The 67,869-nt window shown below is 36.5% G+C and overlaps 12 protein-coding genes across 16 annotated transcripts in view; 6 read left to right on the top strand and 6 right to left on the bottom strand.

Moving 5' to 3' along the window:
* The window catches only part of LOC116138799 (uncharacterized mitochondrial protein AtMg00810-like), a 795-nt gene extending 682 nt beyond the window's left edge, over nt 1-113 (top strand). Inside the window, exon 1 of the mRNA XM_031424468.1 lies at nt 1-113. This exon is cut by the window's left edge and continues 682 nt beyond it. Coding sequence (XP_031280328.1) covers nt 1-113 — 113 coding nt within the window.
* A 7,451-nt stretch (nt 114-7,564) lies between these two features.
* LOC116138782 (auxin-responsive protein SAUR78-like) lies at nt 7,565-8,041 on the bottom strand. The gene has a single exon (XM_031424453.1). The coding sequence runs from the start codon at nt 7,990-7,992 to the stop codon at nt 7,630-7,632; it is 363 nt and encodes a 120-aa protein (XP_031280313.1). The 5' UTR covers nt 7,993-8,041; the 3' UTR covers nt 7,565-7,629.
* A 2,279-nt stretch (nt 8,042-10,320) lies between these two features.
* LOC116138884 (acetylglutamate kinase, chloroplastic) lies at nt 10,321-11,744 on the bottom strand. Its single transcript, XM_031424559.1, has one exon. The coding sequence runs from the start codon at nt 11,673-11,675 to the stop codon at nt 10,626-10,628; it is 1,050 nt and encodes a 349-aa protein (XP_031280419.1). The 5' UTR covers nt 11,676-11,744; the 3' UTR covers nt 10,321-10,625.
* Nucleotides 11,745-11,891: 147 nt separating this feature from the next.
* On the bottom strand, nt 11,892-15,097 carry LOC116138913 (probable complex I intermediate-associated protein 30). The gene is made up of 8 exons (XM_031424588.1): nt 14,959-15,097; nt 14,608-14,682; nt 14,126-14,239; nt 13,844-13,894; nt 13,144-13,235; nt 12,845-12,925; nt 12,621-12,719; nt 11,892-12,234 (listed from the first exon to the last, which is right to left on the bottom strand). The coding sequence occupies exons 2-8, from the start codon at nt 14,657-14,659 to the stop codon at nt 12,046-12,048; spliced, it is 678 nt and encodes a 225-aa protein (XP_031280448.1). The 5' UTR covers nt 14,660-14,682; nt 14,959-15,097; the 3' UTR covers nt 11,892-12,045.
* A 1,120-nt stretch (nt 15,098-16,217) lies between these two features.
* LOC116138851 (auxin-responsive protein SAUR72-like) lies at nt 16,218-16,680 on the top strand. Its single transcript, XM_031424511.1, has one exon. It carries the CDS (start codon nt 16,322-16,324, stop codon nt 16,643-16,645), a length of 324 nt encoding a protein of 107 aa, XP_031280371.1. The 5' UTR covers nt 16,218-16,321; the 3' UTR covers nt 16,646-16,680.
* A 2,798-nt stretch (nt 16,681-19,478) lies between these two features.
* On the bottom strand, nt 19,479-20,536 carry LOC116138925 (auxin-responsive protein SAUR78-like). The gene has a single exon (XM_031424602.1). It carries the CDS (start codon nt 20,432-20,434, stop codon nt 20,036-20,038), a length of 399 nt encoding a protein of 132 aa, XP_031280462.1. The 5' UTR covers nt 20,435-20,536; the 3' UTR covers nt 19,479-20,035.
* Nucleotides 20,537-25,439: 4,903 nt separating this feature from the next.
* On the top strand, nt 25,440-26,331 carry LOC116138861 (17.4 kDa class III heat shock protein-like). Of its 2 annotated transcripts, none has more exons than XM_031424524.1 (3): nt 25,440-25,508; nt 25,612-25,832; nt 25,924-26,331. In XM_031424524.1, exons 2-3 carry the CDS (start codon nt 25,623-25,625, stop codon nt 26,179-26,181), a joined length of 468 nt encoding a protein of 155 aa, XP_031280384.1. In that variant the 5' UTR covers nt 25,440-25,508; nt 25,612-25,622; the 3' UTR covers nt 26,182-26,331. The 2 variants fall into 2 exon arrangements, with proteins under 2 accessions (XP_031280384.1, XP_031280385.1); XM_031424525.1 differs by having other exon boundaries at nt 25,445-25,508; nt 25,617-25,832.
* A 167-nt stretch (nt 26,332-26,498) lies between these two features.
* On the bottom strand, nt 26,499-35,726 carry LOC116138859 (CCAAT/enhancer-binding protein zeta). 3 transcript variants are annotated; one of them, XM_031424521.1, is made up of 17 exons: nt 34,880-35,726; nt 34,309-34,384; nt 33,907-34,026; nt 33,480-33,555; nt 33,313-33,381; nt 33,106-33,186; nt 32,536-32,607; nt 32,317-32,409; nt 32,059-32,214; nt 31,811-31,894; nt 31,534-31,677; nt 31,132-31,221; nt 30,609-30,691; nt 30,156-30,518; nt 29,795-30,017; nt 29,180-29,670; nt 26,499-26,912 (listed from the first exon to the last, which is right to left on the bottom strand). In XM_031424521.1, the coding sequence occupies exons 1-17, from the start codon at nt 35,601-35,603 to the stop codon at nt 26,756-26,758; spliced, it is 3,102 nt and encodes a 1,033-aa protein (XP_031280381.1). In that variant the 5' UTR covers nt 35,604-35,726; the 3' UTR covers nt 26,499-26,755. The 3 variants fall into 3 exon arrangements, with proteins under 3 accessions (XP_031280381.1, XP_031280380.1, XP_031280379.1); XM_031424520.1 differs by having other exon boundaries at nt 26,499-26,934; nt 29,217-29,670; nt 34,880-35,725; XM_031424519.1 differs by lacking the exon at nt 26,499-26,912 and having other exon boundaries at nt 28,781-29,670; nt 34,880-35,723.
* Nucleotides 27,722-28,613, top strand: LOC116138860 (17.4 kDa class III heat shock protein-like). 2 transcript variants are annotated; one of them, XM_031424522.1, is made up of 3 exons: nt 27,722-27,790; nt 27,894-28,114; nt 28,206-28,613. In XM_031424522.1, the coding sequence occupies exons 2-3, from the start codon at nt 27,905-27,907 to the stop codon at nt 28,461-28,463; spliced, it is 468 nt and encodes a 155-aa protein (XP_031280382.1). In that variant the 5' UTR covers nt 27,722-27,790; nt 27,894-27,904; the 3' UTR covers nt 28,464-28,613. The 2 variants fall into 2 exon arrangements, with proteins under 2 accessions (XP_031280382.1, XP_031280383.1); XM_031424523.1 differs by having other exon boundaries at nt 27,727-27,790; nt 27,899-28,114.
* Nucleotides 35,727-37,074: 1,348 nt separating the features above from the next.
* Nucleotides 37,075-39,697, top strand: LOC116138885 (40S ribosomal protein Sa-2-like). The gene is made up of 5 exons (XM_031424561.1): nt 37,075-37,296; nt 38,260-38,522; nt 38,630-38,827; nt 39,002-39,209; nt 39,343-39,697. Exons 1-5 carry the CDS (start codon nt 37,152-37,154, stop codon nt 39,450-39,452), a joined length of 924 nt encoding a protein of 307 aa, XP_031280421.1. The 5' UTR covers nt 37,075-37,151; the 3' UTR covers nt 39,453-39,697.
* Nucleotides 39,698-55,693: 15,996 nt separating this feature from the next.
* Nucleotides 55,694-58,371, top strand: LOC116138910 (40S ribosomal protein Sa-2-like). The gene is made up of 5 exons (XM_031424586.1): nt 55,694-55,969; nt 56,933-57,195; nt 57,303-57,500; nt 57,675-57,882; nt 58,016-58,371. Exons 1-5 carry the CDS (start codon nt 55,825-55,827, stop codon nt 58,123-58,125), a joined length of 924 nt encoding a protein of 307 aa, XP_031280446.1. The 5' UTR covers nt 55,694-55,824; the 3' UTR covers nt 58,126-58,371.
* Nucleotides 58,372-61,369: 2,998 nt separating this feature from the next.
* Nucleotides 61,370-67,869, bottom strand: part of LOC116138862 (phosphoinositide phosphatase SAC2-like) — a 6,616-nt gene continuing 116 nt past the window's right edge. Inside the window, exons 1-16 of the mRNA XM_031424526.1 lie at nt 67,624-67,869; nt 67,335-67,539; nt 67,076-67,241; nt 66,124-66,346; nt 65,634-65,710; nt 65,225-65,412; nt 65,045-65,142; nt 64,781-64,914; nt 64,563-64,685; nt 63,874-64,231; nt 63,518-63,639; nt 63,258-63,371; nt 62,813-62,989; nt 62,338-62,514; nt 62,118-62,151; nt 61,370-62,011 (exon numbers count right to left, since the gene is read on the bottom strand). The exon at nt 67,624-67,869 is cut by the window's right edge and continues 116 nt beyond it. Coding sequence (XP_031280386.1) covers nt 61,910-62,011; nt 62,118-62,151; nt 62,338-62,514; nt 62,813-62,989; nt 63,258-63,371; nt 63,518-63,639; nt 63,874-64,231; nt 64,563-64,685; nt 64,781-64,914; nt 65,045-65,142; nt 65,225-65,412; nt 65,634-65,710; nt 66,124-66,346; nt 67,076-67,241; nt 67,335-67,539; nt 67,624-67,722 — 2,397 coding nt within the window. The 5' untranslated portion in view covers nt 67,723-67,869 and the 3' untranslated portion in view covers nt 61,370-61,909. The remainder of the gene's footprint in view (nt 62,012-62,117; nt 62,152-62,337; nt 62,515-62,812; nt 62,990-63,257; nt 63,372-63,517; nt 63,640-63,873; nt 64,232-64,562; nt 64,686-64,780; nt 64,915-65,044; nt 65,143-65,224; nt 65,413-65,633; nt 65,711-66,123; nt 66,347-67,075; nt 67,242-67,334; nt 67,540-67,623) is intronic.

Here is a 67,869-nt window from a genome sequence, read left to right on the forward strand (position 1 = left end):
GCAAAAGCAGAATACATCTCTACTGCTGCTGCCATGAACCAGGTCATTTGGCTAAGAAAATTTTTAGAAGATTTGAAGCAAAAACAGAGGAATCCTACTGTGATTCTATGTGATAATCAGTCTACAATTGCAATGGCTAAAAATCTTGTCTTACATGGTTGAACTAAACATATCAAGATCAACTTTCATGCTATAAGGGAGGCTGAATGTAATGGAGAAGTTGAGCTGGTCCACTGCAGGGGTGAAGACCAAGTAGCAGACATCATGACTAAAGCTTTGTCCAAAGCCAAGTTTGAAGATGTTGGATCCCCGCGCATTCAACAACTCAAAATTAAAGAAACAGTAACTCAAATGAAATAGGAAATGGCGATATTAAAAATGGAAATGCAAATTGTTAGAGTGAAGCACACAAAACGCTGCCGTTGTGCATTTAGTGGAACACTGTCGTTTTACTCTTGTCATCACAAAGAAATCCAAACCATTGAAGGACATTAAAATCTGACGGCCAGGATCCATTCTACCCAAAACAAAATGAAAAAAATGACTTTACCTTGCTTGCTGCGTTTTTCAGTTTTGCGGCTGGGTTTATTTTTAGTTGTGTGTATTCTGTGAAAAAAGATCTGCTCTGTATCGTCTCTTTCTTGGCTGTAATCTTTGTGTGGTTGGTTGCAATCACTTGTAAGGGTTGCTTTTCCCTTGAGTCTTGAGGATCTAAGTTTAGAGTTCTCATAGGAAGATTTCAGTTTGTTTTGTGAGAGATATACGCTGTTTTAGAGTGGGTTTGGGTGTAGAATCTGTTTGTATCAGGTTGTATTAATCTTTAGTGCAGCGAGCTCCTGAGTTTCTTGAGCTCAACGTGGATGTAGTTTATCCTATATAGGATAAGCGAACCACGGTAAAAATTCGTGTGTCTTTGTTCTTGATTTCTTTACATTCTTTGTTTATATGTTGTGTGTGAAATTGGTGGATGATTTTTTGAGTGTTAATAGTACAGATTAACTCAACAGTGGTATCAGAGCCATCAATTTAGGGTTCGTCAATTTTTTAGGGTTTACTGTTGAAATTAGGGTTTGATAAATTTTGGGGGTTTCTTGATTTCAAGATTCAATGAGGTCTAGAGTTAGGAAATCTTCAAAAATTAGTCTTTAATTTCTTGTGATAACCACAAATTCAAGTGAAACCCTTGTTCTTCAAAACTGTCTGAAAAATTATCAAACATCATTACCATCAATTACACAGAATGAGTACCACACGGGTTGAAATCACACACTATGATGGCAAAGTTGATTTCAACACCTAGAAGAAGAAAATGAAGGCACTTCTGTCATATAACAAAGTGGCAGTCGCATTGGAGAAGGACCAGACCAAATGGCCCGAGGAAAAGCTAAAAAAGAAAGTCAAAATTGACGAGGAGGCGTACAATCTCATCGTCATGAATCTAGCCAACAACGTTCTGCAAAAGGTAGATGGTGCTGAGACACCGTTAACTCTCTGGGGTAAGCTAGAATCACTCTATGCAGTTCAATCTGTCCCTAATCTTGCTTATTTGAAAGGTATATTTTTTTCTTATAAGATTGATATTGCTAGGACCATAGAAGAGAACCTAGATGAGTTCTTGAAAATGACCCTTGTACTCAAGGGCACTGATCAAGAACTCAGTGAGTCTAGTTTAGCCATGATTCTCTTAAATTCCATTACTGAAGAATATATGGTTGTCAAGAATGCCCTGTTGTACACTGGAACTGTCCCTAGTATAGACCTAATTACATCAGGTTTAAATGCTAGAGAACTAGAGCTTAGGGTCCAGAAGAAAAATAACAGTAGTCTATTTGTGAAAGGAAAGGGAGATTCTAGGCAATCTGGGGTAATTCTCAATTTAATACTGGTTCTAGAAATAAAAAGAAAAACAAGAATACTCATAAGGGAAAAGGAGAAACAAGGAAATGTTTCTTCTGTAACAAGACTGGTCACCTAAAGAAAAACTGTTATGAGTGGATCATGAAGCAAAAACAGAATAGTACAGAGAGCAATCTAGCCTCTAGTAAAACTGATATCCAAGAATCTGAAGTGTTGACTGTATCTAGGTCTAAAAATGTAGAGGAATGGGTATTAGATTCTGGGTGCTCATTCCATATGAGCCCCAATAGGGAGTGGTTTCAAGAGTTTGAAGCTGGTGAGTTAGAGACTGTTTACATGGGAAATAATAATGCCTACAAGGTTCAAGGGATTGGGAGTATAGTTCTAAGTCTTGATAATGGTAAATCTGTCAAATTAACTAGGGTGAGATATATGCCAGAACTGAAAAGAAACTTGATTTCCCTAGGTACATTAGACGAATTAGGTTGCTGTTATAAGGCTGAAGATGGTTGCCTAAATGTGTATAAGAATAAGAACTTAGTTCTGAAAGGTGTAAAACGAAATGGCCTCTACATCCTGTGTGGTAATTACTGTTCAAATTATGTTAATGCTACTTTGTTCACTACTAATCTTACTGTTACAGAAAAGTGGCACCTCAGAATGGGTCACATGAGTAAAAAAGGACTCAACATTCTGAGCCAACAAGGTATGTTTGGTAAGGACTCTATCGATACTTTAAATTTTTGTGAGACATGCATATTAGGTAAGCAACATAGGGTGAGCTTCCAGAAAGGAACTCACCTGGCCACTAATAACCTAGAATATCTTCATGCTGATTTATGGGGGCCTGAAAAAACCAAAACACATGGGGGAAGTAGTTACTTTCTGTCTATAGTTGATGACTATAGCAGAAAAATCTTGGTTTATCTGCTTAAGACCAAAGATGAGGCTCTAGCTAGGTTTAAGAGTTGGAAAGCATTAGTAGAGAACCAAACTGATAAGAGAGTTAAAGCTCTCAGAACTGACAACGGCCTAGAATTCTGTAATAGTGAGTTTGACCAATTCTGTAGGGAATACTTAGACATAGGATTGTGAGGAAGACTCCACAACAGAATGGAGTCGTTGAGAGAATGAACAGAACTCTGTTAGAAAAAATTAGATGTCTACTGTTCACATCAGGTTTACCAAAATCCTTCTAGGGTGAGACCCTTAATACTGCAGCTTATTTGGTTAATAGGAGTCCCTCTAGTGCCATTAATTTCACATGCCCAGAAGAAAAATGGACTAATAGAAAGCCCAACCTAGGTCACCCTAGACCTTTTGGATGTGCTGCTTATGCACACACCAGTGAGGGAAAATTAGAACCTAGGTCCTTGAGATGTATATTCTTAGGTTACCAAGAGGGGACTAAAGGGTACAGGTTGTGGGAAAGAGAGGCACCAGGGGTAAAAGTTATTATTAGTAGAGATGTTATTTTTAACGAAAATCTTTTTCCTTATAGAATCTCTAATAATCCTGCAGGTACCTCTACCACTGAGGAACTTAGTCAAGATCAGTACAATGGGACACAAATTGAGGTGGAGTAGGTCAGAGTTCAAACTGAACTGGAAAACCAAGAGCAAACACCTGCAATTTCAGATTTTGAACACGAATCAGAGGATGATCAAACTGAAATTTCAGAACAGCCCCAACAGGAGTCATTGGCACAATACCAACTCACCAGAGACAGAACCAGGAGAGAAATCAGACCTCCTGCAAGATACTCATATGCTGACTTAGTGTTAATAGCTTTGGTTGCAGGTGCTGAAATTCAGAGAACTGAATTAGATAGCTACGATGAAGCAATAAGGTCCAAAGACAGGGAGAAATGGCAAGCTGCCATGGAAGAGGAGATGCACTCCTTGAAGGTAAATGGGACCGGGTCCCTAGTACCCTGTCCTAAAAATCAGAAGCTTATTGACTGCAGATGGCTGTATAAGGTAAAGGAAGGTATGACTTCTACTGATCCTCCTAGATTTAAAGCTAGGCTTGTAGCAAAAGGCTACACCCAAAGGGAAGGGATTGATTTCAATGAAATCTTCTCCCCTGTAGTCAAATATAAAACCATTAGGATCATGCTATCTATAGTTGCACATCTAGACCTAGAACTAGAACAGTTAGATGTAAAAACTGCTTTCTTGCATGGTAATCTAGATGAAAAAATCTTCATGAAACAGCCTATGGGGTTTATTGATAAAAACTGTCCTGAACATGTTTGTTTGTTACAAAAATCCTTGTATGGGCTTAAACAAGCCCCTAGACAATGGTATAAAAGGTTTGACACCTTCATTACCAGTATAGGATTCAAAAGAAGTGAGTATGACAATTGTTTTTACTATGATTTAAATTCTGGCATGCCTGTATATTTACTGCTTTGTGTAGATGACATGTTGCTAATTAGTAAATAAAAAACCATAATAAATTACTTGAAGTCTAGCTGAATTCTGAGTTTGACATGAAGAACTTAGGTAGTGCTAAGAAGATCCTAGGGATAGTCACTGACAGGAAAAGAGAGGACTGTGAACTAAAACTTCAGCAGTCCTCCTACTTACTGAAACTGGTATCCAAATTTGGAATGTCAGATTCCAAGCTAGTATCTATGCCTTTAGCTAGCCATTTTACACTTAGTAAGACTCAAAGTCCCAAGACTGAATCTGAATTCATTAAGATGGAAAAAATTCCTTATGCCAATGTGATAGGATCCATCATGTACGCCATGATTAGCACCATACCTGACCTATCTTATTCCATTTCACTTCTTAGTCGTTTTATGTCCAATCCAGGTACAGAACACTGGTTAGCATTGAAATGGTTACTGAAATATATTAATAGTACAATATATGTTGGGCTGGAATATAAGAAAAAAGGAAACTCACTTGCTCTTGTGGGATATGTAGACTTTGATTTTGCAGGAGACAGGGACACAAGGAAGTCTACTACCTCATACTACTTCACATTGGGAGGAAATTGCATAAGCTGGAAGTCCCAGCTTCAACCCATTGTTGCCCTCTCCTCCACTGAGGCAGAATACATTGCTGTAGCAGATGTATTCAAAGAAGGATTATGGCTTAAGGGGATCCTATCTGAGGTGGAGCTAATTGATGAGAAGATAGTAGTGTTTTCGGACAGTCAGAGTGCACTTCACCTGAATAGAAATCCAGTTTACCACGAAAGGACGAAGCACATGGATGTTAGATATCATTTCGTGAGGGATTTAGTGACTAAAGGAATCATAGACTTGAAGAAGATATCAACTGAGGACAATCCAGCTGACATGGGCACAAAGGTAGTAACTGTCACAAAGTTCAAACACTATTTGAACCTGCTGTTTATAAAATAAGCAGCAAATAACAGAGCTGAGAAGGATTCTTGGGAGGTAGCTGCACTAGAGAGAATTAGACTAAGCTGTTTGGTTGTGTTTGTGTTTTTGGAGCTTCAAAGTGGAGAATGTTACAGTGAAGCACACAAAACGCTGCCGTTGTGCATTTAGTGGAACACTGTCGTTTTACTCTTGTCATCACAAAGAAATCCAAACCATTGAAGGACATTAAAATCTGACGGCCAGGATCCATTCTACCCAAAACAAAATGCAAAAAACAACTTTACCTTGCTTGCTGCGTTTTTCAGTTTTGCGGCTGGGTTTATTTTCAGTTGTGTGTATTCTGTGAAAAAAGATATGCTCTGTATCATCTCTTTCTTGGCTGTAATCTTTGTGTGGTTGGTTGCAATCACTTGTAAGGGTTGCGTTTCCCTTGAGTCTTGAGGATCTAAGTTTAGAGTTCTCATAGGAAGATTTCAGTTTGTTGTGTGAGAGATATACGCTATTTTAGAGTGGGTTTGGGTGTAGAATCTGTTTGTATCAGGTTGTATTAATCTTTAGTGCAGCGAGCTTCTTGAGCTCAACGTGGATGTAGTTTATCCTATATAGGATAAGCGAACCACGGTAAAAATTCGTGTGTCTTTGTTCTTGATTTCTTTATATTCTTTGTTTGTGTGTTGTGTGTGAAATTGGTGGATGATTTTTTGAGTGTTAGTAGTACAGATTAACTCAACACAAACTGAATATTTTATATTAACCAAGCAAAGCATAAAACGGATGAAACTGAACCAATAATTGGAATCAGTCAACCTCACATAAAAGAAAACTACTCCCATCCCAGCTGAACTTCGATGGTCAGCCTCCTCCCCGATTCCCCATATAATTTTTTGATGATAATCCTCTCAATTGCCTCCCTTTTTATTCACTTTTCCTCCTGACAGAATTATTCCCTTATCTCATCCTTTACTGTCATCTGTTCACCCAATAACCAATTCTTAACAGCTCACTCTAACACCTCACTCAACTTTTAACACCTCACTCTCACACCTCACCCATCGGAATCTTCTTGTTACAGCCCAAAATCCCCTGCTTGCCTGCCTTAGTTTTCTTATTGTATACCACATGTCGGGCGGTTTTATCAGAAGAATTAAGGCTCAAATTTGGTGTTTCCAGCAAAAATATCAAGGAGGAGTGTTGAAGCTGGTGATATTTTGCTGGAAATGCAGAAAATTCAGTCAACATTTTTGAAAACCTTTCTGGCGCCTAGAGTTCAAGTTGTTGTTCTGGTTGTAGTAGGTGGAGCTGCTGTGCTGATGCATCTTTGTGATGTAATTTGTGATATGTTTAGTTGAGTTCAGTTGTGATTAAGTGTTGTATTTGATAATAATGTACTTGTATTAGTTGTGAATACTTAGTTTAAATTCAAAATTGCAAATATCCACTGCATTAGGTGAAACAGTGGACTGATTCAGTGTATAAATTACCCCTGTTTCTTGAATGAAATATAGAGCACTTATTCATGCAGCCGTCTCTCTCTCTTTTACTTAATATCATTCTCCTTAGCACTCTCCAGCAAAACCAACATGCACCAATATATACGGACACAAGTTAAAAGAAGTTATAGAAGTTGCAGGTGTATATTGTTGGTGCTTGAAATGTGAGTTTTGTTGGTGTGTGACATTGTGGGTGCAGCTAGGCGCTAGAGAAACTGAAAGTGAGCAGCCTTAGATTTATTTGAAGAAGAATGGATTGAGATTGACTGGCAATAAAACCACTATTATTCAGGTATCAGGTATGCTTTACATTTTCAGATTGTTTAAGGATGATTGTACTTAAATGTATTCTGTTTTCCAGTATGTTTCTCTTTATAACTGTTAGTGATTCTTGTATGAATTCTTGAATCTGTTTTTTTTCCAGGGATATCGTGTTGAAAAGGACTTTAACATAAAGAGCTTAGCGAGTGGGATAGTGGTTCAGAGAGAATATAAGGCTCGGGTATCGGAAAACTACTTGGAAATCCACTTCTTTTGGTCTGGGAAAGGGACTTGCTGTGTTCTTAGCCAAGGTTCACATGGACCTTTGATTTCGGCCATCAGCACTACCCCAGGTAAAACAAATTGGATATTTCCTTTATATTTTTGGTTGATTTCCTTGTGCTATGATATTGAGTTAACTATTAAGCTTTGATACAGATTTCATAAACTTTTGTTAATATATTATCATAAACCATTCAGATTATGGCTGTCACAGGGTGATCTCCATAAGTAGCTGAAGGAAAATGGTGGAGTTAGTCCCTCAACAGCCATTGACATTGCCAGTTAATAATTCTTGAACTCTTTAAGTGTGATTAGTTTATGATTAATATTAATTACAACTTTAATCATCCACATCAGTGATAATAATAACAATAATAATCAACAAGTATAGAACTCTGCAAGCTCCTGCATGGATCCCAATTGAGATTCACCACTCTCAAGCATCCACAACAAGTGCTCAAACAACACAATTTCACAAGCCACCAAAACTTCTCCACTACTTGACGACCTTTCAATCAGCTCTTGAAAGAGAGGTTGAGAAATGATATCAGAGCTCAAGTAATATCTTCTCCTTGATTTTCCCACATACACTGCTTGAAGATCCTCCGAACCCTTCTCATGAAGACCGGATTCCACGCCATAGGAGGCCGCTATGCTGCTGCTACTACGCGAAAGCTTGCTCAAAGATGGGAGTCTCTTCATGGCTGACCAGAGCTTTGTTAACTTGCCAACTTTGCCCATGTTAAGAGAAGGAATAAGAGTAAAGAGAGAGATGATAAAGAAGGTTTAGAGTATGGTTTGAAAGAGAGAAGGAAGGTTCATATATATGCTATATTTTTGGCTTTTGGTGAGGGTTTTGGGTCATATAGAAAATTTATGAATACTTAATTTGCTATTTGCATAATTGCATACTTCATCTTTCCAACTCCACGTTTTTAGTTTCCTTCTCATTATATGGAAATTTTAATTTCTTAGGTGAGTAACCACATGTGATGATGTAGATTTATACCTAATTTTCATTTCATAGATCGAGTTAAATGGTAAACGCTTTAGCTTCTGTTTTTTTTGTTTGGATCAGCTTACGTGCACTTCAGTTAATCTTCAAGAGAGACTAACACAGCAACTCATTGTTACGGTCCCCTGCTTAAATTGTCTTCAGGGGAGATTAACGTGGCAACCCACCACCATGGTCCCTCACTTAAATCGTCCTTGGGAGATACTAACGTACTAATCCACAGTCACAGTCTCCCCACTTAAATCGCGGATGCTCAGATGAGAAATCAAACCTAACACCATGTGTCTATTTACACTATCCCAAATTCGCCCTAGCCATTTGGACTCCCCACAGATGAGTGCGCTTCATCTTCTTCCATGTGAAAAAATCAAATCAAAATCAAAATTCCTAAGATAGAGTCTTTATGGATTGTTTACAACATGGGATTTCTTATAATTCAAATAATTTAAACAATCATGATCAAATGATAAAGTATGAATGTAAAAGAAAAAATGGGTTAAGAGCATTAACTAAACTAAATTGAGTAAAAGGGTGATAATAGTTTTTGAAAGGTAATTTATGTGGCAAGATCAATTATATAGTTAGGCTAACAACAAAAGTTGTTGGTTGGTGAATAATCACTATGTTCCAATACAAAGAAGGCCTCAAGATGAGTATCTTCTTGATTCATTCATGCATTACTGCTAATTGTATTCAATTTTGTCATTACATTTTATTGCATTTTTGGCTCTTACATGCCACCAACAAACCCTTTTCTCCAATGTGTTTTTATGCACCAAATCCCCTAATATTGTAGTTGTTAATATTATAATGGCTTATGATTTTTATGTTGGATTGGTGGTTTAGGTCCAAAACTAGTAACACTAACTACCCAATTCACCAAATATGACAATACATTACCAACAAGGCATCAATAATCCACAAGTTTTTGTTCTTCAAATCTTGTTTTTTATAAATCAAATATTCCCAAATGGAAATGTCTCTCTCCAAATCTCTTNGATCAAATGATAAAGTATGAATGTAAAAATAAAAATGGGTTAAGAGCATTAACTAAACTAAATTGAGTAAAAGGGTGATAATAGTTTTTGAAAAGTAATTTATGTGGCAAGATCAATTATATAGTCAGGCTAACAACAAAAGTTGTTGGTTGGTGAATAATCTATGTTCCAATACAAAGGAGGCCTCAAGATGAGTATCTTCTTTATTCATTCATGCATTACTACTAATTGTATTCAATTTTGTCATTACATTTTATTGCATTTTTGGCTCTTTCATGCCACCGACAAACCCTTTTCTTCAATGTGTTTTTATGCACCAAATCCCCTAATATTGTAGTTGTTAATATTATAATGGCTTATGATTTTTATGTTGGATTGGTGGTTTAGGTCCAAAACTAGTAACACTAACTACCCAATTCACCAAATATGACAATACATTACCAACAAGGCATCAATAATCCACAAGTTTTTGTTCTTCAAATCTTGTTTTTTATAAATCAAATATTCCCAAATGGAAATGTCTCTCTCCAAATCTCTTTTTTTTGTTTTTTTTAAGCTTGTTCATGGGCATGTGATTTAGAACAAACAGCTTAAATCATTGTAGATTTGGAAGTTTTATATCATGTGCCATCAAAGATTACGAGGTTAGAGAAGAAAGAGCATATATGCTGTTTGAGAACTTTCAAAGAGACATAATATCAAACACATTCTGAACACAATGATTCTAATTTTGCATATTATGAGGAGCATGTTTCTCTCTTGTGGTGACTGATTAAGTCCAATGCGTGACAGTTTGATGATACAAGAGGGAAGTTCTGGAAAAGCAACAAGAAAAATTGCTGAGTGTTATAAATGCCATGGCTAAACCTATTAACAGCTTCCAAATTTCGATTAATTGAATCCCCCGCTTCAGCTATATGACCCTCTTCAAACAGGACCTATGCAAACTGTAATATGTGTTTATGTAATTATTGGTCAAAATGAGATTTTGAGTGTGCTTACATAATTTTCTTTTCTTCTTCGAAGACAGGATGGATTGATCGAAATAATGAGTCACCTTTGATATCCACAAATCATGTTCCATATAGTTTGACATTACTGTAAATTCTGTTTATCATTGCATACTACATTATGTTGCATTGGCTGCTCTATAGCTTCAGCTCCAGCAGCTCAGAATCAGAGATGTTCCTGAAAGTAGCCATCATCACCCTCTATTTCCCCACACTCACAAGCTAATCAAAACATTCAACCTTGGCCACAAATTCAGAGAACCAAGAGAGCATTTTTATTTTATTGCATTAAGTTGCCCCATTGAAATTGGTATCTAATGCAAGAAAAATGTTACAGAAAACATGAATAACTTAGCCAGTAATCATGGTTCCGGCGCCTTGATCGGTCAAAATCTCAAGAAGCAAAGAGTGTTCAAGTCGCCCATCAATGATACTCGCCGTTTTAACCCCCTGAGCCAGTGACCTCACGCAGCAATTCACTTTCGGAATCATTCCTCCACCCACAGTCCCCTTCTCGATCATTTTCTTTACCCCTTTTATGTCAATCTCTTTCACTAAACTTGCCGGGTCCTCTTTGTTCTCTAGAATTCCCGCCACGTCTGTCAACAGAATCAGCTTCTCCGCGCCCAACGCGGCCGCCAACTCCCCCGCCACAGTGTCCGCATTGATGTTATAAGATTGCCCCAGCTCGTCTGCCGCCACCGAGGCGATCACTGGGATATGCCCGTTCTTCACCAACGGCTCGATCACAGTGGGGTCAACGCGGGCCACTTCGCCGACGAAACCTAATTGGGCGGCGTTCGGGCTGGGGCGGGCCATGAAGAGCCGGCCGTCCATGCCGGAGAGCCCCACGGCTGTGGCGCCGGCCTTGTTGATTTGAGAGACTAGGTTTTTGTTCACCTTGCCGACTAACACCATTGAGACGATTTCCATGGTGTTGGCGTCAGTGACACGGAGGCCGTCACGAAATTGCGGCTCTATTCCGAAGCGTTTGAGCCAGGAATTGATCTCGGGGCCGCCTCCATGGACGAGGACAGGACGGAGACCGACAACGGAGAGGAGGACAATGTCTTTCACGAAGGAAGCCAGGAGATTCTTCTCGCTTTGGTTTGGCTTCATGGCAGCGCCGCCGAATTTGACGACGATGGTTTTTCCACGGAATTTTTGAATAAAGGGAAGCGACTCAGAGAGAATGTCGACGCGGAACTCAGCCGGGGTAACGGCACTGACACTGGTACTGATGGTAGAAGATGAACTGAGACATATTGATTTTTTAATTTTGGGGTTAGAAGGAGGGAAAGCAAGAGCTGGGGTTTTAAGGGAGCGTGATTTTGAAGCAGAGGAGAATAATGGGTGTGAAAAGAGATCGATTTCAGGGGCTTTGAAAGCTCTGGCCGCCATGTCCGAAGTAGCGTAGTGCGTACAAAGTGTGAGAGCTCAGTGTAGGTTTTTAAGGAAGAAGAAAAAATTCTTCCACCCCCCTAAAGTTTCGGTTGGTTTTGTTAGGTCCTATAATTTTAAATAGATGGCCATTCTTTCTCTTTAATTGCACAGGAAAAAAATTGACATATTTAGAAGGCATATAGATCGAGCTGCTAAGAGTTCTGCTAAAGGGCATCAGAAAAAAACTTGCCTGGTAATTTTTGTTCATGATTACATAATTATGCTGACATATTACTGAAACATATTTCCTTTTGGAACATAACAGAACACTTTATTACACTAACAGAGAAACAGTGATCGATACTCCTGAGTTTTTAGTTTGTCGTGGTTATACTGATCTGAAGGCTTTGATCCAATCAATCTCAACTCTGAAATCACCTGGTCCAGTTTTAGCACCTGGGACACCTCCTTCTGCATTGACTGATAGAGACATGCTGAGAACACGAGCTGGATTCATCTCCAAGTTAGCATCTATAACATTTCCTCTCCATGTTGGCAAGTATCTAGCGAGAGGAATCTGGGAGGCATCAAAACAACAAATCCAGTTATTCAGTGAAGAGGGAAAATGAAGAACTTTATACATCATGTTTTTTCGTTGTTTGTGCTTTACAAGAAGTATGATAACACCAAAGAAGACAAAATTCATTCATACCACAAAAAATCTTTGAGGACAAAAGATCTTAGTCTGTACATAATCTTTTCCAAGAAACACAAAAACCGGTAAGTTTAGTAATTGATTGCTAGCATTGATTTTCCGGCTGCTTGAGAGGAGTTTTGTGTACTAAATTCTGAATAGAATTAGTTATGGTGATTAGGATTCCATAATTCCATTATGCCATATGAGAGCTAAGTCAGTGGTATCAAGCCTCTAAGAACACCAAGCTTGAAGAAAAAGAAACTTGCCTTTGCAATATACCAGTTATCTTTGGGAACAAAAACAAAAGATTGCCATGAATTATCTTCTTGCTGTCCTGGTGAATTCACCCAATTCTCCGTGTATATCTACATTGCAGTTCAGTGTAAATGCTTCAGTCAATAAAAAATAGTATATATAAGGGCCGCAATTGAGAGATCCAAGCCCTATATTTTCCATCTACTTCTAAATAAAAAGGGGAAAGAAAACTCACAGTAGATATGTAAGATCTTCCATCTCCTTTCAACTTTAGCGCTATTGTATCATATGCATCTAAGTCAATGAAGCCATCAAACTGCACATAAAAATGTCACTCTAGTAATATTAGTCTCAAAGGAAAATCACGTGAATGGAAGGACTAAGGAAGTGTGTGTGGATGTGTGCTCTCATTACTATATATATTCAAGAAGAAAATGAAGGTCAAGAGAAGCAGGTCCTCAACGTGTGAGAACATTCCACAGTCATTTCTAAATCTAGAGCAATAGATCCCTAGCTATTAAAAAAACTGTTCACCTTCTTGGACCGCATCCCACAGAAGCCACCTCGGCTAATGTTCCACTTTGAACCCTCACTTACATCCAGGGAAAGTTTCCCAGAGAAAACCCCTATCAAAGTGATCATTTTCAAAAGTTCAAAATCAAAGCTCAAAAAACAAAAAATAAAAGGTTAATGAAACAGAAGCAGATTGTGCATAAACTTCCATGTATGTTGTAGGTTCAAAATCATGAACATTTGTAAGAAGTAATGAGAAATCATGTTTACAGTTTGTGCTGGGGAAGGTTGGGGTGCTATGATCCAAAAGAAGCAATAGATTTGGAAAATAGCTGAGATTAGTCATTTCATGCTTACGGCAATCCTCCTCATGTATTATGATGGTGACATAATATCATTTTAGAGTTAGGAATTACGATATTGAAGTTTAACAAGTAACATAACTGCACAAATACAGAGAGTGCCATCTGAAGTTAAATATTTCCAAAACACAACCATGTGAAAGTCCGGCGCCTATTAAAAAAAAAATATATATATAATGATAATCACTTGATCAACGATTTCAGCATCACCATATTTTCAAAGCAATTTCTTGGTGAAGTTACTCGCCCTTTGTTGGTTAAGAATTCTTACAGCAGTATATATCTGTTAAGTAATATTCAGAAGTTATAATAACTATTAAACTATGTTACAGGAGGCAAAATCATAATATGACCAGTACCTTTCAATCCATTTCCTGTATCTGCAATCTCTAGAGATGCTGAGGACAACCCTGAAAATGATTAAAACATGAGAAACTACATCAGATGCTCAGCAAAATAAGTTCATGACCTTTATGAGAAACTACATCAGATTCTCAGCAAAATAAGTTCATGACCTTTACAACGTATAATTGCTATCATCCAGAAACAGTTTGGAAATCCATAATTCCTAAATCTTCCATTGGAAGACTATAGTTTCATATATATTTGAACAGATACATTGAAATTGGCATTTTGCATACCTCCATATTCAGAATCTGAATATAAATGCCACTTTTTCAACTCTTCCATCGAATTGAAATTGAATATATGTGTCTCAGTAGGAGGCATCAAATCTTCAGCATTCCATGCAAGAGCTACAATTTTGAAATTTTGAAATAAGTAAAATGGAAGTGCATAATTCAAATCCCTTCCAACAACATCACCTCTTATCTAAATTACCTATAATCAGGAGAAAAAATATCGCATTGCCAGTATACACAATTCAAATCCCTTCCAAACTCACAATTACAAACAAACACAATAACTATAATCTAACGCTACCAAACATGGTTTCAACTAAAATATAGCCTTCAAGTCCTCTCTTCCAAAACTCTATGAGTTCCTTACCATGACAATTACACATTCCTCACACTACAAAGTGCCAAGAACAAAAGGGTAACCCAAAAATCAATAATAAAACATTCACATACACAAGACTTAAACTTGTAGCGTCATACAATACCTTTCTTTGTAGCATTCAAAGAAGCTTGCCACATTGCACGAAACCTTGACATATCTCTTAAACCCTTTAAAGCTCCTGCATAAATGGAAAGAATATCCAAGTCATATCGATATGCTACTAGTTAAAGGAGCCACCTTTACCATTGAAAGTAAATTCCCATATATTATTTACAATTTAGAAGAAGACCCATCAGGAAAATTTTGAAAATAATCAGCTACAAGTTATGGAAAAATGAAAAAGTTTGCGTTTTGATTTGGCTTGTGAAGTTATAAAGAGCTCTATAAACGGTAAAAAAAAAAATGGGATTTTTATGTGACTGGAGGTTGAGAGAAGATAGAGAGAGTAACTCACCAAAGTTTATCAAAAAGCGCCGCCGTGGATCGGTGGTTAAGACTTAAGATCAGTGTCACTCACCTCTTCACCGCCACAGTTCACAATCCAAAATCCATACGCATACCTCGTACGCCGTCGTTTTCTAGTATTTTTGTTTGTAATTTCCAATAATATTGGGTTTTTGGCAAACATAATCACATTAAATATACTTTTTTTTTTAATTCATAACTCTAAAATAATTTTCAACAACTTAAATTTAATTCAAATTTTTTTATTTAAATCATGATATTTTTACTTTTTAAAATTGTTTGATATAATATCAAACAAAGCATTTTCTTTAAACAAATATAAAACCCAAATGGATGATTTTATGTCTATTATCAATTCTTCCTCCCGAATCGAGACGTTCATTAGATATGAACAATAATAAAAATAACCATCTATCAATTATTTAGATATTTTCACAAAAAAAAATTATTAAAAAATTGAGAATGTCTTATGTAGACAAACTCCCTTCTACCTTTGCACCCGAAGGCCAATCTCCGTCTAACCCGAGAAAACCTTTGCACGTCTCTATTACCCTTTGGGGGAGCCTATGCCCCATAGAAACTTCTACCTTGAAAATTAGAGAATGTTTATAACTAACCAACAATGGGTTTGCCGAGTGGTAAAAGTTTGGGCCAAGGGGTTTGCTCCGCCTGTGATCTTAAGTTCGAATCACAAGAACGGTTGTTAATATTATTAGTCACACACCGTAGGACTTATCTTGTTTCGAAAGCTTTATTCGAGGTCGGGGGACTAATTGAGGTGCGCGTAAGCTAGCCCAACCATCACCGGTAACAAAAAAAAAAAAAATGTTTATAACTTGTTAGTGTAAACAAAAAAAAGAGACAAACCACCAACATTGTTTTCTACTTTTTCTTAAGCCATTCATACATGTTAATTACTCACTAATCAAAGATTGGCAATATAATATAATAATTCAATCTTGCATTAGAGGTTAAATTACCCAATTCAGTACAAAAATGAACCGGCCCAGTACAAACTTTGTACAGATTGATGAGAATAATAATTATTTTTATTGAACTTGTAGACAAAGATTGTTGTATTATATTAAACCGCCTTGGAGAATTGTTGATTAGTACTTAATCCTACAATAGATTAATGCCAGTTATTTAACATTAATTTGACTCTTGTAATCAACTTAGAGGCCACGGCATGTTGCCCATAACAGATCCATTAGCACATCACTATCACACTAAGATGGCTAAAAAGATCTTTAATCAACATCTAATTGGTCATTAGAGGTACGGATTAGCTACGAAACGATGACACATGGGGGCTTTAAATCTCCATTCGGAGTTGCTAATTGTGATTAACAATGGGAGTTAGATCAAGCAAATTGAGCAGACTGATTGGAGGTGGTGGTGGTGGGAGAGTTAAGAGACTTGGAGGAGGACGGCCTCGATTGGTGACTCCTAGAGGGTATGTGCCAATTTGTGTTGGTGTGAATGATGACACAAAGCGCTTTATTGTTCACACAAAAGCACTTGGGGATGCTGATTTCTTGGGGCTTCTCTATAAATCAGCTGAAGAATATGGCTTCTGTAATCAAGGAGTTCTCAGGATTCCATATGAAGCAAAGGAGTTTGAAGATTGGATGATCCGACGCACAAATCGAAAGGTTAAAGTTAAACCATTTTAGAAACTGTGTATATATATATATACATACAAATGATGTGATGCATTCGTCCTCTCGATATTTTATCTGGATTTTCTTGTAGTTTAAAAAACTTGTAATATAAAAGATGTAGATGTTGTTTTTGTTTGAGATTCTTGTGTAAATTGATATGCAATCAAATTGTTTCAATATTAATGGGCTATTTTATGTCAAATTTGGTTCTAGTTTGTCTCATAATCTGGCTTGAAGTGAGATAAGTTTGTGGTTGACAGCCTTGACTGCACCAAATTAAATGGTGCAAGATCCCTAAAAGGATATGAATAGCAATACTTAAATGAGGCTGCAGCTGGCAGGCTCTTGGCTGTCAAGTTAAAGAGTGACATTTTGACAAACACTTGGCGTACATAAACTGTTTGAAAGATACTCAACCTTCAACTCTCACTATTTCAGTAACCATTCTTTGAATTCTGCAAAAGGGTTACTGGATTTTAAGTCTCGGTTCATGTTACAACTTGGAGCCATTGTTGCCAATCAGGAGGCAAGCTACAGAACAGAATCACAGAACAACTCCGTGGTCTTGGCCCATTGTTACAGCAATTAGCACACTGATTTTTGAGGCCTACCCTCTGGGCAATTTAGCTGTCTGTGTATAACAAATTGCAATAAAACAGGGCCCAGGTGGGCCTAGGCTTGTAGCTTTAGACCAGAAGACAAAAAAAAAACAGTAGAGAGAGAGTGTAGGTCCAAGATTTACAACTGTAAATGAATTGGACATGGCTCTCAAAAGTAACAAAGCCAAGTTGATGTTGATGATGTGTGATTATTTCACAGGATTGAGTGCCAAATGGGTTTTCAATTTGTACCAAATTTGGATAACAAGAAGCCTGAGATCAATTATTCTTTTGAAGGTTGAAGGCTCAGCAGAATTCCTCAATATGTGCAATATGTTTGTTATAAGTACAATTCTTAAGGTAGCACTCATTCTCATGGTACTAAAATGCTGTTAGGATTTTGGTACTAAAATATTATTAGGGTTTTGGTACATATAACTGCTTTGATTCCTCATATGAGCATATGTGATTTAAGTGGGGANATGTTGTTTTTGTTTGAGATTCTTGTGTAAATTGATATGCAATCAAATTGTTTCAATATTAATGGTTTATTTTATGTCAAATTTGGTTCTAGTTTGTCTCATAATCTGGCTTTGAAGTGAGATAAGTTTGTGGTTGACAGCCTTGACTGCACCAAATTAAATGGTGCAAGATCCCTAAAAGGATATGAATAGCAATACTTAAATGAGGCTGCAGCTGGCAGGCTCTTGGCTGTCAAGTTAAAAAGTGACATTTTGACAAACACTTGGCGTACATAAACTGTTTGAAAGATACTCAACCTTCAACTCTCACTATTTCAGTAACCATTCTTTGAATTCTGCAAAAGGGTTACTGGATTTTAAGTCTCGGTTCATGTTACAACTTGGAGCCATTGTTGCCAATCAGGAGGCAAGCTACAGAACAGAATCACAGAACAACTCCGTGGTCTTGGCCCATTGTTACAGCAATTAGCACACTGATTTTTGAGGCCTACCCTCTGGGCAATTTAGCTGTCTGTGTATAACAAATTGCAATAAAACAGGGCCCAGGTGGGCCTAGGCTTGTAGCTTTAGACCAGAAGACAAAAAAAAAACAGTAGAGAGAGAGTGTAGGTCCAAGATTTACAACTGTAAATGAATTGGACATGGCTCTCAAAAGTAACAAAGCCAACTTGATGTTGATGATGTGTGATTATTTCACAGGATTGACTGATTGAGTGCCAAATGGGTTTTCAATTTGTACCAAATTTGGAGAACAAGAAGCTTGCGATCAATTATTCTTTTGAAGGTTGAAGGCTCAGCAGTATTCCTCAATATGTGCAATATGTTTATTATAAGTACAATTCTTAAGGTAGCACTCATTCTCATGGTACTAAAATGCTGTTAGGATTTTGGTACTAAAATGTTATTAGGGTTTTGGTACATATAACCCATTTGATTCCTCATATGAGCATATGTGATTTAAGTGGGGAATAGTGACGATGGATTGTTGTGCTAGACTCTTCTGAAGATTAGTCGAGGTGCCCGTAAACTAATTCAGACACCTTAGTTTAACAAAAAAAAGTTTTGGCACTTATACATACGTACATATATAAATATATATGCGTACATATATAAATATATATAGGTGAATAGGTGTTGCAAAAGCATCCCTAACTACCCAATCATTTGCATCTTAAACTATATATTTCCTTGAACTTTATACGAAAATAAATTAATGCTAATGTACAGTGCTATTACTAATAGCCCTTTGTTGACAAGTTACTCAAATTATTTAAATAGTTAGACCCACATGACTGTACTGTCTTGCCCTATCTTCCACTCTTTAATTATTCCTAAAACAATTCATTACACATACGTAAAGTCCACTTATGCCTCTTTACAAGTGCTTTCTGGTGCTAACCTAATGCCATTAAACAAAACACTTAAAATTGTATCAGTTACACCAAACTCTGGCTTTTTGGGGTGGTGTAAAGGAGATTGCATCACTACTCACTACAATTATATAAAGAATGCTTTTTCAATAAGCCTTTTTTTTTTTTTTTTTTTTTTTAATATCCAACAAGATGTTGCCAATTCGTAATGACATTATATAAGGATGTAATATCATCTATCATCTATTCACCTTGTTTAGTGGAATACAGAAAATTATGATCATGACGTATTATATAAAGATGTAATATCATCTATTCACCTCATTTAGTGGAATACAGAAAATTATGATCATGACGTATTGTTCTATCCACCTCATTTGGTAAGGTTCAGAATTGTCTCTTGCCGACCTCAAATAGTGAAACTCAGAGTGCGTTCTCCTTACTCGTATGAATATCATCTTTCCAAACAAGTTAAGTGTACAAATTAAATGTCGGACACATAGATTGACTAGCTAGATATTCAGAAAGTGATTCTAGGGAAAAATCTAAAAAAGATTCATGAATCTTTCTAGCTAAAAGTAAAAGAGTAATGGGTTGTGATATTGGGAAGATTTTTTGATAATTCTCCTTTAGAACCTAATAATCCAACGCTTGATGAGAATGAAGAAACATGTTTTTTTTTATGCATATAGAGGTGACAGCGATTTCCATGTGGAAGTCGCTTTGCCACAAAATTATTTAATATACAAAACCCACATAAGAACAAACTTGATAAAAATGAGTACAATATTCCTAATCAAGAACCCTAATTCATCCTAACCAACCTCAAGAACTTCTTCTTCTTCATCAGCCTGGGGGGGTGTAACAAATGGGTTAATCCTCACCATCAGAATTTGCATGCCTATAATTAATATAAATTACAACTTTAATCATCCTCATTAATGATAATAATCAACAAGTATAGAACTCAGCAAGCTCCTGCATGGAACCTAACTGAGATTCGCCACTCTCAAGCATCCACAACAAGTGCTCAAACAACACAACTTCACAAGACACCACAACTTCTCCATTTCTTTCACTGAACCCCCCACCACCGCCATTTCCACTTGATGACCTATCAATCAGCTCCTGAAAGAGAGGGTGGCAAATGGTATCAGAACTCAAGTAATATCTTCTCCTTGACTTCCCCACATACACTGCGTGAAGATCCTCTGAACCCTTCTCCAGATGATGATCAGATTCCATGCTGTTCGAGGCCGCTATGCTGCTGCTGCTGCGCGAAAGCTTGCTCAAAGATGGGAGTCTCTTCATGGCTGACTTGAGCTTTGTCAACTTTCCAACTTTTCCCATTGTTAAAGAGGAAGAATGAGAGAGAAAAGAGAGAGATGATAAAGAGAGTTTTCAGAGTGAATTGAAAGAGTGAAGGTTGGTTCCTATATATATACTAAGAGAAGAAGAAGAAGAAGATTAGCTAGATTGCAATAGAAATGAAAGTTGAATGATAGGCCCACAGGTTTGATATATACCAGCTAAGATTGAGATATTTGAGGTTACAAAACTAGTTGCTCTTTGTTTTGGCTTGGTTTTTGGTGACGGCTTTTGGTTATATAGATAAGTTTATGAATAGTTGGCTTTATTGTGAATTTACATTATTCACCTTTCCAAACTCCCCATGTTTTAAGGTTTTTAATTCTTGTATTAAAACTTGTGAAATTATATTTCTTCAGGTGATTTGAGTACCCACATGATGATGTAGATTTATATCTAATTTTCATTTCATATAGATTGAGTCATGGTAGGTGCTTCCCATGTGAAGAAATCAAACCAAAATCCCATAACCAGGAGAGGTGTCTAAGATATGGCAAAAATATTTAATTTTTTATTATCTTTTCCCACATTCAATGCATATCTTATCATTTAGTTACGAGAGTTTAGTCGAACAGTAGTTGACTCTCATCAAGTCTGAGGTTTGATTCCTTTCATAAACATCTGTATGACCAAATAATATTGTTAGTTTTCGTTTCTAAAGATTGAAGAGGGCTCTAGTTATTGTAATTATATCGAATTAAGCAAAAGAGGAGTGATAATGTTTGAAAACTTTGGGGGTAAATTATGTGACAAGATTAATGATATATGGTGAGAGTGTTGTTGTTGCTTTGTTGGTTCTTGAATATGTTAATGTGTGAATGGCAACAAGAAAAGGTGTTGGTTGGTAACCAGTCACTAGTTCCCATAAGAATAGCCAACCAGAGTTTTGTTTGGCAATAAAGAGAGAGTACAAAAAATGCTTCAAGGTGATGAGCATCTTCTTTATTCATGCGTTACTCCTTATTGCACTCCATTTTGTCACTACATGTTATGGCATTTTTGCTTTTATTATATGTTTTGCCAACTATGAATATCGTTTTCTTCAATGTCTTCTCTTATGCATGGAGCCCCCAAGTAATCAACTAACGCCCCCACTCAAACTATTTTTTTTTTACCCTTTTATGACTTCTTAGAGTTTAAGGTTGAATTTCCTTTTAATAATTCCCAATTATGCTTATTTGGCCTCTTCATGATTCCACACGATTAATTACTACTCTTAACTCGTTACAAGATTGATATGAGTTGGGTGGTTTAGATCATATGTCAGCCACAACAACAACAACATCAACTAGATTTTTAGTTGATTCAGTGAAATCGTCAAACAATAAATCAAAATATAATTACAACGGCAAAGACAAAATTTTACTGGAGTCATGATTCCATTATGTTTCCTAGAGTTTAAGGTTGAATTTCCTTCTAATAATTTCCCATTATGCTTATTTGGCCTCTTCATGATTCCACACTATCAATTATTACTCTTAACTTGTTACAAGATTAATATGAGTTGGGTGGTTTAGATCATATGTCAGCCACAACAACAGCAACAACATCAACTAGATGTTTAGTTGATTCAGTGAAATCGTCAAACAGTAAATCAAAATATAATTACAACGGTAAAGATAAAATTTTACTGGAGTCATGATTCTATTATGTTTCCTACAATTTAAGGTTGAATTTCCTTATAATAATTTCCCACTATGCTTCTTTGGCCTCTTCATGACTCCACACCATTGATTACTACTCTTAACCCGTTACAAGATTAACATAAGTTGGGTGGTTTACGTCATATGCCAATCACAACAACAACATCAACCAGATGTTTAGCGGATTCAATGAAATCATCTAACAGTAAATCATAATATAATTACAATGGCAAAGATAAAATTTTACTAGGGTCAGTACTTATGTGGTCCATTATATGATACAAACCTATGGCTTGGACTATCTCAAGCTCTAATAACTACAACTACTAGTGGTCCTTTTGGTATCTAAATTTGTGTACCAAGCCAAGGCTAGTGAGATGGTTAATTAATTCTAATTAACTACTACCTAATTAGCCATAAATATCATATATTGGAGTTGTTGTCAATCATTTTAGGTTGAATTAGTAGTGGCTTAAGTAAAACTAAATCTAGTAACATTAATCCCATAATTTTGCACTAGCTTTTATTTTATTTCATCAAATCATGTTTTTGAAACACAATATTCCCAAATAGAAGGGCCTCTCTCTTCTTATTATGGGTATCATGACTCCAAATCTCTTGAGTAGGATTTGCTAGGAATCCAATTAAATCATTGTAGATTTGGAAGATTTATATCATGTGGGCATTCAAGATTATGAGGTGCTAATCATGTTTGATGCTTTCTTAATTAAAATTAGTGAAGGGCATATATGCTCTTTGAGGCCTTCAAAGGAGACACAATATCAAACACATTCTTAACATGGTGATCCCTATGTTGCATATAATGAGAAACAACATGTTTCTCTCTTTGTGGTGAGTGATTAAGTCAAATCTAGTCAACCACTAGCATCCCATGTGGAATACTTACAAGGGGATTGGAGGTTAAAAAAATTGCGTCAATTTCTCTTAATCTACCCTTAAAACCCAACATATAACCCCTCCCCTTGTGGTCGGATAACAAACCCTTTAACCACTAATGTTAGTTAGACTTAAGGGTCTTGTGTTCGTGTCGCAAGAAAGACAATTATCGGGTTTACCCCAAAAAAAAAAAAAAAACCAACATAGAATAGGTTGGATAGGTTTGAATTGATATATATAAGCCCATTAACTTTTATTTAAGATTGGGCCTAAGAAGTCAAGCCCATCAAACGTGTGGGCTTTAATAATAAGCGTAGCCCAACCATCAAAGTTTAATCAAACTCAACAATTCGATTCCTTTAAATTTTTTTCTTAAGGCACTCTTAAATTCTATAAACACCCTTTATTGTATTTTTTTTGTAGGGAATAACATTTCATTCCTTTCACTTATATTATATACTCTTCACCATTGTTATTCCTAAAATAAAATTTTTAATAATTAAATTGAAAGTTCAAAATAATTAAAGTTGAAAAAATATCCTTACAAATAATCTCATAAACATAATACAGTTAAATAACACAAAAATATATATAAATTAAAACAGTTACTAATACTTTAAAGTTTATATGTGAAACTATTAAAAACACACAGTTTTGCATCGTTTATAACTTGACATATCCGGTTGCAAATCTTCTTTTTCCATTAAACTATTTTTTTGCCCCTAATAATAATTTGAATAGCATAAAAAAAGAAAATAGAGTTTATGAGAGAATAATGGTGTGTCAAAAGTATTTATAAAGAATAAAAAAATAAAATTAATTCTAAAAATTTACTACAAGAATAAATTTGTTATTATATGCAATACTCTATTAAATGGATATTCGTTTCGTGTTTGAATTGATTCTTCTTGGGTTAATGCTTGAGCGGTTAATGGGACACGATCCAAATAAGCCTTGTTTATTGGTATCCAAACAAACCGCACTCCTTCGTATGCATCAAGAATCCATTGATGGGAAGGGGGAAAACTTGAACTTGGGTGATCTATCCACGACTTGACGAAGCTTGGGTGAAACTAAGTGGAGGTCCAAATTGACCCTCTGAACATGGTTTTAAAACCCCGCCCAGCCCGATCGGTTGAACCGATTTGATTGGGAATCAGTAGCTAGACTCGATTAATGTTAAAAATCGAAAATAGCAATTGACCCACTTCCACCTGCGGTTGAATCGGTTTTTTTTCCAACGCACCACCAGTCAAACCGGTATAACTCGGGTTACTACAATAAAATATTAAACAAATAATAAAATTAAAAGTAACCATTTTTAGCTTTTCTCTTCTCCCTTTCTCATTTTTATTTGACAAAACCAACATCAACAGAGAAGAAAAATTAAAAAAAAACCATTAAAATTAAAATCTACATTTAAAAAAAAATTGTTTTTTCGGGTGATGTTATCATGCTAACATCACGATCTAACCCGTAGAACCTACGATCCGATGGCTTGGTCGGGTTGCCTCCCGAGTCGGGTTTTAAAAACCTTGCCTTTGACTGATGATCAAATATAGATGCATTTACTCATAAAAAAGGTAGATCTCGATAAAATAAATTAAGAAAAAAAAGAACCTTCCTATATAACCAATGAATTACAACTCTATTGTACCGTAATTTAATTCATTAAAAAAAATGGATAATTTCTTTTAATTAAAATATTATCAAAACAAAAAAATGTTTAAATAAATTTTAATATTTTTTAAACTTATAAATAATAACCAATTTCTCTCTCTCAATTATCCAACTTGAATGTGTTCAACAAGAGAGAAGAGTAGATCAAAACCGCACATTTATTGGGGATGGCTCTGTGATGATGCCACGTACATACTCGAATCAAACAGATGGCTCCACAGTATCCTGCAGAAGTACACGTGTAATTACAAGAGCACTCCACAAAGCTGATGATTTTTCCAGATTTTTCAAGCTCCACCCCGAAGATCTCTCGAACTTTCCCTTCTCTATTTCTATATATTCCCCGAAGCTTTCTCGGCAACCAAACAGAAAAATAAGTTCTTGCGCACGCTAAACAAGTCTTCTATTTTCTCGCACTTTCCCTCGTTTTCTAACATATTCTCTCACCTGTCCAAATTCAAGTTTCTTAAAAGGTAAGAATTGCCTGCGGATAGGATAGCAAATCTTTTCTTTTGTTTCAATCAAATTTTGTTGTTTTCTTTTTAAAAAAAGAAAATCAGAACTTTGGTTTCTAGCAATCTAGTCGTCTGGTCTTGTAATTCGACAATTTGAAATCAAGCATCAAACTTTCCCGACAAACAAACAGAAAAAATATCTCTTCAAGTACTTGGTAGCTACTCGGTCACATATTCGTCCCAATGGTACTCTTCAAATAATGTTTTCAAAGGGTCATTCAACTGTTGTAAGCCATTATTCTAACTGGTAATTGGATTTCCAGTGGTGTGTTAACCAACAATCAAGTCTCGGCCTTTTCTCGGGAAACAAACAGAACAAATGTAATGTCTTTAAGTACTTGAGCAAAACTCTTTGCATATTTAAGTTTTTCTTTTTGTTTTGTGAAACTTAGAAAGTCATGTAATTGAGTCATTTGATATGCAGATCAGACGAAAATGAGCAGAGTGGTCGATGATGTAGCAGCAGCAGTGAACCATTTGTTTGGTTTTCCTGAAACAATGGAGAAATTGGTGTTCCATTCAAGGTCGAATCCTGAGGCAAATGAGAACAAGGGAGTTGGTAGCAGTCCTGTGGACATTTTGGACTCTTCCAAGGAGTACATTTTCTATATGGATGTTCCTGGTCTGTCCAAATCTGACATTCAGGTAAGTTTTTGCAGAAATTTTACCCTCAAATTAAAAGCTTTTTCAGTAAGAGCATGGTTTTAATATATAAGTTCTGTCGATCCAATGGCAGGTGACGGTTGAGGATGAGAAAACACTGGTGATCCGAAGCAATGGGAAGAGGAAGCGCGAAGACGGTGAAGAGGAAGGCTGCAAGTACATCAGGCTTGAGAGGAGAGTACCGCAAAAGGTGTTGAGGAAGTTTAGGTTGCCTGAAAATGCCAATGTGTCAGCCATCACAGCCAAATGTGAACATGGTGTTTTGACTTTGGTTGTTGAGAAGCTTCCTCCACCACCCAAGTCTAAGACTGTCGAAGTTGCCATTTCTTGAAGAAGTGGAATAGATTCAAGAGTTTGTGTAAAATGGGTTGTCTTTAATTTGCGTCAAGAAGTAGGCCTAGGAAGTAGGCTTTTGTATTCTGGTTGTGTAAGTTTGAATGGCATGCAAACATTGTTTTATGGATTTTTTGTAGTTCTATGATTCTATCTGAATGGTGGTTTAACCTGTTTTGAAAGGGATTTTGGCTCTTTTTCTAAGGGCTTAGAAACTGAGTTCACGAATGAACTACATGTAAACCTAAAATGAATTTGATAAGGTGAATATGACTTACAACATAGATCATTTTCAGCACAAGTGAACACAAGATGGGTGAAAAAGGAAAAAAGAATGAGATTGTACAAACACCATTTGAAGTTTGAACTTCACTGTGGTGCTGCAGTAGTCCATCCTCGCTATAAAAAATGTTACAGAGAAAAAGAGAACAAAATTGGAGGTATAAGTTGAATCATCAGCAGAGGAGTTCAGCCATGATATATTTCTTCCTCTTGTTTTGTGATCGTAGATCAGGCACAGGTAGAAGTACCTTTGGCTGCATGAATGAACAATTACCGGAGGTGTGTAGTGCTTACTTAGATGACTTTTTTTTCTTCCTTGACTTGGACTTTTTCTTTCCTGTGGGTTCTGTTTCAGTGGGACTATCCTCATTCAGCAAATGTTCATAGTCTTCAAGACTTGCAAAGGGGGTGGCTGCAGACTTCCCACCAGACTTCCGTTTTCGTTTTCTTTGATTGAGTTCATCTTCACCATCACTTTCNTTAAAAAAAATGGATAATTTCTTTTAATTAAAATATTATCAAAACAAAAAAATGTTTAAATAAATTTTAATATTTTTTAAACTTATAAATAATAACCAATTTCTCTCTCTCAATTATCCAACTTGAATGTGTTCAACAAGAGAGAAGAGTAGATCAAAACCGCACATTTATTGGGGATGGCTCTGTGATGATGCCACGTACATACTCGAATCAAACAGATGGCTCCACAGTATCCTGCAGAAGTACACGTGTAATTACAAGAGCACTCCACAAAGCTGATGATTTTTCCAGATTTTTCAAGCTCCACCCCGAAGATCTCTCGAACTTTCCCTTCTCTATTTCTATATATTCCCCGAAGCTTTCTCGGCAACCAAACAGAAAAATAAGTTCTTGCGCACGCTAAACAAGTCTTCTATTTTCTCGCACTTTCCCTCGTTTTCTAACATATTCTCTCACCTGTCCAAATTCAAGTTTCTTAAAAGGTAAGAATTGCCTGCGGATAGGATAGCAAATCTTTTCTTTTGTTTCAATCAAATTTTGTTGTTTTCTTTTTAAAAAAAGAAAATCAGAACTTTGGTTTCTAGCAATCTAGTCGTCTGGTCTTGTAATTCGACAATTTGAAATCAAGCATCAAACTTTCCCGACAAACAAACAGAAAAAATATCTCTTCAAGTACTTGGTAGCTACTCAGTCACATATTCGTCCCAATGGTACTCTTCAAATAATGTTTTCAAAGGGTCATTCAACTGTTGTAAGCCATTATTCTAACTGGTAATTGGATTTCCAGTGGTGTGTTAACCAACAATCAAGTCTCGGCCTTTTCTCGGGAAACAAACAGAACAAATGTAATGTCTTTAAGTACTTGAGCAAAACTCTTTGCATATTTAAGTTTTTCTTTTTGTTTTGTGAAACTTAGAAAGTCATGTAATTGAGTCATTTGATATGCAGATCAGACGAAAATGAGCAGAGTGGTCGATGATGTAGCAGCAGCAGTGAACCATTTGTTTGGTTTTCCTGAAACAATGGAGAAATTGGTGTTCCATTCAAGGTCGAATCCTGAGGCAAATGAGAACAAGGGAGTTGGTAGCAGTCCTGTGGACATTTTGGACTCTTCCAAGGAGTACATTTTCTATATGGATGTTCCTGGTCTGTCCAAATCTGACATTCAGGTAAGTTTTTGCAGAAATTTTACCCTCAAATTAAAAGCTTTTTCAGTAAGAGCATGGTTTTAATATATAAGTTCTGTCGATCCAATGGCAGGTGACGGTTGAGGATGAGAAAACACTGGTGATCCGAAGCAATGGGAAGAGGAAGCGCGAAGACGGTGAAGAGGAAGGCTGCAAGTACATCAGGCTTGAGAGGAGAGTACCGCAAAAGGTGTTGAGGAAGTTTAGGTTGCCTGAAAATGCCAATGTGTCAGCCATCACAGCCAAATGTGAACATGGTGTTTTGACTTTGGTTGTTGAGAAGCTTCCTCCACCACCCAAGTCTAAGACTGTCGAAGTTGCCATTTCTTGAAGAAGTGGAATAGATTCAAGAGTTTGTGTAAAATGGGTTGTCTTTAATTTGCGTCAAGAAGTAGGCCTAGGAAGTAGGCTTTTGTATTCTGGTTGTGTAAGTTTGAATGGCATGCAAACATTGTTTTATGGATTTTTTGTAGTTCTATGATTCTATCTGAATGGTGGTTTAACCTGTTTTGAAATGGATTTTGGCTCTTTTTCAAAGGGCCTAGAAACTGAGTTCACGAATGAACTGCATGTAAACAGAAAATGAATTTGATAAGGTGAATATGACTTACAACATAGATCATTTTCAGCACAAGTGAACACAAGATGGGTGAAAAAGGAAAAAAGAATGAGATTGTACAAACACCATTTGAAGTTTGAACTTCACTGTGGTGCTGCAGTAGTCCATCCTCGCTATAAAAAATGTTACAGAGAAAAAGAGAACAAAATTGGAGGTATTAGTTGAATCATCAACAGAGGAGTTCAGCCATGATATATTTCTTCCTCTTGTTTTGTGATCGTAGATCAGGCACAGGTAGAAGTACCTTTGGCTGCATGAATGAACAATTACCGGAGGTGTGTAGTGCTTACTTAGATGACTTTTTTTTCTTCCTTGACTTGGACTTTTTCTTTCCTGTGGGTTCTGTTCCAGTGGGACTATCCTCATTCAGCAAATGTTCATAGTCTTCAAGACTTGCAAAGAGGGTGGCTGCAGACTTCCCACCAGACTTCCGTTTTCGTTTTCTTTGATTGAGTTCATCTTCACCATCACTTTCATCTTCTGCATCACCGATATCAACACCTACATCATCGTCACCACCAACATCATCAGCAATAGCATCAAAATCTTCTCCCTCAGCAATATTAGAGGGGGCATCGATCTCTGCATCACTAACATCACCAACCAAGTCCTCATCATCTTCATTGGCAACTTGGTCCAAATCGTCGTAATCATAATCACCATCTGCTTTCAAAGAAGGATTGGAGGAGTCCAAAATATTTTCAATCTCTTCATTATCGCTGTCATCATCACCAACACCCCCATCAAGCAACTCGTCGGCCATCTCATCTTCTGCTCCCTTCTTTTTCTTCTTCTTCGGTTTTTTGGTAGAATTCATTTTATTCATATAAAATTTGTGGAAGACAAGATCTTCTGGTGACACATCCATTTCACCCAATGACAGAATCTCTGGCCCAATTAAGTTGTGGTTCATATCAAGCTGGGAAAAGAAATGGTGTGTTAGCAACATAAATTAGCGGGGTTTGATAGATGGGCAATTCCCTGAGTATAAACAAGTAAAATCTAAAGACATTGATCACTACACTGGAAGAGTTTAAGCTGACCTTCTTGGCAGGTTCAATTTGGGAACCACCATGCCATGTACTTTGCTTTGGCTTTTTCTCCATGAATTTGTCTAGAAAAGCTGTAAGTGTTAGGTCATTTAATGGGTTTCCATTGTATACAATATTGGCTCCAGAAAGAAGTGTCCCAGCCATGGTTGCAACAGATGGGTGAGCATGTGAAGCCAGTACCATCAGCTCCCACCAGCTTGCACGATCCGCATTGCTGCCATTTCATTGACAAAGAAAATAAGGGACAAATAGATGTATAACATGAAGAAAAATGGTAGCTAAAAAAGTAGGCCACATCATCTCAGAAGGGGGAAAAAAGGTAAAAGGAGAGAAAATTAAAAAAATGAAATACCAATAAGAAGGTTCTCTGTGCCGGGGATCATATCCTCCAGGCATGGAAGACTTGTTAGATGGACGAGGTTGCTGTGTGTCACGATCAAACTGTGTTTCAGATTTCTGAACCATTTTGGTATTATCTCTGATTAGAAATTCCCCTGATTCATCTGAAACATCATCTTCAGAATCGGTGGCTGGATGGTCATCTTCATCTTCTGAAGATTCACCATCAGAGTTGGCATCATGAATGCCATTAACAGTTTTGTCATTGTTTTCTTCTTTCCTCAATGCAGCACTAGGTTCATTATCAGTCTCTTCTACAATATCTTCAAAATGTTCAATTTCTTCATCAACTGACTCATTCTGCAGCACCATATTCCTGATAGGGGGAAAATAATTAATTATCAATTGAATCTTCTTCAGTGACAGAACTTAGAGCAGGGCATATCTAAAATAACACAAGCCTTACCACAACGGGGGCCTTGCTTTAAGAACTTCAGAGAGGAGGAACAGGCATCCACAAGCATATTGAGGTGGTTGTTGAAGTGCAACCTGTTTTATTTAATTGACAATCTTTGTTAGGTGTAGCACATAGAAAGCTATAACTCATTACAAACTAGAGAATTTAAATTCACTCATTAATTTTAATGCCACCATTAATGTTTCCAGGTTGCTCAACACAACATGATAATACTATATACACATCAAGGTATGAACTTATTATTGCTATATCAACCAAGCAAAGAGCAGAAGATGTCAATAAGTGAAACATAAATTAGCATATACTAACATAACATGGGCCCGTACGCAAAGAAGGAAAAGAAATACATTATCAAGCACCAGAGATGACACGAAGGCAAAGAAGAAAAAGAAATAGATAATTCATTCAGGCACCACAGATGACAAAAATTTACAAAAGACAAAACCTAGGAGAGATGCTTGGGCATCTGCTAAAGGAAAAGCTACACAGAGTAAGAACTAGCAGCATTTACCTGCAATACACGCTTTGCAAAGGCTGCTATACGCTTCAAATTTACATCATTCTTCATGGCTCTGAGAAGAAGTCCAATGAACATTTCTGCCTGAAAACCAGCCACATAAATAGCCCAAAATATTAAACAACCGATTCTTAGAAAAATAGATGAATGACAAAAAACCACCATCAACTCATCCTAAATCAACTATGAATATAAATCATGAAAGAGGAATATGAATTTCAGGCGGGAATAGATTGCAGTCAAAGAATTAACAACGAGGTAATGTTGGATCAAGCAGTGATGTCCATCAACTACATCATTGTCAAGCTTTCAAATATAATTATCCACATATTCATTGTAGAGCATGAATAAGCATGCACTGTCCCAAATACATATAGTAATTGCAGAACTCCTTGCCTTAGAAGAATTCATGGCAGCAGGAAGAAGAAGTTTTGAGTACAGAGCACGGTAAAACCGATCGCTGACAATCTGATTCTTGGAAGAAATTTTATCAAGAAGCATCAATGCTTGAACTCCGACATTAAAATTTTTTGAATGAACCTGCACAAAAGGGTTATATTACATCAAGTGCCACGGTGACAATAACGCTCATCCATCAGTAGCTCTACTACCTACAAGAAAAAGTTATATGACAATCCAACAACAATAAACTAGCAGTAATCTTTGAGCTTACCAGTTTGAAGAGCATTGGTGTTTGGACCTCAATAATGTCATCAGCCTCATTACTTGAAACATAAGGAAATGCTCGGTTGACTCCCTATAAATATGAACAGGAAAGCATAAGTAAATTAGAAAACTTCTAGAGAAACAATTCTAAAGGCACAAAATTTCAGCATATCAAAAGTGTTTAAAAAAGCCAATGAGAGTAAAGCATTTTGCTTTACTGTCACCTCAGCAGGGACAAAATATGCCTATACTGACCATCAGCAGAGCTGATAGAAGTCTTGAATCCAATTCAATGTGAGATTCTGATGAATTTTTTTCTTTGTTCTCCTTTGAAAAAGTAGAAGATTGTTTATCCTTTGTTTTGGTGTTCTTATCCATCTTTTCACCATCACCGGCCTCAGTAATTAATACCTGAAATCCAGATAGTTAAATCTTTTATTTCTGACATTTTATCCAGTCAGAATGAACTCTAGAATTGTAAGCTCAACCACATCAGTGAAAATCCAAATCTACCTTGAACAGTGCAAAATACACATCTATCAAACGTTTTGCCACCTTTGGTCCATCTCCTTTGTGGCTAAGACGAATTTGACTCAAAAAGTTAACCTGCATCATGTACAACAGGGTATCCAAGCTAAATTTATTCATGGAAACCATGACTCTAAATTATGCCACTGGCAAACTCCATATATCTAGAAACTCAATTCATTGCACAAGAATGATTGGACATACACCATGGTACTTTGCTCTCAATCCCAAATGAGGCCGAAAGAGAAACGTATCCACTTCAGTTATCACCACAGCCTGAAAAAGGAAGCTTTTACTAATTACAATCATAAGATGTGTTGCAGAAGCATATTAGAGCATAAATTTTACACATAGAACATCTTACATCAATTCAATTGCTTGATGCAGATTTCAACTAGAGGTAAACTTTTGAAAGACTAATCTATGGGAGCTGAATCCACAAAAGCACACATATTAATTATTTTCCTTCATGTACTGTTTTCTACAAATCTTTTCTCTTTTCTTCGGCACGTGAAAATGCAACAAATTATCAGTGCGATATCCAAATGTTCATTGAAAAATGGTGGGTAGTATATGTTACATATTGAATACAAAATGAGGAACAAAAGTGTAAATCAGTAAACATTTTTCTTCTATCATCACAAACTCCAACTACCATGAACTTCAGTCTGTCAAAGTTGTTATATAAATAAAACAGATGTGATAAAGCAGTATGAAATAAACACATAAGCCCCAAAAAACTAACATTGGAAAGAAACTATACTACAATTGTACCTTCATATTTGGGTGGTCAGACAGAAGATTCGATAAGTGAAAATCAGCATTGGATGCACCTTTATTTTGGGGATCTCCCAGCTGTAAGTAATTAAAACATGAGAACAAACAAAAAAAAGGCTTCCAGAGGCTGTATCAAATTCAAGAACCAGCTTCAACAAAAAAATTTGATGTTTCAGATGAGGCCAAAATTCATTCGGAACTTACTTTATTAACTAGTGCAGAAAGCAATCTGTGCTCTTGCTCTGATTTGCTTGTCAGCAGTGCATAAATGTTCTAAAGGATAAACCAGCATTCAGTCAGACATTTACAATATGACAGAGGTATCTAGTTGGACAGAAAAACCACAGAAGAAAAGAATTGTAAAAGCTAACCTTCAATGCCTTGGTTTTTAGTACAGGTAATACATCTCTAGACGCTTCCTCTAGTGCCAAAACAAAACGCTCGTATCTATAATAGTCATGTACATCACATCAGAACTGGGGAGTGAAGTTTGTATAATGAACGTAGTCCAAATGAATACAAAACGATGTGGGTCACAGGCTACAGAGAAAATCTAAGATGAATGCTCTGATTTAGCATTAAGCGGGCTGAAGTCAAGTAAATTCTTAGAATCTAATGACTATCTTATATAAAAAGATATATGCACAGAGAACGGCAATTTAGTCACCGGAGATTGGAAACAAGAGGACTCAAAAACGTTGCCCATTAAAATATTATCAAGAATCAATGGTTGCTTGGCAATACTACAAGGAATGGTTGTAAGGAAAAAAGAAATGAAGATAAAGCAGTTAACCATACCTTTGCTTCAGGCATTCCTCATAATACCAGAAAAGCAAAAGGGAATAACCATCTTTTGTCTCAGGGAGATTATTTAATGGCCGCTGTACAAGAGTCTTCAGCTTACGATCAGGTAATAAACTGTTAAACAAAAATATGAGTGGTAAATCAATGCACCACTGAAGCATAAAACTCATTGGTATCCAAAGTAGACATACAGACTTAAGTAGTTAAGCCAATAAAATCCAAACTAAGCACCTTTTTCTAGTAAGAATTCTAAATGTGCTCAAACTCACATATTCACCATTTCAATAGTGGAACAATAACTATTCACTGATTTCCATAGTTGGTGAACAAATTGATAAAAGTGGGTGGGCGGGAGATACAGAGCGAGAGAGAGAGAAAGAGGGGAGACACTCTAACCTTGAAATAAACAGTTCTTTTAATGCCTCAAATCCTGTCAAAGCATGCCTCTTTCCCACTTTAGATGATACCATTCCTGAAACACACGAAAAGTTCAGTTAAAGCCAACTCAAATATTCAAACCCCTGACAACTATTTAAACCATGCAGTGGTGACAGAACACTAGAACCTCCGAAAATATGAGGTAATTGCATTGCAGTATCAATATCAATAGAGGAAAAAGAAGAATTAGTTCTCTCAGATTGGAGCAAAACTTATATGACAATGAAATAAAAGCCATAAACCATGAATTCAACAAAAACATCGAACTTTTCTTAATTTTTAAGATATCAACTTGAAATTTTAAAAACACAGCCCTTCTGTAAATTCTCTTGTAATTTCTGTATCCTCCATGTTTAAAAGCTTAACAACAAACATTCAGAACTCCAATGAATAAAGCCTAACTACTACACCCAACAAAAAACATAAAACCATTACATAATTCACAATTAAACAACAAATAGAATCATTCCACAATTTAAACACAACACTCTGAAACTCAAAAAATAATATAAAAAATCATATATCATACCCAAGAGAGCATCAAGTGACCTCAAATTGGCCACAGGATTATCCCCAACCATAACACTAAAGGCAGAAACTTTATCAGCTGCAGTCCCTGACCTCTGTGTTGCCACCAACATTTTAATGTCGCCATTTTGCCCCCTTGAACCTTCATAATCACTAACATACTGCCACAGAAGCCTCTCTCCCAACTCCCTCTTCTTCTCCACCTCTTTCAACTCCACCACTCTCTTGTTACCAGTCTTCTCTTCACCACCCAACACTTTCTCCTCCAACTCTTTAGCATCCACATACCACACCCCAAGATTGCTAGCTTTCACTAAGGGCAGTTTTGGCATCTTCTTAAACTTATCATTACTAACACCACCCCTATCAAGTGACAGAACTGGTGGCTTTGGCACTGGTTTTGAGCTAAATGTTTCATTTTTATTTCTGGGTTCTTGCTCAGAATTAGTTTTTTTATTGTTTTGGTAGTGATTCTTGGTATTTGGCATCTGGGTGCTTTTCGGGTCTTTTTGAAATTGAGTTTTGTCATTGTTTTTTGATTTATCGGAGTTGGATTTTTTGGAGGTTTTGTGGGGTTTAAGAGGGCCAGTTTTGCGGAAATCAGAGTCGTTGAAGCCTACGGAAGAAGAAGAGAGGCCTAAAGTGGAAGCAAAAGAGGCTATATCTGATTTTAAGAGATCTATGTCTTGTTTGTTTTTGGTTTTTGAAGGGTTTGAATCAGACATTTTTGCATATAGAGAGTAATTGCATAGACTATAGAGACGGAAGGGGTTTAAAGGTGAGGCTTTTAGGGTTTTGTGAAATTTGCAGCAAGAGAGTTTGGTTGAACAGAGTAGGAGAACGGCACCGTCTTGTGCATCCTTGAGAAAACATGAAGATAGATTGTGGGTGAATGGTAGATCATTACTCATATTGAAAGGGTTATACAATATTAATCATCTTTAATATAATTATAATTACAAAATTATGATTTATTTATACAAAATATACTAAAATTATTTTCATCTAAATTTTAGTGTATTATAATTGTGATCCCTCAATAAATAATTGAACTTTTACCCTATGTATAGTGTATAAACAATTCAAATAAAATTCATATTGAAATCTTGCACACATTTTGCTAATAATATGTATGACATTGTCATTCCCAACTTTGTATTATCAAATAGCTTATGTCAATTTGTATGTAGTATGCATTGTTTTAAAACCCGACAGGAGGGCAACTCGTTTTGCTGTCTGGGTCACGAGTCAACCAGTCCAACCGATAACGTCAACGACAATTTTATTTTTAAAAAATTACATATTATCCATTAAATTTTAATATATAACAAAAATTCCCCTAAAAAGTTTAAATTTGTCCCTAAAATTTTTATTTATTTAAAAAATACCCCCAAAAAATTCCCAATTAATCTCTAAACTTTTGACATATCTCCAAAGCACTCTTATAAAATTACAAGTAACCCTTATAATTTTAAAATATTACGAAAACCCCCCTAAAACCTAAACCGGACTAGAGAAGCTGTCGGGTCCTGGTCTGACCGGCCAGTCCAATTTTTAAAACAGAGGTAGTATGTATTATATGCTTCTTATGAAGCAATGCCAATATACTAAGAGGAAACACCCCTCATTTTTTACCTGTTACACCCATGGGAATGTTTTGAAAAACCCTTCAACCTCGTACACTCTCCACCCTTGCTGCTCTTCTCAGTTCTCACGACGTTATGGAAGTAGGTCGTGACACTCTCCCACACCCATTTGTATGCATGTCCTCGTGCCTATCATGCTCGCAAATATTTAGAAAAATTAACCAACCCAAACTTAATTTCAAATTGTTAGCATGTGAATTGCTAGATTCGATGATTTTTTGCAATCTAGGGTTGTGTCAATATATCACGTAAAATTTGTAAACGTATAACATGAAACTTGTAAACCAAAAATGTTAAACTCGTAAAATACATTTGTATAATGTTGCATAATACGTATGGCATAAATATAAAGCTCAAAAGATCTTCATATTCTATGTGGGCCGGATCTAACAATAATACTAAATCCAGCCCATGACAACCCAAAGGGATAAATTCGTCATTAAACAAACTAGGGTTTCTCAACCCTAAATATCACCTTTATAAACCACACAATTACAGTTTCTTCTTTCTTCTCTGAACGAGCCCTTCTCTTCGCACATCTTTTTCTCCACTCTCCAGCTCTCAATCTCTCACGAGACTCTAAACCCACTTAGGGTTTACTACAGAGAAGCAGAAAACAGGGCAAAAATGGCGTCATCTAATGCAACTGCACCAAGGCAGCTGTCTCAAAAGGAGGCCGACATTCAGATGATGTTGGCTGCTGAAGTCCACCTTGGAACCAAGAACTGTGACTTCCAGATGGAACGTTACGTCTTCAAGCGCAGGAATGATGGTATATTTTGTTGAAGTCCCTCTAATTTCGATATTGTGTATATTGATCCGTTTGCTCTTATTGAATTAAGTAAGTTAAGTTGTGTGGTTTTTCATTTTGCTGTTTGTTTTTATGTTTTTTGTGCTTGTATGATACGTTGATCCGTTGAAGCTAAGATATTTTGGTTTTTAATTATGTTTTAAACGGTGGCATATGTATTCATGGTTGTTCTGCAGGTAGCTCTGTGTCTTTAAAGTAACTCTTTTTAGGGGATTTTTCTTTATTTTTTTGGTATGTTTTGTTGGAATTTACTGGTATTCGTATGAGAAAATGCTAGAGTTAGTGGGAGATCTGATATGTTGGATTCTTAGGTGCTATACTTGCTCTTGAGGAAGTATTGAGTACATCAAAGAGCAGTTGTATTTCAATGTGTAAAGAGTGTTGTGACTGTTAATTAAACATTTTATAGTCTTGTGTTCAATTATGTTCTTTTTTGCATTTGTAATTGTTTAGGGAATTGAGATTCTGAATGTTTTGTTGGAGTTAACGTGTCTGAGGATGTTCTCTTTTAATGTTGAGAATTTTTTTTTGTTTGGATAAGATGTATAGGCGTTGAGAATATTGAAGGATAGAATAGAAAATTTTCAAATGTTTTTCATTATGTTTAATTGACATGCGAGGTTGTACAATTTCTTTGATTTTTCATCGAGTACAAAGTTGTAAATGTTGTCAAATTTTCTGGTCCATTATAATGTGGTTAATAGAGTTGGTGTGGTGGGTCTGCCCTTAGGGTGCTATTGAACTAGATGATTTCTGTATGTTGTTTTACTTGCCATGTTCAGGATGTTATAACACATGATTCGATGGCCTTTGGCTTAACGCTTGTGAAATCTTGTGGGCTGAAATCTGAGTAGTAATATGTTATCATGTGTATAATTATAAGTTCACTACTTCATTCCTAATTTTTGTATTCTTTTTGCATAGGTATTTATATCATCAATCTTGGCAAGACATGGGAGAAGCTTCAGATGGCAGCCAGAGTTATTGTTGCCATTGAGAACCCTCAGGACATTATTGTCCAGTCGGCTAGGCCCTATGGTCAAAGAGCTGTTCTGAAGTTTGCCCAGTACACTGGTTGCCATGCTATTGCTGGAAGGCACACTCCTGGTACATTCACCAACCAGCTTCAGACTTCGTTCAGTGAGCCTCGTCTGCTTATCTTGACTGATCCAAGAACCGATCACCAGGTATGTGGTATTCCATTTGTCGTATAACTAATTTGTTTGGTTGCTATTCCACTGGATATCTGCACTTTCTGGTTATGTACACTATAACCAACACTATGACATTGCAGCCTATTAAGGAAGCAGCTCTTGGGAACATCCCCACCATTGCCTTCTGTGATACTGACTCACCAATGCGTTATGTTGATATTGGTATCCCTGCCAATAACAAGGGCAAGCACAGCATTGGGTGCCTCTTCTGGCTTTTGGCTAGGATGGTTCTGCAGATGCGGGGCACAATTCGTCCTGGCCATAAGTGGGATGTCATGGTATATATCTATCAAACATTATTATTCAACTCTTCTGTATTGATGATATTCAATCATATCTTTCCTCCTGTATTTTCATTCAAGTGTTTTCCAGAAGTTGACATGGATTATGTTCATATCTTTACATTGAGCCAACTTTCCTGCGTTTAATCTATGCATCTTTACTATGTGCAGGTGGACTTGTTCTTCTACAGGGAACCTGAGGAGGCCAAGCAAGCTGAAGAAGAAGAGCTTGCTGCTCCCATTGAATTTGGAAGTACTGCTCCTGACTATGCCATGAACTTGGCTAGCGATCAATGGCCTACCCAAATCTCTGATTCACAGTGGCCCGGTGAAGCTCAGAAACCCATTGCTGCTGTTCCTGGTACCTTTTTCCCAGACGGTTAGTCTTCATCTATTTGTTTTCGCTAAGTTTGCTGTATTTCGGTTTGGTTAATCTGCTTGCCACCGGTTCTAATTTCAATGGTTTAAAGATTTAATAGTTACTCCTGTCAAATGAACTTTTGATTGTGCAGTTCCTTTGCCAGCTGGAGATGGATGGGATGCCGTGCCTGCTCCACAACTGGCTGGTGTTGCCCCCGACGTACCTGCCCCTCCTGCCCCTCAAGCTACTGGCTGGGATTAAGGGCAGCATTGCGCAATTAGTTTTGTCTTGACCCCATTTCCTACCATTTCCTTCATAATTACGGCCTAGTTTTGAACTATTATTATTTTATGTTTTGGCAAAGAACCTGGTTTTTGTTGGCACAGTTTAGTTTTAGACATTGAGAGTTAGGTTTTGTTATTCATGATGATGATATCTGAAGTGATGAATATTTTGTTATGTTACAATTATTATCCCAAAGTTACCCAAGTTTTTGTGTTTGTCAACTCCAATCTATTCCCCATGCTATTGGCGACAATTACCTTGCTATAAAAGCCTTAAAATGTTATGAGTCTGTTTGGTTTGTTACTTTCGATAAGATTTTGATTTTGAGAATAAGATTGGGTAGTTGAAAAGGTTGATTATTACGACATAAAATTTAAAAATTAACAAAAATATTTTTTAGGTTTGCTAATTTAACTAAACTTTCTAATATATAAAATTTTTATAAAATGGCAAAAACATCCAACCCATCTACTGTGTTAGATTCATGTCAAGATTCATGTCACTATTGTTAGAATTTGGTCTAAAAATGACGTTACGACGTAGACTGGTTGGATCTGGTCGGTTGTGTGTTAATCTGGTTTTTTTGGGTTAGATCCACTATAGATTTGGTCGAAAAAGGTTAGATTTACGATTAGATCTGATTGTCGACGGTCGAAAAATGTCAGATCTGATCGTCAGTCGCGGCCAAAGATACGGTCGTCGTTGACTGTCATTTATGACCAAATTTGGCCATTGTTGGTCATTTTTACGTTGTTGTGACAAATTTCGGTTACCATCGACGGTGGTTGTTGGAATCTGACAACTATAGGTGAATGGGGGTGTTTTCATTAGTTTTTAAACTTTTTTTCTAGGGTATTTAATTAAATTAATAAACTTGGAAGGTCTAAAAATAATTAAATAAAATATAATAGTATTTTCTAAATAATTAAACAAACAACTATTTTAGAAATAAGATAAAGAATGGGGCATGAAATAATAAAACAAACGGACTCGTATTATTTTGCATGTTCTACAACTCTGACAAGCTCAATACTGCCCATACTCTTATGAGAGTTGAGGACTTTCTCCCACCAAAAAAAAAGGTTTAATGACATTCTTTTAAAATATTATTTAATTATCACCATTAGTAATTTTTCTTAAACGGTAATTTTTGTTGCGAGGAAGGGTAGGAGGGTTAAAAGTCAGTGATAAATGAGGATAGAATGGTTTATTGGGCTTCATCAATCTCTCCTAAAGCATGTGTCGGCCTAGTAAATTTAACCAAGCGCTTCTTGGGAGGCAACCCAAGTGTTCTAAATTTTTGTTTTCTATTTTTATTTCAGTGTGTTGAATGTTTTTATCTTTTTAATTTGTGGTTTTTGGTGTTTCAGGTGAAGTTTTCAGCTAATGCAAGGACGGAAAATACTCAGACTTCGCGTGGGGTGATAATTATTTTTCTCGCGGCGAAGCACATTGAGTAAAAACAATTTTGAAAAGTCTCAACTTCGCGCCGCGAAGATTGTTCTTCGTCGGGGCGATGCAACCTAAAAATTTGTGATAGCTACGTATTTTATTTGTCTTTGCCGCGGCGAAGAAGGTAGATGAAATTTTTCTAAGGAAATTTCGCCGCGGGATAGCCACTGTATTTTTTTCGCCCGGCGAAGTATTTTGCTTCGCGCGGTGAAACCTGGGTTTCCAATTAGGGCTCATAAACGAAGAACTTCATCGCGGCGAAGACTGTTTTATATATAAACTCGCTTTGGCTTTTCATTTCTACGTATTTTTCAAATACATTGAGAGAAAAATTTTCCAATTCAATCCTTTGGTCCCAAGTGCTTCCCAACCAAAGTTTCACTCCTTAACCCTCTTAAACACCAAAACAACCATTTCAACAACAAATTTTTTGAAAAATTCACGAAATTTTGAGTTTAAGAAATTTGGAGCTTTCTAATCTGGGCTGATTCTGAGTAAATTGGTGGCGAATAATCCTTCATATGGTAAGATCTCAAGTTCCCTAAACCATTTCGCAAAATTTCAAGTTTTAAGTTGTAGATCTTAAAAATTATTTTTGGTTGAGTTGCGAATTTTGTGAGTTGGATTTGTTGAAGAAGGGTTATTGTGATGTGTGTGATTTTGAGGAGTGTGGGTGTTGAGTTTTGAAGTGTGGTGTGAATTCGGAGAAATCATAGTTTGGGGGTCTGATTGAGATTTTTGGAAGTGTTTTCCATTTTCTTTTTTAGGTTTGAATTGGTTGTTGTGGGGAACCTAGGCTTGAATTTTTGGGTTGCGTTATGAATTGGATTATAGGAAATGGCACCCAAAATTAAGTTGCCATACAAAGGAAAGGGAAAAGGAATGAAAGTGGATAACGTTTTGTGAATGAAGAAGCCCAAAAACGATATCAAGGGTATCCAAGAAGAGATAAGGGCTTTATTCCTGAGCGCGGATTGACCACGAGTCAGGCGTTGGATTGGAGTCGAGGGAGACGATGGGAACTGTTATGAGTGCTTCTGCACAATCGGTTGTGAGCCGTGTAAGGGAGTTTATGCGGATTGTGAGGAAGGTTTTGATTGTGAGAGGGGTTGATGTGCCGTTTACAGCAGATGTGATCAATGAGTTTTACAACTGCCTGGATTTGATCAGGATGAGTATGGAAGTTAGGGGGACACAGTTTGAGGTAGTATCATTCCTCGGTCATTGCAAAACCGAATGCAACTTGGTCAGTGTCGAAGAAACAAAAGAAGACCATTAAGGGAACTTCTTTGACACCGATTGCTCGAGTGTAGCAGTATTTTTGTAGTGCGAAGTTGATGCTGGAAACGCACATAGCACAGTAAATTACGAAAAAGCATTACTGCTTTATTCCATTCCACATGAAAGAGTATCTATGTGGGAAAGATTATCTTTACAAACATTCTTATGCGCCAAACCAAGGCGATCAAGTTATTCTTTCCCACATTCATCACAGCCTTGTGCATTAGAGTTAGAGGCAAGGTAGGAGATGATGAGCAACGTATTCATGCTGCCCCTATCCTCGATTCAGATTATTTTCAGAAGCATCTTGAACGTCCAGAAGCTGAGCAACCAAAGGAGGAACAAAATGGCAGAGAAACCCACACAAGGCCCTGTCACATCTCTCAGTCCACAGCTACAGAAGGAGTGATGTAGCATGAGTATGATGAAACGGATGACAAAACGTCAGGAGTTGGTTGGTGAGCAGACCTAGATGATGTATGAGATGTAGAAGAGTAGCTTTAACAAGTCAACATTGACACTTCAGGATTCCAATGGGCTGATGGGATTCAGATGAGTGGATGGGCTCCGATCAGAAGAGGAAGACGAGGGAGGCGAAGAATGAGCACCGGAACACCTGTGTGTTGTCCTTATTTTCATTTGTTTTAGTTGATTTTGTTTTTCATTTCAAACATTAAACTCAGTTTATATTTTTGTTTTGGATTGTTGTAGTTGTTTTCATTGTTCATTTTCTTGTAATTTGTAGTTATGTAAGGACGAGATTAGATGTAATACTTTCATATTAGTCTGTAAATTTTTCTAACCTAGTGGACACCACAGTTTCAATTGTTTTGACAGATGTTGGGTGATGAAAAGGTCACAGATCGGGTGTGCACTGTGGGCGACACTTCACGGATTAATCAGGAAACTATCCGTACCTTGTTTTTTTTTTTTCTATTTAATTTATGCGTAATGGGACATTGGGGACAATGTCATTTTTTGTTGGGGGTAGGAAAATTAGAAAATTTTGATGTTGATTTATTTGGTTTGATTGTTTTTGCCGATGATGAATTGTATTCAATGACGCGAATTGAGTGTTACGTTTTATTGTTGGAAATGTTAAGCATTGCTTCAAGTTTAGGTTTATTGACTGAGTTTTGATTGAGGTTTGTTGAGTGGTTAAAACACCATTTTCATTTTTCGACATGCTTAGATTCATTTTATGTATCTAGGTAAAGTTTGAAATGTTGGTGGACTTTAGAACCTAGTAGAGAAGTGTTGAGGCGAAATCTAGCATTAGACATGGTTGAGGAGATGATTTAGGCATTATTGTCCGATCCTTGTACCTTAAACACTCTGTCGTACCCTTAGAAGAATTCGATCATAATGCAAACACAAAGAAAGGGAAGAGTTGTACGAATTGACTAAAAGAATAGTTTGGGGGTTGTGAGAAGGGCAATAAAAATAAAAGAGATAGTTCACCTCAATTCAATGGATGTGTTTCGATTGTGATTAAAAAAAAAAAAATTATTTATTATAATTTTTTTTTTTTAACAAGTTGAAGGGTATCTCGGCTGGAAAACGTAACTGCCTTAAAAACTGCCTAGCAGTACTTGGCGACCTCTGGTTTAACAACGTCAGTACACCTTCGACCCGCGATTTATGGTTTCAAAAATAAGAAAGACACAAGTTTGAGGGGTGTAAATTAGTGGGTACGTTGATTGGTGGGTGAGAAAAAATGGAGTTCGATTTGATTTGAGTGTTTGATGAGGAAAACGAGTTCTCTTACTTTGTATTTCCTATCATTTTTCTTGGAACCCACTTCCCGAGCCTAACGTTACAAGCTTAAAGACCTGCTGATTTTTACTTTGTCTAGTCCTCATTAGTTGAGAGTAGTTCGATATTTAGGATTATGGAGTCTACCACCATTTGATAAACTTTGCATCCTGCATAAAATAATCCGGGAAGTCGAAAGGTGGATTGAAGTGGGGATTACCTATGGGGGACCAATTGAGAAAGAAAGTCAATGCAACTTATAACTTCTTGGAGTGTTAAACATTTTTCTTTAATAATTTTGCAACAAATTTTGAGATTGGTATAAATTCTAGGCAGTTGTTTTGTGAGTCGAGTCTTTTGTTTTATTTTTTTGTGTCATTTGCTGGTGTGTTTTTGTACATTTGTGTTTTTTCTTTATCTTGTTGTGTACCTGATGCTCAGTGACGAGCATCATTTAGTTTGGGGTATTTGATATCCGAGAATTATACTAGTTTATTTAAGCTTTAGGCCGGATTTTAGATACTTCTTAGTCTATTTTTGCTTGAATTAACACTAATTCCTTACATTTCGTGTTTCAGGTTAAAAATGGAAATTTTGAGCAAATAAAGGTAGATTTGGAGTTTTTGGATCAGAAGCACGCGGGAGGCAATCTGGAATTTCAGAATTCTTCAGGAAGCTTCGCCACGGTGAAACGGGTTAGTGACGCACCAGATTCAGATTTTTCTTTGCCGCGGCGAAGTCTGCGTACTCCACTTTCTGTAAAACGCACAATTTCGTTTTAGGCTAAGTTGCAATATTTTGGGCGAGGTAATAAAGGGAGACTTAGTCTATTGTCTAGCGTGTTCGTGGAGAGATAGAGAGAGTTTTTTACATTATTTTTAGATTCATTTTGGAGTGATTTTGGATTAACAAAGTTGGAAGATTCGAGAAAACCAGTGGATTTATCAAATTGGGGAGATTCTTTTCCTTTTCTTTTGTTCCATTATGTTGAACCTGGAGTTTTTCATTTCTTCTAAATGTTTATTGATTTAGCCATGAACTAACTAGTTTGGGTTAGGGTTTGATGTAGTTCGGATTCTAATGGGTTAGAAAGTTATGATTATTAATTTCATATGATTTTGCTTTGATTGTGTGTTATTCTGTATTTATTGTTGTATGTGATGAACATGATGAGATTGAGCGATAATTCATGTTAAGCTTCAGGGTAATCACTGTTGTATTATTGGATGCTAGAGATAGATTCAAGAACGATGAAATCAATCTAGGATTCTTACGTTAATGAACTTAGATTTATTAACTTTCATTGTTGGGTGCAGAAGGTTAATAGAGAAGAGTAGGACAACACAACCTGAGAAGGTATGTTGGACACTTTAGAGGTTCGATTTACAATCAATGCATGAGAATTTGAATTTAGTTTAATTCTTAAAGTTTAACCCATAGAGTCCGAATGAAGTCAAAAACCTACCCGTTTGTTTGAATTAATTTTATCCCGTTTTAAATCTTGCTTTCATAGTTTAAGTTTCTTTAGTAAAATTTGTTTAATCATAGTTTAAATTGCTCCCTTTAATCCAAAAGAATTCAATTTCTTCAACTTGAAAACGGTAGAAAAATTAGTGTTTAGCAACATCCTCGTGAGAACGATACTCACTGTCATTATATTACTTGTGGAACTAGTATACTTGCTACATATTGCATGTTGTAGGAAACAAGCATCAGCTTCCCATAAAGTAATGCCAATATACTAAGAGGAAACACCCTCATTTCTTACATGTTACCCTGTGAATGTTTTGAAAAAACCTTCAACCTCGTACACTCTCCACACCTGGCTCTTCTACGACGGTATGGAAATAGGTCATGACACTCCTCACACCCATTTGTATGCATGCCCTCGTGCATATCATGTTCGCAAACATTTACAAAAATTAACCAACCAAACTCAATTTTGTGATTTGGTACAATCTAGGGTTGTGTCAATATACGATGTAAATTTGTAAACGTATAACATGAACTTGTAAACAAAAAATGTTAAACTTGTAAAATACATTTGATAATGTTGCATAATACGTATGGCCTAAATATAAAGCTCAAAAGATCTTAATTTCTATGTGGGCCGGATCTAACAATATACTAAATCCAGCCATGACAACCCAAAGGGATAAATGTCATTAAACAAACTAGGGTTTCTCAACCCTAAATATCACCTTTATAAAACACAATTACAGTTTCTTTTCTTTCTCGAACGAGCCCTACTCTTCTCACATCTTTTTCGCCACTCTCCAGCTCTCAATCTCTCACGAGACTCTAACCCACTTAGGGTTTACTACAGAGAAGCAGAAAACAGGGCAAAAATGGCGTCATCTAATGCAACTGCACCGAGGCAGCTGTCTCAGAAGGAGGCCGACATTCAGATGATGTTGGCTGCTGAAGTACACCTTGGAACCAAGAACGTGACTTCCAGATGGAACGTTACGTCTTCAGAGCAGGAATGATGGTTATTTTATTGAGTCCTCTAATTTCGATATTGTGTATATTGATCCGTTGTCTTATTGAATTAAGTAAGTTAAGTTGTGTGGTTTTTCATTTGCTGTTTGTTTTATGTTTTGTGTGTATGATACATTGACGTGTGAAGCTAAGATATTTTGGTTTTTTATTATGTTAAACGGTGGCATATGTATTCATGTTGTTCTGCAGGTAGCTCTGTGTCTTTAAAGTAACTCTTTTTAGGGATTTTTCTTTATTTTTTGGTATGTTTTGTTGGAATTTACTGGTATTCGTATGAGAAAATGCTAGAGTTAGTGGAGATTGATATGTTGGATTCTTAGGTGTATACTTGCTCTTGAGGAAGTATTGAGTACATCAAAGAGCAGTTGTATTTCAATGTGTAAAGAGTGTTGTGACTGTTAATTAAACATATAGTCTTGTGTTCATTATGTTCTTTTTGCATTTGTAATGTTTAGGGAATTGAGATTATGAATGTTTTGTTGGAGTTAACGTGTCTGAGGATGTTCTCTTTTAATGTTGGAATTTTTTTTGTTTGGATAAGATGTATAGGCGTTGAGAATATTGAAGGATGAATAGAAAAATTTCAAATGTTTTTCATTAGTTAATTGACATGCGAGGTTGTACAATTTCTTGATTTTTCATCGAGTACAAAGATGTAAATGTTGTCAAATTTTCTGGTCCATATAATGTGGTTAATAGAGTTGGTGTGGTGGGTCTGCCCCTAGGGTGTATTGAACTAGATGATTTCTGTATGATGTTTACTTGCCATGTTCAGGATGTTATAACACATGATTCGATGGCCTTTGGCTTAACGCTTGTGAAATTTGTGGGCTGAAATCTGAGTAGTAATATGTATCATGTGTATATTATAGTTCACTAATTCATCCTAATTTTGTATTCCTTTTGGCTGGAGAGTGTGCATTGATTACCAAAAATTGAATGAGGCGACAAGGAAGGATCATTTTCCACTACCTTTCATTGATCAGATGTTGGAGAGGTTGGTAGGACATGCCTATTACTGTTTCCTAGATGGGTATTCAGGATACAACCAGATTGCCATCGCTCCTGAGAATCAAGAGAAAACGACCTTTACTTGCCCCTATGGCACCTTTGCTTACCGAATGATACCTTTTGGGTTGTGCAATGCACCAGCAACATTCCAGAGATGCATGATGTCGATCTTTGGAGACATGGTGGAACGGTTCATAGAAGTCTTCATGGATGACTTCTCAATTTTTGGTTCGTCTTTTGACAATTGTCTAACAAATATTTCCCTTGTTTTGCAGTGACGTAAAGAGACAAACCTAGTGCTCAATTGGGAGAAGTGTCATTTCATGGTCCAAGAGGGAATAGTGCTCGGTCATAGGATTTCAAAGGACGGAGTAGAAGTTTATCGAGCAAAGACTGAAGTGATAGATAAGCTGCCACCACCATCGAATGTCAAAGTAGTCCGAAGTTTCTTGGGGCATGCGGGGTTTTACAGATGATTCATCAAGGATTTTTCTAAAATTTCTAAACCCCTTTGCAATTTATTGAATAAAGATGTTTTGTTTGATTTTAATGATGAATGCATGCATGCCTTTCTAACTCTTAAAAAATTATTAGTATGTGCACCTATTATTGTGGTTCCCAATTGGGGGCTGCCATTTGAATTAATGTGTGATTCTAGTGATTTTGCTTTAGGGGTAGTGTTAGGACAGCGGAAGAACAAAATGTTGCATGTAATTCAATATGCCAGCAAAACATTCACTGATGCACAATTGAATTGCACCACCACCGAAAAAGAATTGTTGGCTGTAGTTTTTGCTTTTGACAAGTTTTGTTCGTATTTGTTAGGTGCAAAGGTGATCGTCTACACGGACCATTCAGCACTTAGGCACCTATTAGCAAAGCAAGAAGTGAAACCTTGACTCATAAGATGGATCCTATTGCTTCAGGAGTTTGAGTTGGAAATTCGCATAAGAAGGGGTCAGAAAATGTGGTGGCAAATCACTTATCGAGAATTGAGAGACCACTTCAGGGAAATGTGGAGGAAATCTCCATTAGAGAAACCTTTCTAGATGAGAAGTTGATGAGAGTGCATGCAACACCATGGTATGCAAACTTTGCAAATTATTTGTCGTCAAGGGTGCTCTCAAATGGTATGACGTTCCAACAAAAGAGAAATTTTTTCTCAGATTTGAAGTACTACTTTTGGAAAGAACCATTTCTATACAGACACTGTGCTAACCAAGTGATACGGAGATATGTCCCGGAGGAGGAGATGAAAAGCATTTTACAACATTGTCATAAGAGGGAAGTAGGTGGCCATTTTGGAGGAACTAGGACAGCAGCCAAGGTTCTACAATCGAGGTTTTATTGGCCAACCCTCTTTAAGGATTCATTCCGAATGATTCAGAAGTGCGACCAGTGTCAACGAAGTGGTAATATTTCAAAAAGAGATGAGATGTCATTGAACAACATCCTAGTGGTTGAGTTTTTTTATGTGTGGGGGATTGATTTCATGGGTCCCTTCCCAAACTCTTTTGGGAATACATATATCTTGGTAGCGGTGGATTACATGTCGAAGTGGGTTAAAGTAGTTGCATTGCCGACTAATGATGCCAGGGTAGTGATTACGTTTGGAGAAAGCATATTTTCTCAAGGTTTGGGGTACCACGGGCAATTATTAATGATGGAGGTTCCCACTTTTGCAATAGGCAGTTGGATGCACTGTTGGGTAAGTATGGAGTGACACATAGAGTTGCAACGCCTTACCATCCACAAACGAGTGGGCAAGTAGAACTGTCTAATAGAGAGCGTAAAGGCATTTTAGAAAAGACAGTTAATGCATCCAGAAGGATTGGTCACGAAAATTGGATGATGCATTGTGGGCCTACCGAACTGCATTTAAGAATCCAATTGGTATGTCCCCATTTAGAATAGTTTATGGGAAAGCATGTCACTTACTGGTGGAACTCGAGCATAAAGCATACTGGGCAGTCAAGCAGCTAAATATGGATTTAAGAGCTGCTGGGGAGGAAAGAATGCTAACTTTGAACGAACTCGATGAGTTTCATCTCGAAGCATATGAAAATACTCGAATTTACAAGGAAAAGACAAAAAGGTGGCATGACAAGAATATCAGGAAGAAAGATTTTGAAGTTGGGCAAAAAGTGTTGTTGTTCAACTCTAGACTTAGGCTATTCCACAGAAAACTTAAGTGTAGATGGTCTGGACCATTCACGATTACAAGAATTCACTCATCCGGAGCAGTGGAAGTTACACATGAAGAAAAAGGCACTTTTACAGTCAATGGACAGAGATTGAAGCCATACATTGATGGGGTGATGAGTTGCAAATCTATCCCAATACGGCTTGACATTCCGACGTGAAAAATTGAGAGAGTCGAGCTTACCGACTATAACCAAGCGCTTCTTGGGAGGCAACCCAAGTGTTCTAAATTTTTGTTCTTCTATTTTTATTTCAGTGTGTTGAATGTTTTTTATTCTTTTTAATTTGTGTGTTTTTGGTGTTTCAGGTGAAGTTTTCAGCTAATGCAAGGACGGAAAATACTCCAGACTTCGCGTGGGGTGAATAATTATTTTTCTCCGCGGCGAAGCACATTGAGTAAAAACAAATTTTGAAAAGTCTCAGACTTCGCCGCAGCGAAGATTGTTCTTCGTCGGGGCGATGCAACCTAAAAATTTGTGATAGCTACTGTATTTTATTTTGTCTTTGCCGCGGCGAAGAAGGCTAGATGAAATTTTTCTAAGGAAATTTCGCCGCGGCGATTAGCCACTGTATTTTTTCGCCCCGGCGAAGTATTTTGCTTCGCCGCGGTGAAACCTGGGTTTCCAATTAGGGCTCATAAACGAAGAACTTCATCGCGGCGAAGACTGTTTTATATATAAACTCGCTTTGGCTTTTCATTTTCTACGTATTTTTCAAATACATTTGAGAGAAAAATTTTCCAATTTCAATCCTTTGCCTCCCAAGTGCTTTCCCAACCAAAGTTTTCACTCCTTAACCCTCTTAAACACCAAAACAACTCATTTCAACAACAAATTTTTTGAAAATTTCACGAAAATTTTGAGTTTAAGAAATTTGGAGCTTTCTAATCTGGGCTGATTCTGAGTAAATTGGTGGCGAATAATCCTTCATATTGGTAAGATCTCAAGTTCCCTAAACTCATTTTCGCAAAATTTCAAGTTTTAAGTTGTAGATCTTAAAAATTTATTTTTGGTTGAGTTGCGAATTTTGTGAGTTGGATTTTGTTGAAGAAGGGTTTATTGTGCATGTTGTGATTTTGAGGAGTGTGGGTGTTGAGTTTTGAAGTGTGTTGTTGAATTCGGAGAAATCATAGTTTGGGGGTCTGATTGTAGATTTTTGGAAGTGTTTTCCATTTTCTTTTTTAGGTTTGAATTGGTTGTTGTGGGGAACCTAGGCTTGAATTTTTGGGTTGCGTTATGAATTGGATTATAGGAAATGGCACCCAAAATTAAGTTGCCATACAAAGGAAAGGGAAAAGGAATGAAAGTGGATAACCGTTTTGTGAATGAAGAAGCCCAAAAACGATATCAAGGGGCTATCCAAAGAAGAGATAAGGGCTTTATTCCTGAGCGCGGATTGACCACGAGTCAGGCGTTGGATTGGAGTCGAGGGAGACGATGGGAACTGTTTATGAGTGCTTCTGCACAATCGGTTGTAGAGCCGCTAGTAAGGGAGTTTTATGCCGGATTGTGAGGAAGGTTTTGCATTTGTGAGAGGGGTTGATGTGCCGTTTACAGCAGATGTGATCAATGAGTTTTACAACTTGCCTGGATTTGATCAGGATGAGTATGGAAGGTTTAGGGGGACACAGTTTGAGGATAGTATCATTCCTCTGGTCATTGCAAAACCGAATGCAACTTGGTCAGTGTCGAAGAAACAAAAGAAGACCATTAAGGGAACTTCTTTGACACCGATTGCTCGAGTGTAGCAGTATTTTGTTAGTGCGAAGTTGATGCTGGAAACGCACTATAGCACAGTAACTTACGAAAAAGCATTACTGCTTTATTCCATTGCCACATGAAAGAGTATCTATGTGGGAAGAATTATCTTTAACAACATTCATTATGCCGCCAAACCAAGGCGATCAAGTTATTCTTTCCCACATCTCATCACAGCCTTGTGCATTAGAGTTAGAGGCAAGGTAGGAGATGATGAGCAACGTATTCATGCTGCCCCTATCCTCGATTCAGATTATTTTCAGAAGCATCTTGAACGTCCAGAAGCTGAGCAACCAAAGGCAGGAACAAAATGGCAGAGAACCACACAAGGCCCTGTCACATCCTTCAGCTCCACAGCTACACAGAAGGAGATGATGTAGCATGAGTATGATGAAACGGATGACAAAACGTCAGGATTGGTTGGTTGAGCAGACCTAGATGATGTATGAGATGTAGAAGAGTAGCTTTAACAAGCTCAACATTGACACTTCAGGATTCCAATGGGCTGACTGGGATTCAGATGAGTGGATGGGCTCCGAATCAGAAGAGGAAGACGAGGGAGGCGAAGAATGAGCACCGGAACACCTGTGTTGTTGTCCTTATTTTCATTTGTTTTAGTTGATTTTGTTTTTCATTTCAAACATTAAACTCAGTTTATATTTTTGTTTTGGATTGTTGTAGCTATTTTCGTAGTTTCATTTTTCTTGTAATTTGTAGTTTGTGTAAGGACGAGATTAGGTTGTAATACTTTCATATTAGTCTGTAAATTTTTCTAACCTAGTGGACACCACAGTTTCAATTGTTTTGACAGATGTTGGGTGATGAAAAGGTCACAGATCGGGTGTGCACTNCAAACATTAAACTCAGTTTATATTTTTGTTTTGGATTGTTGTAGTTGTTTTCATTGTTTCATTTTTCTTGTAATTTGTAGTTTATGTAAGGACGAGATTAGATTGTAATACTTTCATATTAGTCTGTAAATTTTTCTAACCTAGTGGACACCACAGTTTCAATTGTTTTGACAGATGTTGGGTGATGAAAAGGTCACAGATCGGGTGTGCACTATGGAGCGACACTTCACAGATTAATCAGAGAACTATCTCGTACCTTTGTTTTTTTTTTTTTCTATTCTTAATTTATGCGTAATGGGACATTGGGGACAATGTCATTTTTTGTTGGGGGTAGGAAAATTAGAAAATTTTTGATTTTGTTGATTTTATTTTGGTTTGATTGTTTTTGCCGATGATGAATTGTATAAATCAATGACGCGAATTGGATTGTTACGTTTTTATTGTTGAGAAATGTTAAGCATTGCTTCAAGTTTAGGTTTATTGACTGAGTTTTGATTGAGGTTTGTTGAGTGGTTAAAACACCATTTTCATTTTTTCGACATGCTTAGATTCATTTTATGTATCTAGGTAAAGTTTGATAATGTTGGTGGACTTTAGAACCTAGTAGAGAAGTGTTTGAGGCGAAATTCTAGCATTAGACATGGTTGAGGAGATGATTTAGGCATTATTGTCCGATCCTTGTACCTTAAACACTCTGTCGTACCCTTAGAAGAATTCGATCATAATGCAAACACAAAGAAAGGGAAGAGTTGTACGAATTGACTAAAAGAATAGTTTGGGGGTTGTGAGAAGGGCAATAAAAATAAAAGAGATAGTTCACCTCAATTCAATGGATGTGTTTCGATTGTGATTAAAAAAAAAAAAATTATTTATTATAATTTTTCTTTTTTTACCAAGTTGAAGGGTATCTCGGCTGGAAACCAGTAACTGCCTTAAAAACTGCATAGCAGTACTTGGCGACCTCTGGTTTAACAACGTCACGTACACCTTCGACCCGCGCATTTATGGTTTCAAAAATAAGAAAGACACAAGTTTGAGGGGTGTAAATTAGTGGATACGTTGATTGGTGGGTGAGAAAAAATGGAGTTCGATTTGATTTGAGTGTTTGCATGAGGAAAACCGAGTTCTCTTACTTTGTATTTCCTATCATTTTTCTTGGAACCCACTTCCCGAGCCTAACGTTACAAGCTTATAAAGACCTGCTGATTTTTATCTTTGTCTAGTCCTCATTAGTTGAGAGTAGTTCGATATTTAGGATTATGGAGTCTACCACCATTTGATAAACTTTGCATTCCTGCATAAAATAATCCGGGAAGTCGAAAGGTGGATTGAAGTGGGGATTACCTACTTGGGGGACCAATTGAGAAAGAAAGTCAATGCAACTTATAACTTCTTGGAGTGTTAAACATTTTTCTTTTAATAATTTTGCAACAACTTTTGAGATTGGTATAAATTCTAGGCAGTTGTTTTGTGAGTCGAGTCTTTTGTTTCTCTTATTTAATTTGTGTCATTTGCTGTTGTGTATTTTTGTACATTTGTGTTTTTTCTTTTATCTTGTTGTGTACCTGATGCTCAGTGACGAGCATCATCTTAGTTTGGGGGTATTTGATAATCCGAGAATTATACTAGTTTATTTAAGCTTTTAGGCCGGATTTTAGATACTTCTTAGTCTATTTTTGCTTGAATTAACACTTAATTCCTTACATTTCGTGTTTCAGGTTAAAAATGGAAATTTTGAGCAAATAAAGGTAGATTTGGAGTTTTTGGACTCAGAAGCACGCGGAAGGCAATTCTGGAATTTCAGAATTCTTCAGGAAGCTTCGCCACGGTGAAACGGGTTAGTGACGCACCAGATTCAGATTTTTTCTTTGCCGCGGCGAAGTCTGCGTACTCCACTTTCTGTAAAACGCACAATTTCGTTTTTAGGCTAAGTTGCAATATTTTGGGCGAGGTATAAAAGGGAGACTTAGTCTATTTGTCTAGCGTGTTCGTGGAGAGATAGAGAGAGTTTTTTTACATTATTTTTTAGATTCATTTTGGAGTGATTTTTGGATTAACAAAGTTGGAAGATTCGAGAAAACCAGTGGATTTATCAAATTGGGGAGATTCTTTTCCTTTTCTTTTGTTCCATTATGTTGAACCTGGAGTTTTTCATTTCTTCTAAATGTTTTATTGATTTAGCCATGAACTAACCTAGTTTGGGTTAGGGTTTTGATGTAGTTCGGATTCTAATGGGTTAGAAAGTTAATGATTATTAATTTCATATGATTTTGCTTTGATTGTGTGATTATTCTGTATTTATTGTTTGTATGTGATGAACATGATGAGATTGAGAGATAATTCATGTTAAGCTTCATGGGTAATCACCGTTGTATTATTGGATGCTAGATATAGATTCAAGAACCGATGAAATCAATCTAGGATTCTTATGCTTAATGAACTTAGATTTATTAACTTTCATTTTGTGGGGTGCGGAAGATTAATAGAGAAGAGTAGGACAACATAGCCTGAAAAGGTATGTTAGACACTTTAGAGAGTTCGATTTACAATCAATGTATGAGAATTTGAATTTAGTTTAATTCTTAAAGTTTAACCCATAGAGTCCGAATGAAGTCAAAACCCTACCCGTTTGTTTGAATTAATTTTATCCCGTTTTAAATCTTGCTTTCATAGTTTAAGTTTCTTTTAGTAAAATTTTGTTTTAATCATAGTTTAAATTGCTCCCTTTAATCCAAAAAGAATTCAATTTCTTCAACTTGAAAACGGTAGAAAACTTAGTGTTTAGCAACAATCCTCGTGAGAACGATACTCACTCGTCATTATATTACTTGTGGAACTAGTATACTTGCTACATATTGCATGTTGTAGGAAACAAGCATCAGCTTCCCATAAAGTAATGCCAATATACTAAGAGGAAACACCCCTCATTTCTTACATGTTACACCCATGTGAATGTTTTGAAAAACCCTTCAACCTCGTACACTCTCCACACCTGCTGCTCTTCTCACGACGTTATGGAAATAGGTCATGACACTCTCTCACACCCATTTGTATGCATGCCCTCGTGCATATCATGTTCGCAAACATTTACAAAAATTAACCAACCAAACTCAATTTTGATGATTTGTTACAATCTAGGGTTGTGTCAATATATCGATGTAAAATTTGTAAACGTATAACATGAAACTTGTAAACAAAAAATGTTAAACTTGTAAAATACATTTGTATAATGTTGCATAATACGTATGGCATAAATATAAAGCTCAAAAGATCTTCATATTCTATGTGGGCCGGATCTAACAATAATACTAAATCCAGCCCATGACAACCCAAAGGGATAAATTCGTCATTAAACAAACTAGGGTTTCTCAACCCTAAATATCACCTTTATAAACCACACAATTACAGTTTCTTTTTCTTTCTCTGAACGAGCCCTACTCTTCTCACATCTTTTTCGCCACTCTCCAGCTCTCAATCTCTCACGAGACTCTAAACCCACTTAGGGTTTACTACAGAGAAGCAGAAAACAGGGCAAAAATGGCGTCATCTAATGCAACTGCACCGAGGCAGCTGTCTCAGAAGGAGGCCGACATTCAGATGATGTTGGCTGCTGAAGTACACCTTGGAACCAAGAACTGTGACTTCCAGATGGAACGTTACGTCTTCAAGCGCAGGAATGATGGTATATTTTGTTGAAGTCCCTCTAATTTCGATATTGTGTATATTGATCCGTTTGCTCTTATTGAATTAAGTAAGTTAAGTTGTGTGGTTTTTCATTTTGCTGTTTGTTTTTATGTTTTTTGTGCTTGTATGATACGTTGATCCGTTGAAGCTAAGATATTTTGGTTTTTAATTATGTTTTAAACGGTGGCATATGTATTCATGGTTGTTCTGCAGGTAGCTCTGTGTCTTTAAAGTAACTCTTTTTAGGGGATTTTTCTTTATTTTTTTGGTATGTTTTGTTGGAATTTACTGGTATTCGTATGAGAAAATGCTAGAGTTAGTGGGAGATCTGATATGTTGGATTCTTAGGTGCTATACTTGCTCTTGAGGAAGTATTGAGTACATCAAAGAGCAGTTGTATTTCAATGTGTAAAGAGTGTTGTGACTGTTAATTAAACATTTTATAGTCTTGTGTTCAATTATGTTCTTTTTTGCATTTGTAATTGTTTAGGGAATTGAGATTCTGAATGTTTTGTTGGAGTTAACGTGTCTGAGGATGTTCTCTTTTAATGTTGAGAATTTTTTTTTGTTTGGATAAGATGTATAGGCGTTGAGAATATTGAAGGATAGAATAGAAAATTTTCAAATGTTTTTCATTATGTTTAATTGACATGCGAGGTTGTACAATTTCTTTGATTTTTCATCGAGTACAAAGATGTAAATGTTGTCAAATTTTCTGGTCCATTATAATGTGGTTAATAGAGTTGGTGTGGTGGGTCTGCCCCTAGGGTGCTATTGAACTAGATGATTTCTGTATGATGTTTTACTTGCCATGTTCAGGATGTTATAACACATGATTCGATGGCCTTTGGCTTAACGCTTGTGAAATCTTGTGGGCTGAAATCTGAGTAGTAATATGTTATCATGTGTATAATTATAAGTTCACTACTTCATTCCTAATTTTTGTATTCTTTTTGCATAGGTATTTATATCATCAATCTTGGCAAGACATGGGAGAAGCTTCAGATGGCAGCCAGAGTTATTGTTGCCATTGAGAACCCTCAGGACATTATTGTCCAGTCTGCTAGGCCCTATGGTCAAAGAGCTGTTCTGAAATTTGCCCAGTACACTGGTTGCCATGCCATTGCTGGAAGGCACACTCCTGGTACATTCACCAACCAGCTTCAGACTTCGTTCAGTGAGCCTCGTCTGCTTATCCTGACTGATCCAAGAACCGATCACCAGGTATATGGTATTCCATTTGTCGTATAACTAATTTGTTTGGTTGCTATTCCACTGGATATCTGCACTTTCTGGTTATGTACACTATAACCAACACTATGACATTGCAGCCTATTAAGGAAGCAGCTCTTGGGAACATCCCCACCATTGCCTTCTGTGATACTGATTCACCAATGCGTTATGTTGATATTGGTATCCCTGCCAATAACAAGGGCAAGCACAGCATTGGGTGCCTCTTCTGGCTTTTGGCTAGGATGGTTCTGCAGATGCGGGGCACAATTCGTCCTGGCCATAAGTGGGATGTCATGGTATATATCTATCAAACATTATTATTCAACTCTTCTGTATTGATGATATTCAATCATATCTTTCCTCCTGTATTTTCATTCAAGTGTTTTCCAGAAGTTGACATGGATTATGTTCATATCTTTACATTGAGCCAACTTTCCTGCGTTTAATCTATGCATCTTTACTATGTGCAGGTGGACTTGTTCTTCTACAGGGAACCTGAGGAGGCCAAGCAAGCTGAAGAAGAAGAGCTTGCTGCTCCCATTGAATTTGGAAGTACTGCTCCTGACTATGCCATGAACTTGGCTAGCGATCAATGGCCTACCCAAATCTCTGATTCACAGTGGCCCGGTGAAGCTCAGAAACCCATTGCTGCTGTTCCTGGTACCTTTTTCCCAGACGGTTAGTCTTCATCTATTTGTTTTCGCTAAGTTTGTTGTATTTCGGTTTGGTTAATCTGCTTGCTACCGGTTCTAATTTCAATGGTTTAAAGATTTAATAGTTACTCCTGTCAAATGAACTTTTGATTGTGCAGTTCCTTTGCCAGCTGGAGAGGGATGGGATGCCGTGCCTGCTCCACAACTGGCTGGAGTTGCCCCCGACGTACCTGCCCCTCCTGCCCCTCAAGCTACTGGCTGGGATTAAGGGCAGCATTGCGCAACTAGTTTTGTCTTGACCCCATTTCCTACCATTCCCTTCATAATTACGGCCTAGTTTTGAACTATTATTATTTTATGTTTTGGCAAAGAACTTGGTTTTTTTTTGGCACAGTTTAGTTTTAGACATTGAGAGTTAGGTTTTGTTATTCATGATGATGATATCTGAAGTGATGAATATTTTGTTATGTTACAATTATTATCCCAAAGTTACCCAAGTTTTTGTGTTTGTCAACTCCAATCTATTCCCCATGCTATTGGCGACAATTACCTTGCTATAACAGCCTTAAAACGTTATGGGTTCGTTTGTTATGTTATTTGGGAATAATATTGAATAGTTAATAGGGTGATTATTACGAGTTAAAATTTAAAAATTAACAAAAAAACTCTTAAGGTTTGCTAACTTAACTAAACGTTTTAATATATAAAATTTTTGTAAAATGATAAAAATATCTCACCCACCTATAGTGTTAGATTTCGGTAACCATTATCGGAATCTGGTTGAAAAATGGCGTTATAACGTAAACTGGTTGGATCTGACTGGTTGTGTGTTGATCTAGCCTTTTCTAGTTAGATTTATCATATATTTAATCGAAAAATACTAAATCTATAGTTAGATCTAGTCGTCGATTGTCCAAAAATGTCAGATCTGACCGTCAGTGATGATCAAAGATACGGTCTTTGTTGACAGCCAGATCTGGTAATTTCTACTCTGTTGTGACAAATTTCGGTTACCATCAACGATGGTTGTCAGAATCTGACAATTATGAGTGGGTGAGAGTGTTTATTAGTTTTTAAACTTTTTTTTGAGTGTTTAATTAAATTAATAAACTTAAAAGGCCTAAATAAAATATAATAATATTTTTTAAATAATTAAACAAATAACTATTTTGAGAATAAGACATAAAATAATAAAACAAACCGACTCATTATTTTGCATGTTGTACAACTCTGACAAGCTCAATAGTGCCCATACTCTTATGAGAGTTGAGGGCTTCTCCCACCAAAAAAAAAAGGTTTAGTGACATTCTTTTAAAATATTATTTAATTATCACCATTAGTAATTTTTCTTAAACGGTAATTTTTGTTGCGAGGAAGGGTAGGAGGGTTAAAAGTCAGTGATAAATGAGGATAGAATGGTTTATTGGGCTTCATCAGTCTCTCCTAAAGCATGTGTCGGCCTAGTAATTTCTTAGCCTTTTTTTATTGCCTTCTGCATCGGAAATTTCCCCCCCCCTCGGCCGTTGTGCCCTCGTTAAAATCCCCAACCTCTCCTAAAACATCGGCTGTCCTTAGCAATTTTCATCATTTTAAAACCCGATCGGGTTTAATCGGGACTCAAAAGCTTCATTAACTTGGGTTTACATTATTCTTATTTACTAAAAATCTTAAAATTTAAGTTGATGATCGGCGAACAATTAAAGATTGGGATGTTGAGGCATTTGAAGAAAAAGTGTCAGTGAGTATAATGGTAGTGACAGATTTGATTTTCGATGAGTAAATCGGTGGGAAATCAAAAAACATTGACGGCAACAACAATTGGCTTTTGCTGACGGTTGGTGAGGCTAACGGGATTGTGGTGAGGGGGGTTTTGGCCAGGAGGAAGAGGGTAGTATTTTCAGGGTGATGGGGAGGGTTGTTGATGCCGGTGTCTATGAGATCTGGTCTACAACGCCGACATCGGCATTGGTGAGATTTGGCTGAAATCGAACCGATATCGGCCATATCTTGGGTAGATTTTCGGGGGAATTGGCTCAATGGGCGATTGGGGTTCAATTTGGGGTGTCGCAGTCCCTAACCAACTGCAGGCTAATTTGTATTTGGGGTGTGTTTGCTAAATTTTAAACCTATAGGTATTTAACGTAATTGTTAGGGGTTTATTTGCTAAATTTTAAAATTTTGTCAACCAGTTTGACTAGTGATCAAATCGGTTAAACCGGTTAACCCGGTACCCGACAATTTTACCGAGTTTCCTCCTAGGTTGGGTTTTAAAACATTGGTAATTTCTCAACCTTTTTTTGGTTGCCCTCTTCGTTGGAAATTATCCCCCACCTCGCCTATTGTGCCCTCATTAAAATCCCCAAGTTTCCCAACCTCGATTACTTCCCTAACATTGTCGATTGATTGAAGCCTCATTCTCTAGGGTTTTTCATAATTTCCCAACCTTTTTCTAGTTGCCCTTGGCAAAAGATCAGAATGGTTCGACTTATTGGGACTTTTGTAGTAGAGAGGCTGATGAGTCTTTTGGCGGTGGTAGATTGGATTTTGATGGTCGAAGTTGGCCAAAATTGGGTTTGGAAGTGGTGATATAGGAAAGAAAAAAAATAAAATAAAATAAGGTGCAAAAATAGGTGAAAAAAGGGAGATATGGAGGGAAAATGAGGTGTGAGTTTTGTAGAGGAGGTCGTGAAAAGTTTGTAGGTGGTCTCGAAAGTGATTTTGGATGTTAGAATCAGCTAGAAAAAGGCAAAAACTATTGGTTGCAACTTTGCTAATGTGCGCCTCCCCTTGCTAACATGTGCCTCTCTCTGTTCAAGTCAGATTCCGACGGCCAAAATCGCTCCTGTTACCACCCACAGACTCGTTGGACCTTCCGCTACAAAACCTCTAAGTTTCCCAACCCCAATTGCTTTCCTAACACCGTCGATTTTTTATGCCAGAATTTAGTTGATACGAGTTGCGGTCTCCAACGATTGGGGGTTAATCTTTGGTGAGGGTATTTTTATCTTCATAATATGTTTAATAGAAATTGTTAAAGGAATATGATTTTTGAGTGATAAATGATATTTTAAAAGTCTGAGGTTGGTAAAGTGTCATTAAGCCAATTTTTTGGGTGGGAAAAAGTCAACTCAACTTATAATATGAAATATCAAAGGAGTTTATTGATGTAAATGATAGTGTAATCAATATTATGTGATATGAAGCTCTTTTTAGCAAAGAACCAAAATCAATGTTAACATTAATTTGTAGTTGAAATATGAAATCTTCGAATTTTGATCATGCATTGATGTACAATGTATCAATATTACATTAAATATGAATTTTAGTAAACAACATTCATATGGATTTTAGTACTGCAAGGCAACTCTCTGGCATAAAAAAATGAACCAGGTTCTGTTCAATGCTCTATTATCGCCTTGAATTTGAAGTTTTTTCTTTTTTCAATTTATTTATAATAAAGGTGTCCGAACCAGTTTTCGGGCACATTACAACCCCCACTTAAATCTGAATTTAAAGTTTCATACTAGTAACAACTCATTTAGGGCAATCTCTACAGTAAACGATAGTTCTTTGAAGTTTGAATCATAATTCTTTCCGCCTGTGTGAGTTATGATCACTTTTTACCTGTTTGATAACGCTACCGGACTAAATTCCACCCCGTTTTGTGGAATGAAGATTACTGTGGAGTAATTCATTTATTGAATCTTGCTATGTATCCATTAATGATGAGAAAAATATAAACATGGAGATTATAAAGGAAACTATGAACTAAAAAACTGTCAATTGGAACTAATCCAACTGCAGAATATGACTCTAAAACTATTTACAAAAGGTTGAAAACTATGGCTATTTACCCTTGTGCTGTCCTTGCCCTGCCAAATTAGACGATGCTACAAGTCACTCGTGAACGCGATAATTAAAGCCAAAATTGTGATTTTCCGGTTGATCTCTTCCATTTATTTTTCTGTATGGAATCCACATCCTTCGGATGAGGTTCAATCAGCAACGAAGGTTGAAGGAACTATTAACATGTAAACTCCGCATAATCAACTTCAATAAAACATCTCCCCATTTGTAACCCACTTCACAAAGCTCTCATCAAATTTGTTCAAATCAGCATTTCCGGGGCCTTCAGTGCCAATTTGATCAGTTCCCTGGAGGAAAATGTGGAATAAATTAAATGTGCAATTCTCTCGGAAGAGCAAAATGTGAAATAATAAGCAAGTAGCAACATAGAGTCTAGTAAATTTAAACACTGACCTTAAGGTTGGTGCTAGACTGACTTGCAACTGACCTGTATACAAATAAATCAATCAAAAATTGAAAGTCAATTTCTGTGCACCATGTCATGTCGTTTTAAGTCAGATAAAACCAGAAAAATTGATCATGAACCAGATTCAGCTTCTATGAAAAGAAATGTTCGACAATGATAAGAGATAAATAAAGTGTACCATTCTTGATAGGCTAATGAAATCTATACCTTTCATATATATCTTCTTCACATGAATTCCCCGATGAAGAACGCCAATCAAAATCAAGAAAACTTGTAAAGTCATATTTATCTTCATTATCCGTATCAAAGAAGTTATCGACCTCAAAACATTGGTCTTCTTCTATATCTCTAAAAAGCTTCCGGCAAGACATTAATGGTGTATACCTAAACGGACAGCCGGTATCTAGTCAGCAGAAAAAAAGACAAAGAAAGAAGATTGTATGTGCAAAGCATAAAAAGTAAATATTTTATTTCTAAACTTTGAATGTCTTTTACCTACATTTAAAAAAAGCGCAAAAGTTTTTGAACCATGATCTTTTTAAAAAAGGATGAACCCCTTTCATCAACTTGTATGAATTTTTAAGTCTGAGAAACTTGTTTTCAAATGCTTGACAATGAGCCTAATATACTAAAATTATCAACAATCAAAGTAGCAATTATGGGGGTGGTGATTTAAGCAAACCTGGAAAAAGACATATCAGCTCCACAAGTTGAGATCTCCGGAGTGGACTCTGAAAGACATTTGTCACGTCCTTGCTTATCAGGCAAAAGTCCATTGTGTCCAGCCTTTATAACTGACAAAGATGATTCATTTTCACAAAGAATATTGCCATCTGAAAGTGATCTTTTAAAAAATAACCTACAGTTTTTAGCAGGAATAAAGTTAGTAGATGCCTCATGAAACTGTGATCACTGAATATGTGTATAAGAAGATTATGCAAGAAGTTAACAAAATGTCAGGAAGCATGGAAAGAGATATTTTAGCTTCATGATATTCTGAAAACTGGAATGAGGTCCAACCATCAGATCAAGCATATTGTCTGCCCTCATGTCATTAGTTTCCTTTGATAAATTGAGGACAAATATTGTAAAATTGGAAGAAATACATTGAGGAACAGAGTGGCTACCTAGAATACTCATCAGCAAAATTAGATTCAGGAAAACCGATATTGTAATGCTGATCTGAATCCAATTCCCACAAAGCCGGTTTACCCGGTTGTGGTTGAAAGTGACCCAAAAACCTGCTCAAATATCAGTAACATGGTAGATTAGTAGGGTGCATCCATGATGCCTATAAAGCTGGTATCCACAAAAATAATTTTAAGACAACTAAATTTCAAATACAGAACTATAGCTAATAGAAAAGTACAGATTAAATATAACGTACACATTAATGGCACTTTGCTTTTCAGCATCAATATAAGCATTACTATAGTAACGTTGCAGAGTTCTAAAAAATTCCTGAGACTGTGTTGCTGCTTTCCATTGACCTCTCCTTTCAGAAAATATCTGTTTAGCATCATCAAGGAAAAATGAGAAAAAAAATGAACTGACTAAAACCAGGTGATGATATATAAAAGCGCCATGCAGACTAGTATACAAAATTTTCAAAATATTTGGCAGTACTCAGCTTTGCAGCTCAAATTATACTTGCTAGCATATTGAGTAGAAACACATTTCACAAATATTTAATTTCTTTAAGAACTTCAATATTAAGGAAAAACCAAAGTCAATAAGCAATACCTTGTTGTGTGCCGCAGAACCACCATATTGTAACGCAAGCGTGTCACCCATTGTCTCATAAATATCCATTAAATCAACAGCCAATGGGTCATCTAAACCAATATATGCGGAGTTGATAAGTCCTAAAATTTGTAGCTGACATCCAAGAGCCACCAACCCATAGGCATACTGGGCAACATTTGTGCGGTCTAAACAATCAATGCAATTGGTTCTAAGGACCCCATTTTGCAATTTCAGGACCTCAACACACGGATTTACACAAGCTTCATGGCTTCCATTACTAGATTCTATGTCCGTACTCTCACCACATTCATTTTCATGAGAAAGATTTTGGGGAGGGTAGTTGTCTTCAGTTTTTCTGCATTTGCATTTGTGATGCAACCTCAGTAAACAGATAGAAAGAATGTTCCAAGGAAAATGCAAAAATGTTTTTTTTTTTTAAGTTTACAATGCAAATCCAGAATGAATTATTTTGATTACAAATTGAGCACTGTACAAGAGAGAAACATAAAAGCAAACCCACAAGGATGAGGTCGCATAAAATTTATTTCAGGATGAAATTACACCACGATTGGGTGAAGAATTTCATAACTTAATTCAATGAAATCAAGAAGTGTAAGAAAATGTTAAGATCATAAATTTTGTCCCCAAAAAAACACATAAAATTAGTAGCAACAACTTTAACTTACTCAAAGCAGGATAAATTCAACAATCCAGGCCTTTTTTCAGGTGTAACTCGACAATAAAAGACACCGGTTGCCCCTAATGCAATTAAGCCCAATCTGCTGAGAAGTGTCAATGCATGTGTTGCCCTGCTTGAAAATAAACAAGATGTATTCATGTCAACAACCATTCAAATTCTTGAAAAGGGAAAACTTAATGTGTAACCAAGGGGAAGACATATTACTTTCTAGAGTACTTCTGAAGATCCAAGTTGAATAATCTTATCCGATTTTCTTTAGTTAAATTTTTATTAACAAATCGAACAGCGTTTTCAAACTCTGCACGAAGAATGGTTTCTCGAGGCTTTTTCTCACGTGTCTACCAACCACACAAGATGGGAGCCAAAAAGAGAACAGTTAATAAAGAATCTGAGAGATTGGCATAAATAGAAGACTATGCAGATATGAAAACGCCACATTCAGTCACTTAACAAATGGGGAAAACTTACCCTTATCAAATTAAGAAGAATTATAGGATTTCCATATCTCTTTACAAGATTTTCAAAATGAAGTCTTGTGGCCTCGTAATTTTGATCCTTCTTTGATACTGTAAACAAAAAGAAAAATGATCAAATTCTTTATAAAATTTACGGTTGAGTGTAATTTAGTTTAGTGTGGTTAAATCATACATATAATGTCAGGTTTAATATTCAATCGCGAAGTCTCTTGAGACCAGAAAAGTGGGATTGACCCTCGAATCTGCACTATAGAACTTAGTTGGAATGGGCTTCCATCAGGAACATCCTCAAACACAATTTGTTCTGTCTCAACATCATTAGCCACTCTACCCTTTTCATTGACACCGCGTTTCAAATATCTATATGATGAAAAGAGAAACAAAGTGAGAAACATATTGAGTCAAAGTCAGCCAGTAATGGGAATATTAAAATATCACATAGCAGAAGAATATAAATATTAGAAAAAAAAATGTAATTCAGAAAACTGGGATCTATAAGCTTTCGAAGCCAAAAGAATTAAGCATCTCACAATAGTATTTGTGCTTTAATACATTACTCGTTAAGAAACAAAATCTCATACCTAGTACCAGCATAATGCCGCGAGCGTCTAGCAATGAGAGTCAATTTGAAGTCCTTGCCGGATACTGTATATTTTTCCTGATAACAAACATAACAGTGTAAATATCCATATTCAACATTTAAAATCTCCCAGGCAGCATAACTCACTAAAATCATCCTGCAAGTGCTTGCCTCATACAAATGCTTGAGGATGGAATTTCACTGATTATAGACATAAGGCAAACTAAACAACGAAAAACTTGATAGCTTCCGGCTGTAGAAGCCACAAATAACAGTATGCATAAACTTATTAAAGAAAGAAACATCTGCTATACGAGTAAAAGAAGTGAAGATCTACGAAGAAGCAACACAAATATGGAAGTATGAACAAGCAAGATTGGCATACAACTGAACTCATAATCAAAACAAAATAGAAGGTTTATAAACAAAATTATATATGATATTAGCAAAGCAACACCTCTATTACTTCTGATATTGATAGCATAATGTACCTGCTTAAAGAAGCCATAGACTAATGCAACAGTCCAAAGAGCATTTTTGAGAGTGTTCCGGATTCCACGAGTCAGGAATTCATTCCAAACGAACATTGTTTCATAAAGCAACTGTCCTGTCCCATTATTACATAAGTTCTTTTGAAGACTATGCATGACATTGTATGAGTAGCTGAAAAAGAAGTCCTTTGTAAGATCCACGGTGCTCAGGAGCTTCTTGTATCTACATCAACAGCAAGAGAAAAATGGTTTACTTCAGAAAGAAAAGCAAGACAAAGTAAAAAAATAAAATACATTGATAAAAAAAAAAAAAAAAAGGAATGACAGCAGAAAAGCTTAAACTTAAAACAAAAATGAAAGAAGCAAATCCCCCAGAAACTCCGATGATACCTTGTCTCACTCAATATGTTATATTAACATCACATGTGGTGTGCTCCTGTACATATCCAGGAAATTAAAGTACAAGTATCCTCTACAAATGATATAAACTAAAACAGCAATGCAATAACATTGAAAATAAAGTAGTCTAAATAGCAAAAACTGATGCCAGTCAATAAAAGGAGGTACTAGTGTACCAACAAAAATAATAACAAGAATCACGGATTACCTCCGCAATGTGGAACTCATCTACATCTAAAAGAAGGATGGAATAACAATGAATATACAGAAATCAAAATTGTTAAAGCCTGACAGCAATTCAATAGTTAAAGCTCACACGAGCTATACTAGTATACGAACAAATATAAAACAAAGATTATGTATTACCTCCACAATGTGGAACTCATCTACGACCAAAATGTCCAAGAGAATTTTATTGACAACAAGAACAACAAAAATAAAGACAATCAAACACTTAAACATCTTATAACAATCTAAATACAAATTCACAAGTCTCCTCAAAAGTACCAAGTTATACATATTACAACAATTACTGGCAAAATTGACAAAAGACCTTTTCTCATTCTTAGAATAAGCCAAATTTGATAGCACAGATGAATGTTGAACTGCGATCATGTCGGTTTTCGCCACGGCATATATTGTATGCCCACATATTGATCCAATCTTCCTCCTCTCCGTTATCACCACCATATAATAAGGCTCCAAAAACTTTATAAATCCTAAAAATTCATACAAGAAACACCCCATTATAATGAATCAAATCATAAACAACCTTATGCCATATGAAAAAACTTACATAGATATATACATACCAACTATTCCATAACATATTGTAACCAATTTAAGGCCACCCGTTGACCGGTTCCCTTCATGAATTGTTTTAATCAATTCTTGAACTTCAAAATCTGAATAAGTTGAAGTATCTTCAAGAATGCTAAGCTCTGATAGGTCTAATCTGTTAATCTTCAAAACCCTCCATAGTTTTCTGTTTTTGTATCTTCCAATCATGTAAAAATTCTGTTTCCCAAAAACAAATCAAAATCTTTACCATGAACGCTTCAGAAAACATGAAAAAACAGAAGTAAAAAACTCAAACTTTACCGAGAGAGTCTCGTAAAGTTTGAACTTTTGCAAGTAACAAGAATTGGGGTCAGGAGCTTCTTCATCAATATAACATCTCTCTGCTGTTGTTGCCTCCATTTGAAATTCGGATCCCAAGCTTAGCTTGGGGTGTCTCTCCTCTGCTTTTAAATCCAAAAAAAGAAAACAAAAACTAAAGAATAAAATAAAAACTAAAACATTAAGTTACAATGTAAAAGAAGAACAGGTTAGACTACGTTGTACGAG

The sequence above is a fragment of the Pistacia vera genome, unplaced genomic scaffold (genome assembly GCF_008641045.1).
Source record: "Pistacia vera cultivar Batoury unplaced genomic scaffold, PisVer_v2 Contig344, whole genome shotgun sequence".
In the NCBI taxonomy this organism is placed as follows: Eukaryota; Viridiplantae; Streptophyta; class Magnoliopsida; order Sapindales; family Anacardiaceae; genus Pistacia; species Pistacia vera.

Excerpts from the sequence above, each read along its gene's own strand:
- LOC116138782 (XM_031424453.1), bottom strand. The coding sequence starts at position 7,992 with ATGGGCAAAGTTGGCAAGTTAACAAAGCTCTGGTCAGCCATGAAGAGA.
- LOC116138884 (XM_031424559.1), bottom strand. The coding sequence starts at position 11,675 with ATGGCGGCCAGAGCTTTCAAAGCCCCTGAAATCGATCTCTTTTCACAC.
- LOC116138913 (XM_031424588.1), bottom strand. The coding sequence starts at position 14,659 with ATGTCAAGGTTTCGTGCAATGTGGCAAGCTTCTTTGAATGCTACAAAG. Across the intron at positions 13,895-14,125 it reads TTCAGATTCTGAATATGGAG|GGTTGTCCTCAGCATCTCTA; the intron begins GTATGCAAAATG and ends AATCATTTTCAG. Across the intron at positions 12,720-12,844 it reads GAAGATCTTACATATCTACT|ATATACACGGAGAATTGGGT; the intron begins GTGAGTTTTCTT and ends ACTGCAATGTAG.
- LOC116138851 (XM_031424511.1), top strand. The coding sequence starts at position 16,322 with ATGGGAGTTAGATCAAGCAAATTGAGCAGACTGATTGGAGGTGGTGGT.
- LOC116138925 (XM_031424602.1), bottom strand. The coding sequence starts at position 20,434 with ATGGGAAAAGTTGGAAAGTTGACAAAGCTCAAGTCAGCCATGAAGAGA.
- LOC116138861 (XM_031424524.1), top strand. The coding sequence starts at position 25,623 with ATGAGCAGAGTGGTCGATGATGTAGCAGCAGCAGTGAACCATTTGTTT. Across the intron at positions 25,833-25,923 it reads TGTCCAAATCTGACATTCAG|GTGACGGTTGAGGATGAGAA; the intron begins GTAAGTTTTTGC and ends ATCCAATGGCAG.
- LOC116138860 (XM_031424522.1), top strand. The coding sequence starts at position 27,905 with ATGAGCAGAGTGGTCGATGATGTAGCAGCAGCAGTGAACCATTTGTTT. Across the intron at positions 28,115-28,205 it reads TGTCCAAATCTGACATTCAG|GTGACGGTTGAGGATGAGAA; the intron begins GTAAGTTTTTGC and ends ATCCAATGGCAG.
- LOC116138859 (XM_031424521.1), bottom strand. The coding sequence starts at position 35,603 with ATGTCTGATTCAAACCCTTCAAAAACCAAAAACAAACAAGACATAGAT. Across the intron at positions 31,222-31,533 it reads CTGCCATGAATTCTTCTAAG|GCAGAAATGTTCATTGGACT; the intron begins GCAAGGAGTTCT and ends GCTGGTTTTCAG. Across the intron at positions 29,671-29,794 it reads AAATTGAACCTGCCAAGAAG|CTTGATATGAACCACAACTT; the intron begins GTCAGCTTAAAC and ends TTCTTTTCCCAG.
- LOC116138885 (XM_031424561.1), top strand. The coding sequence starts at position 37,152 with ATGGCGTCATCTAATGCAACTGCACCAAGGCAGCTGTCTCAAAAGGAG. Across the intron at positions 37,297-38,259 it reads CTTCAAGCGCAGGAATGATG|GTATTTATATCATCAATCTT; the intron begins GTATATTTTGTT and ends CTTTTTGCATAG. Across the intron at positions 38,523-38,629 it reads ATCCAAGAACCGATCACCAG|CCTATTAAGGAAGCAGCTCT; the intron begins GTATGTGGTATT and ends ATGACATTGCAG.
- LOC116138910 (XM_031424586.1), top strand. The coding sequence starts at position 55,825 with ATGGCGTCATCTAATGCAACTGCACCGAGGCAGCTGTCTCAGAAGGAG. Across the intron at positions 57,196-57,302 it reads ATCCAAGAACCGATCACCAG|CCTATTAAGGAAGCAGCTCT; the intron begins GTATATGGTATT and ends ATGACATTGCAG. Across the intron at positions 57,501-57,674 it reads GCCATAAGTGGGATGTCATG|GTGGACTTGTTCTTCTACAG; the intron begins GTATATATCTAT and ends TACTATGTGCAG.